The sequence below is a fragment of the Aegilops tauschii genome, chromosome 3 (genome assembly GCF_002575655.3).
Source record: "Aegilops tauschii subsp. strangulata cultivar AL8/78 chromosome 3, Aet v6.0, whole genome shotgun sequence".
NCBI classification, from domain to species: Eukaryota; Viridiplantae; Streptophyta; class Magnoliopsida; order Poales; family Poaceae; genus Aegilops; species Aegilops tauschii.
Window position 1 is genome coordinate 116338065 of NC_053037.3, and position 72089 is coordinate 116410153.

Consider the following 72089-nt stretch of genomic DNA (forward strand, 5'->3'; position numbering starts at 1 on the left):
AAGGCTGGTTGTGGCATAGAAGGATAGGTCATGTGGGCATGCGAAATCTTGATAAGCTTATTAAAGGTGATCATATCCTTGGAGTAAAAGATGTTATATTTGACAAGGATAGATTGTGCAGTGCTTGTAGAGCAGGAAAACAGGTTGGAGGAAGTCATCCCGTGAAGAACATCATGACCACGAGAAGACCGCTCGAGCTACTTCATATGGATCTCTTTGGTCCCAATGCCTACAAGAGTCTCGGTGAAAACTCATTTGGTCTAGTTATAGTCGATGATTTTTCAAGATTTACGTGGGTGTTCTTTCTTGATGATAAATCGCAGGTCCAAAAGATCTTCAAGAACTTATCTAGGAACGCCCAAAACCAATTTGAAGTGAAGATCAAGAAGGTTCGCAGCGACAACGGAACGGAGTTCAAGAACGCAGATGTGGATACCTTTCTTGACGAAGAAGGGATTTCACACGAGTTCTCTGCTACGTACACACCTCAACAAAATTGAGTTGTTGAGAGGAAGAACCGAACTCTTATTGAGACGGCGAGAACGATGCTTGATGAGTACAAGACTCCAAAACACTTTTGGGCGGAAGCGGTTGAGACGGCTTGTCATGCAACAAATCACTTGTATCTTCACAAGCTACTCGGCAAGACGGCATATGAACTCCTCACCGATAACAAACCCCAAGTTGGATACTTTCGAGTATTTGGCTCAGAGTGTTACATTCTTGATAAGCATCGTCGTTCTAAATTTGCTCCTAAATCTCATGAGGGTTTCCTACTTGGTTATGGCTCAAACTCTCACACTTACCGTGTCTACAACAATTTCACCCGAAAAGTTGAAGAGACAGTAGATGTGAATTTTGATGAATCTAACGGCTCGCAAGTAGAGCAATTGCCAATTGATGTAGGAGACAAAGACCCTTCGGAAGCTATCCAAGACTTGTCTACTGGCAAGATTCGTCCAATGGAGGTGAAGGAGAGTACCTCGTCCGTCCAAGTGGAAGCTTCTACCTCACGACAAGGTGAACCAAGAGTTGACATGGAAGCATCCACAAGTGGGACACATCAAGATGAAGAAAACGAGGAAATGCATCAAGGTGAACCTCATCAACCTCCTTCTCCACCACGACGAGAGAACGACAACGTCAACAATGAACAAGTCCAAGAAGAAGGACAAGATGATGAAGAAGATGTTCCACCCTGACCCAAGCAAAAGCTCTCACGAGTTCGAGCAAGAGTCTCAAGAGACCATCCCGTCGAACAAATCTTCAATGATATTCAAACCGGGAGAATCAGTCGCTCTAAAACTCGTTTGGCTAACTTTTTGAACATTATTCATTCATCTCTAGCATTGAACCTATGAAGGTTGAAGAAGCATTGGAAGATCCGGATTGGATAAATCCCATGCATGAAGAGCTACACAACTTTGAGAGAAATCAAGTGTGGACATTGGTCGAGAAGCCCGACAACAACCACAACATAATTGGTACCAAATGGGTGTTTCACAACAAGCAAGACGAAGATGGTCAAGTCGTCCGCAACAAAGCACGTCTCGTCGCCCAAGGCTACACTCAAGTCGAAGGTATGGACTACGGTGAGACATATGCCCCCGTTGCTAGACTTGAGTCCATCCGCATCTTACTTGCCTATGCTAATCACCATGATATCACCTTGTACCAAATGGATATTAAAAGTGTTTTTCTAAATGGTGAAATTGAGGAGGAAGTTTATGTTAAGCAACCTCCCGGCTTTGTCAATCCTAAGAAACCCGACCATGTTTACAAACTTCACAAAGCTCTTTATGGTCTTAAACAAGCTCCAAGAGCGTGGTACAAATGCTTGACCAAGTTCCTTATTGAAAAAGGCTTTGAGATTGGAAAGATAGATTCCACTCTTTTTACTAAAAGGGTTAATGGTGAATTATTTGTGTGCCAAATTTATGTTGATGATATCATATTTGGTTCGACTAACCCTTATTTTAGTGAAAAGTTTGGGAAGCTAATGTCAAAGAAGTTTGAAATGTCTATGATGAGTGAACTCAAGTTCTTTCTTGGTTTGCAAATCAAGCAAACTAAGGAAGGCACCTTTGTTTCTCCAACAAAGTACACCAAGGACTTATTCAAGAAGTTCAACATGCAAGAAAGCAAAGGTATGAAAACACCCATGCCTACTAGTGGACATCTTGACTTGACCAAGGACGGCAAATCGGTTGACCAAAAGGTTTACCGATCTATGATTGATTCATTGTTATATCTATGTGACTCCCGTCCCGATATTATGCTAAGTGTGTGCATGTGTGCACGATATCAAGCAGCCCCCAAAGAATGTCATCTTAAGGCTGTGAAAAGGATAGTGAGATACTTAATACATACACCAAATTTTGGCATTTGGTATCCTAAGAGGTCTTCTTTTGATCTTGTTGGCTACTCCGATTCGGACTATGCCGGAGACAAGGTTGATAGAAAATCCACTTCGGGTACTTGTTAATTTCTTGGTAGATCTCTTGTGTCTTGGTCCTCCAAGAAACAAAACTCGGTATCCTTATCCACCGCCGAAGCGGAATACATTGCCGCCGGTTCATGTTGTGCTCAATTACTTTGGATGACCCAAACTCTTAAGGATTATGGGATCAATGTGAAACATGTTCCATTACTTTGTGACAATGAGAGTGCTATTAAGATTTCTCACAATCCCGTGCAACATTCTCGAACTAAGCATATTGAAGTTCGTCATCATTTCATTCGAAATCATGTTGCTAAAGGGGACATTGATCTTAATCATGTTTGTACGGATAAGCAATTGGAGGGTATATTCACCAAACCGCTTGATGAAAAAGTATTTTGCCGATTGAGAGGTGAATTGAACATCATTGATGCTTCAAACTTGGAGTAGGAACTCCATTTGGATACATGCAAGGCATGAGCCTATGACTAATCCTTGACTTTTCTCTTATGATCAAGTGTCTCGGATATATTTGTACCCTTGCATGCTATCTAACCCTTGTAGGTACTTGGATGAAACTAAATCCATGAGATTGCAATCCACTCACATCTTGAGCAATCTCTACATCACCAAGTTTCTACACCATCGTGGTTGAAGACAAGGAAGCATGAAACCTTTCAACATATCCTTTTGACAAATTCTATATCAAATTTCATTTAGTATCAAATTTCATGATTGTCATGTTGGATACACAAGTGCTCTTCCTTGCAAGACTAACCCATGTAGGTAGATGAACTCAAACTATAAGTGGTGCTCCCAACCATTGATGCGCTACATCAACCTTGAGCACTCCACACAAGTTCAACTACATGATCAAGTTCAACACCACCACCCAAGGTATGTTATTCCATCTTAGAGAAGCTTTACCCCAAGGTATGGGTCAAAGCAGCTCAACAAGATATGAATACATCAAATGCTTAAACGAAAAATGGTAACCCCATTTTGAGCTTTAACGATGAGTATGACTTATGATCAAGTGTTCTCACTTGACTCCTCAGTCAATATACTCTAACATAGGTGAATTTGTCACCGCCCAATTCTAGGTGAAGTTCTCTAGTGTTTCTCTGAGTTCTTGCATTTGTTCCTTGCATTTTTGTTCCCCTTCCTTTAAAAAAAACTTCATCCAGATTTTCTTTTCTTTTCTCTGTTTTGTTCTGCATTTCCTGCATCAAATTCATTGCAAATCTTTGTGAGATCTTATTTGTCTAAGTGATCTGAGGTAAAAATTGCCCTTTCTCTGCGTTGAACTCGGTCACACCGGTCTGTCACTCTCGGTCAAACCGAACCATTACGGTGTAATCGAAAACACAACTCGGTGTCACCGATTTCACTTCAGAGAAGACAATTTGCCACTTGCACCCTGCACTTTTGTTCCAGCTCCACTTAATGATTCTTGTCCTCTACCAACATCATATTCTATATGCTGCTTTGCTCTGTGACTCAAGGACCAAACCTATTTTGACTCACACTCCAGAAGATCCCTTCTTGGAAATTGATGTCAAAGGGGGAGAGAGAGATCACATTCACATCAAAGCTTAATCACTTCAAAAGGGGATAGAGTACTTCAACAGGGAGAGAGATAATCACATCAAAGGCCCCAGATGCTTGGTGTTCAAGAGGAGAGAAGACACATGTCTTTAAGAGGGGAAAGACATGTTAGTCTGTGTTATGTTTCTGTGATCTGATCTGCTTTTGCTCTGATTTTGTTTCCCTATTTTCTCCCATTATCCAATATAAGATTCAGGGGGAGAAAGACTACTAGGGAAGGAAATCTTTAAATTTATTGCACATCTTTTACCTTTGGGGACATGTCTATATCCAATAGAGTACCTAGTACTCACTCTCTACATGTCATCCCAATCTTGGTACTCTTGTGGTTCTTTTGTTTGCTCTGTCTAGTAGATATATCTGTGTTATCTAACCTTGTTTACTCAGGTTCATCTCTTCCTAAGCCAGCTTAAGACCACAAGGTAAGTATATGCATTACACTCATGTGCATGATGATTTCTTGCTGATGTACATATTGTTTGCAAGAAGGAATCATGAACATGAAGTTACAACTTCATATATTCACATCATTTGCTCTGATGCATATAGCCAAGATACATGTAACACATTGCTTGCTCTGTCATGTTTATGCATTCACATGCTCTTACATTCCATATTGACATGATTGCATACATGTAGGGGGAGCCTATGCATGTTACATGTCCTTCCAAAGCTTTACTTGCTATTCTCTATATCCTTATCTAAAGCTTTGATGTATGTTGTCATCAATTACCAAAAAGGGGAGATTGAAAGCACAAGTGCTCCCTGGGTGGTTTTGGTAATTAATGTCAACATATCGCCTGTTGGACTAATGCTTTTATCTAGAATAATTCAGACAAGTTCAACAGATGGAGTGGCGTGGACAAGAGGATGTGGAACCCCTTCAAGGTGCTAAGGACAAAGGATTGGCTCAAGCTCAAAAGCTCAAGACTCTACATTTTACTTTTAGTGATCCAAGATCACATTGAGTCCATAGGAAAGCCAATACTATTAAAAGGGGATGAGGTGTTGCTTAATGGCTTGCTTGCTCAAAGTGCTTAGTGAGATGCTCCAAAACCCTCAACCACTTTCCCATATCCACATATGTCCCAAACCAAAAGTCAAACTCGGCCCCACCGAAACATTCTATCTGGCGCCATCGAGTTCACTTGACATAGCCACTGCCACAAACCCTAGTCACTTCGGTCTCACCCATGGGATCTCGGTCTCACCGAGATGGGCTTGCAAACTCTCTATTGCGTGTTGCAATAATTTTGGTCTTACCGAGATTTGTAATCGGTCTGACCGAGTTTCCCTGACCAACTCTCTGGTTAGCTTATTATCAAAATCGGTCTCACCGAGTTTGTGTAATCGGTCAAACCGAGATGAGGTTTTACCCTAACCCTAGCACATCAGTCCCACCGAGTTGATCATATCGGTCCCACCAAAATGCCTAACGGTCACATTATGAACTAAATCGGTCCGACCGAGTTTTTTGATTCGGTCCCACCGAGTTTGGTGATTTGTGTGTAACGGTTAGATTTTGTGTGGAGGCTATATATACCCCTCCACCCACTCTTCATTCGTGAGGAGAGCCATCAGAACATGCCTACACTTCCAGCATACATTTTCTGAGAGAGAACCACCTACTCATGTGTTGAGGTCAAGATATTCCATTCCAACCACATAAAATCTTGATCTCTAGCCTTCTCCAACTTGCTTTCCACTCAAATCATCTTTCCACCAAATCCAAATCTGTGAGAGAGAGTTGAGTGTTGGGGAGACTATCATTTGAAGCACAAGAGCAAGGAGTTCATCATCAACACACCATCTATTACCTTTTGGAGAGTGGTGTCTCCTAGATTGGTTAGGTGTCACTTGGGAGCCTCCGTCAAGATTGTGGAGTTGAACCAAGGAGTTTGTATGGGCAAGGAGATCGCCTACTTCGTGAAGATCTACCCTAGTGAGGCAAGTCCTTCGTGGGCGATGGCCATGGTGGGATAGACAAGGTTGCTTCTTTGTGGACCCTTCGTGGGTGGAGCCCTCCGCGGACTCGCGCAACTGTTACCCTTCGTGTGTTGAAGTCTCCATCAACGTGGATGTACGATAGCACCACCTATTGGAACCACGCCAAAAATCTCCGTGTCTCCAATTGCGTTTGCACACTCCAATCCCATCCCTTTACATTCTTGCAAATTGCATGCTTTACTTTCCGCTGCTCATGTAGTCTTATCATGCGTGCTTGATATGTACTGTGAATGTTTAAACTTGTGCTAAAGCTCCACCTCAACTTCAAGAAATTAAAAACTGCCACTTTTCTTGCTAAGAGTCTATTCACCCCCCCTCTAGACACATCTTCTCAATCCTTTCAGTTGTGCGGGAAATATTACCAGATGAATGCACTCTGAGGCGTAGAAATATACAAGAACTTGGTAGATGCAAAGTGTGTTTGGCAATGGATGAGGATTTGATGCACGCCCTAGTGCATTGCTCTCATGCAAAATTGTTCTGGGAGGAAGCATATGCTTGGCTGGGTGTGCGCCGGCCACGGCTTCATCCGGTTACGTGGGCACGAGACATCTTGTCTGACCCGCAGTTCACGGACATTCAAAGGTCTCAGATGATTTCCGTTATGTGGGTGATCTGGCATTCAAGAAACAGAATTACACACAACAGAGAGAAGTTGGACCCAGTAACGACTGTTAGGCGGATCAAGGATGATCTGGCCGTCTTGGAAATACCCCGAGCTGCTGCTTATATACTACCAGGATACGGATGGGTGCCTCCGGATCCGGGAGTTATTAAGATTAATACAAATGCAACGATGAGATTGGTCTCGGCAAGGTGTGGTGCAGGAGGAGTTGCTCGTTCTGCCACTTGCTTGCTGGGTTCTTGGAGTAAACCTCATCATGGGGTTACAGATCCGTTAATTGGTGAAACACTAGCACTGAGAGATGGTGTTATTTTTGCAAGTTTGCGCGGGTTTTCACACGTGATCATGGAGACAGACTGCTTAGAGGTAGTGAACCTCTGGATATCTCGCCACAATAATCGCTCTGTTGTGGCACCTTTACTTGTAGAAATTGGAGAGCGAGCTGCAAATTTTACTTCTTTTTGTATTCAACATGTAAACAGGTCCGCCAACGTACCGGTCCATATTTGTGCTAAGCATGCATGCTCACTGATGGTAACCGAGAGTTGGACTGATGTTAGACCTCCCTTCCTGCTCACTAGCCTGATGGCTAATGATGTCAGGGTTTCTTTAGTTGAATAAAGCTCTCAAGTTTGAACGCAAAAAAAAAAGTTAATACCGACTGATCCGTTCTAAAAAGAAAAAAACAAACGATCACGACCAGGCGTCTCCCAGCAGCTGCCTAGCGCATGTACGAGCGTGGATCAATCCGTTTCCATGAAGAACACGATCGATCGATCCATTCCAAAAAAAGGACTTCATAGAAGCCATGAAAAAAGAATTGCGTGTGTCTAGATCAATCTCACAACCTGCCATCTCAATGTTAAGGCTGCCGCCAAATGACCTAGCACCTGCCTGTGCTAAAAGTTAGGATCTGTTTTTTCAATCAATAGTTCCACATCGCCTTTTTACACAAAATTCTAGTAACATATACTTCCTCCGTCCTAAAATAAGTGTCTTAAGTTTAGTATAACTTTGTAGTATAGTTAATACAAAGTTGAGATACTTATTTTTAGACGAAGGGAGTATATGTTGGGAGTTGAGAGAATCAACAGACGGGGCATTAACATATAAGGCGGAGATATGGATCTGTTTACCCTTATCTAAGAGAAAACGAAAAAACGAAGCAAGCATGAACAAACCAAATGAGGCTTCGGTAGATCTGCTGGGAAAAATATAGCCCAGATGAAAGGACAGCCAATCAAAAGAAACGCAGCTATATTAAGTATACAAGAGAAAAAGAAATTCATTTTAGACTACTAGATCACTTTGAAAAAAGTATTCTCTGATGATGATGCTTCTTTGTGGTTAACTCATGTACGTTGTATGATAAGAACATGCAGAACTAAGACCATTTTTAGACGTCAAGACCATTTCTGTACTTAGCATTTTTAGACTACAAGACCACTTTGGAATATTTATTCTCTGATGATGATTTTGTAAGTTAGGTAGGTGCACTTCAGTTGCACACAACAATCTGGATATGGAAGGTGCAACTTTTATTTTGTTCTTGTTATTAAAAAAAAAGGTCATAACAGTGAATAGACCATTGTTGAGGATTCTGATAACCCACATTTAAGATTAGCAATATTTTCAGAAATGAGTGTTTTTGAATTGGATAAACAAATAAATGGTTACATATTGTCATCATCTCCGTCGCCAATCATCTCAAAGTTATTTCTATTTCTTAATATTCTGGATTTAGTGTTTTGGAATCTGATAATCAGATAAATGGTGATCCATTATCGTCTGCAGCAACAACCATTTTAGCATTATCTTCAGTTTCTAAATTGATGAATGGATAAAAAAATCATTAATTTTTCTTTCGTCGCAACGCACGGACATATTTGCTAATATATCTCTAAAATACACAATTCAATACATTTTACCTTGATAAATATTCTCCACCACCTTATAAACATCCATGCGTAGTAACTTCTGTGCACATATTCGCAAAAATAATAATTCTGTGCACAGTTCTGGCAGTCGTTTCTGTTAGAGTAGTCATTATGGTATACGACTTCTAGTCCAAGTCAGTTTTGTACCCCTACCCCAAGTCGGTTTGTACCCTCTTATATACTCTTGTATGCTGCACCAAATCATTAATAAGCAACAGTTTTATTCAGCTTTCATGGTATCAGATACGGGTCCCAGGGTTTAGCGTATGGCTCCGCCAACGCCAACGCCGCCGCCGCCGCCGCCCGGCTACTTCGAGCGCCGGGCCGCACTCATCGCCAAGGCTGCCAACGCCGCGGCCGCTTCTCTCTCGGCCCTCACCATAGCTCCACAAAACTACCCTGCACCCATCCTCGCCGCACCAATATCTCTTGCTGACACAATCTCCGACGTCAGCCCCTACATCCCCATAGTTCTTGATCTCGCCGCCCACAACTACTACCATTGGAGACATCTCTTCGATCTCCACCTCGGCCGCTGCAACCTGCGCTCGCATGTCGCCGCCAACTGTCTTCCCCGCCCCGACGATCCGCAATGGTTGAAAGACGATCTCGCGATCGTCCAGTGGTTCTACACCCGCATCACCACCGAGATCTTCAACATGCTCGATCACGACGGCGCCACCGCTGCTAACATCTGGCAGTCCCTCCGTCAGCTCTTCCAAAGCAACACCGACGCTCGGAAAAACGCTCTCCACACCGAGCTTCGCAATATGGTGCAAGGAGACGCCCCGGTGAACCTGTTCTGCCAGCGCGTTAAGACCATTGGTGATGAGCTCCGCGAACTCGGCGATACAGTTAGCGACTCACAGCTAATCAATATCGTTGTCGTCGGCTTCAGCGAAGACTTTTACAAGCAAGCCTCGTTCATACCGATGATACGGCCCCCTCCTACCTTCGCTGAAGTTCGTTCCTTGCTACAACTCGCGGCGGAAACACAAGCTCGCAAGGACTCTCGCCCCAAGGTCTTTCATGCTGCGGCTCGACCTCCTCTGTCGTCTACACCAGCGCCGCCTTCCATGCCGGCTCCTGCCGTCAGGCCGTCCGCATCGTCATCTGTTCAAGCGCCCCCAGGCTGGCGTCCTAGTCCGAACTACCGCGGCAAAAACCCTATCTACAGGCCGCCGTCGACTCGTTCGGTTCCGCCTACGACATCACCAGCACCGAGTCCTGCACCACCCACCAGTGCTCCATCTGCGGTTGCATGGCGGCCTCCTCATGATCCTTGGACAGGGCTTGTTCAAGCATGGCCCATGCCCTGGTCCGCTCCGTCCACTCTCGGTGCTCCGCCGGCATACTCAGGTGCCTGGCAACCCGGCCTTCGGCCGCCTACTGGTGCTCCCGGGGTTCTCAACCCCCGACAGCCGGCCAATGCCTATCACGCCGCCCCGACGTATGCTCCTTATGGTCATTACACCACCGACGGCGGCGCCTACTACACACCTCAGCCGGCCCTGCTCCCGACGCCACCCCCACCACAGCCGGCCAATGCCTACTACACCCCCCAGCCGGCCCTACTGCCTTCACCATCGTATCCGCCGGCACTGCTTCCGACGCCACCCTCACCTGCGACGCCGAGCTGGGATCAAGCTGCCTTTCTCCAGGCCATGAATAACTTTGCTGCACAAGGAAACTCAGGTACGGATTGGATCTTTGATTCAGGGGCCTCTAGTCATATGTCTGCATCTAGTAATTGGTTATCTTCTTGCACTAAATCTCCTTTCCCTTCCACTGTCCTTGGAGATGGATCATCTATTCCTATATATTGTGTTGGTCAGGCTCAACTTCCCTCTTCCACCAAACCTCTTTTACTTCGCGATGTTCTAGTTGCACCCGCCCTCATTAAAAATCTTATCTCTGTTCGCCAATTTACTTGCGACAATCTAGTTTCGGCTGAATTTGACCCTTTTGGTTTATCTGTGAAGGATTACCTAACCAAGGCCGAGATCGCTCGCTTCAATAGCTCCGGTGATCTTTATTCTCTTAATGGAGTTCCTGCCGCCACCCCTCCAACATCCATGCTGGCCTCTGTCGATCTCTGGCATCGTCGCTTGGGCCATCCCAACCCCGCCGTCTTAGCTTCTATGCTTAGTGAATTTACCATACCATGTAATAGGGACTCTCATAATTCTGTGTTTTGCGAGTCTTGTCAATTAGGCAAACATGTGCGTCTTCCCTTTAGTTCCTCTAGTTCTTGTAGCACTTATCCCTTTGAATTAATACATTGTGATTTATGGACCTCTCCCATTGCAACTGTTTCGGATTTTAAATACTACCTTGTTATCCTAGATGATTTCACCCACTTTGTCTGGACTTTTCCTCTACGCAACAAATCCGAGGTCCATTCTCTTTTCCTTAATTTTCAACGCTATGTGTCTGTTCACTTCTTCCTCCCAATTCGCTTTATCCAATGTGACAATGGTCGCGAGTTTGATAACATTAAAAATCGTACTTTCTTCTTACAACATGGCATCCTGCTTAGGTTCTCATGTCCCTACACATCCCCTCAAAATGGTAGAGCAGAACGCTCTCTTCGCACCCTCAATGATATAGTTCGCACTCTCCTCATTCAATCATCTATGCCTCCCAAGTTTTGGGCTGAAGCCCTACACATGGCCACCTTCCTTCTAAATATTCGACCTTCTAAAACTAAACCCAACACTACTCCCTATTATTCCCTCTTTCTTTCCCACCCCGACTACTCCGCGGTTCGTGTTTTCGGCTGTCTCTGTTTTCCCAATGCCTACGCCACTTCTGCAAATAAATTGTCACCACGCTCTATCCCATGTGCTTTTCTCGGCTTCTCTGACGAGCACAAAGGCTATCGCTGTCTCGACCTTCACACCGGACACGTTCATGTCTCTCGTCATGTCACGTTTGCTGAGCACATTTTTCCTTTCTCACAGCGCACTACTACACCATCCAACACCCCTAGCTCCGCAAACACCCCCTCTCCCCGTCCTTTCCAACTATATACTCCCCTACCTGCCGAACACAACTTATCACCACCACCATTAACACCCACCATAGCCAATCTCAACCATATACTCACCCCACCCGAGACGTCCCCAACACCCCCGGCCCCTGCTCCCTCCCCAACACCCCCGGCCCCTACTCCCACTCCACCACCCAGCCCTGCTCCCACTCCACCACCCAGCCCTACTCCTTCGTCCGACTCTTCCGCTGCGCCGGACTCACCAGTACCCACCTTACCCCCTCGTGCTATTCCTACAGCAGCCCCGATTAATGATCATCGCATGCGTACTAGGGCCAAATCAGGATTTCATCAACCCCAAGACCGCCTAAACCTTCATACCTCCGTATCTCTCACTTCTCTTCCAAAGAATTACAAAACTACTCTACTTGATCCCAATTGGGCCGCTGCCATGCAAGAAGAATATAATGCTTTACTTCAAAACAACACCTGGCAACTTGTTCCTCGTCCTCCCAATACAAATATTGTTTCTGGCAAATGGATTTTTCGCCAAAAGTTCCACTCCGATGGGAGCCTCTCACGATATAAAGCCAGGTGGGTTTGTCGTGGCTTTTCTCAGCAACAAGGAATTGATTACGAAAAAACCTTCTCTCCTGTTGTTAAACCTAGCACCATTCGCACCGTTCTTAGTGTTGTTGTCTCCTCTTCATGGCCCATTCACCAACTTGATGTTAAAAATGCTTTCCTCCATGGTTCCCTTCAAGAAACTGTCTACTGCCAGCAACCTCTGGGTTTTGAAAATCCATCCTTTCCAACTCATGTATGTCTTCTTCAGAAATCTCTCTACGGTCTTAAACAGGCCCCACGAGCTTGGTTTCAACGCTTCTCCTCCTTCATTCAAACAATAGGCTTCACTCCATCTCTCTCCGACACCTCTCTTTTTGTGTATCATCAAACTTCTGACACTGCCTATTTACTTCTCTATGTAGATGATATCATTCTTACCGCCTCCTCTCAAAAGTTCTTAGATCATATTGTCTCTTTTCTTAGATCTGAATTTTCTATGACTGACCTAGGACTCCTTCATCATTTCTTAGGCATTGCTGTTGTTCGAGATTCCTCCAGCCTTTTTGTTTCCCAACGCCAGTATATTCTTGATCTTCTTAATCGTGCTGGTATGCTTGACTGTCAATCATCTCGCACTCCTGTCGATACTAGTTTTAAACTTTCGGCTACCGGTGAACCCTTTTCCGATCCTACTCTCTATCGTAGCCTAACAGGTGCTCTCCAATATCTCACCATTACTCGTCCTGAAATCTCTTTTGCTGTTCAACAAGCATGTCTCTATATGCATGATCCCCGGGTTCCTCACTATAATCATATTAAACGCATTCTTCGGTATTTAAAAAGAACTCTCAATCATGGTCTCCACCTCAATAATTCTTCTCCAAACTCGCTTACCGCATACTCTGATGCAGACTGGGCTGGTTGTCCTGACACTCGAAGGTCCACTTCCGGTTTTTGTGTTTTTCTTGGTAACAATTTGATTTCTTGGTCTTCGAAAAGACAGGTTACAGTCTCACGTTCGTCGGCCGAGGCTGAGTATCGCGCTGTGGCACATGCCGTTGCAGATACAATCTGGATTCGGCAGTTACTCTCCGAGCTACACAGGCCTATTGAGCAGGCCACTATTGTCTACTGTGACAACATATCAGCAGTCTACATGACCAGCAATCCAGTTCAACACCGACGCACAAAGCATATTGAGATTGATATTCATTTTGTTCGTGAAAAGGTTGCTCTTGGTCAGGTTCGGGTGCTTCATGTTCCCTCTACGGCTCAGTTTGCTGACATTTTCACCAAGGCATTGCCTACTAAGCCGTTTCAAGATATCTGTTTCAGTCTCAACGTCGTCGAGCCTGCCGTTGATACTGCGGGGGGATGTTAGAGTAGTCATTATGATATACGACTTCTAGTCCAAGTCAGTTTTGTACCCCTACCCCAAGTCGGTTTGTACCCTCTTATATACTCGTGTATGCTGCACCAAATCATTAATAAGCAACAGTTTTATTCAGCTTTCAGTTTCGCCGCACCGTTCGGTCTCTGTTTGATTTGAAGAAATTTCCATGCTCAACTCCGACGGGTCTTCAAGAATTTTATGTTCGCTGGTTTGCAAAGTCAACGTTTTCATCTTGGTTGCTCAGTTCCTCGAATTTTCGTCTTGCCTTTGCCTCTAGACTTCCTATTACAAATTTACACGACAGAAAAGTCTTGTGTGGACCGAAAGCTAAGGTAACCGTACTCAAACCGCGCTGATCAAATCCACATTTCCCAGACCTGACCAACCACTCCCGTTCTCGGCCAATGGGCAATATTTCCGTGTAATTTGCAATTGTTCTCGTCACCCCACATGTCAGCCTCGCAATCCTATTGTACGTGACACTGACACCACTCGTTGACCCGAGCAGTTTAGCCTTGCCGAAGCTAATTAAGCTGTGAGAGAACACACATGCAGTCGAGTGCTGCTAAACCTGACATTGCCTTCTTCTCTTTCTTCCGCTCCGTCTCTTCTTTAGTAGGGGAGTCCTAGTAAGCTTGTCGATGAGTGCCATGTCAGGGAACACCATGGCTGGCGCGCCGGCCATGCCGGAAGCCGCCGGGGGTCCATACGAGCGGGAGCTGAACTACAGCTTCACTGGGCGCGTCGCGCTCACCGTCGTCTTCGTCCTCTTCGGGCTCACCGTCGTCATCGTCATCATGCGCGTCTTGCTGTACGTGCTGGTGTATCGGTCTGGCCGAGGCGGAGGCCGCGGCAGCGGCGGCCTCGCCGCTGGCATCCTCCGGTCCATCAACTCGTTCGGAAGGATCGGCAGCCGGCGGCACGGGCTGGACGCGTCCGCGCTCTCCGCGCTGCCGGTCACCGTGTACCGGAAGGAGGTCGGCTCCACCAGCGCCGCTGGGGCTGACTGCGCCGTGTGCCTGTCGGAGCTCGCGGACGGGGACACGGTGCGGCAGCTGCCGAACTGCGGGCACGTATTCCACGTGGAGTGCGTCGACGCGTGGCTGCGCACCAGGACGACGTGCCCTCTCTGCCGGGCAGAGGCGGAGCTGTCCCAGGGCCAGCGGAGCGGCAAGGCGGAGGCGGCTGCGCAGTCGTCATCGGGCACGGAGCCGCCGCAACCGACGTTGCTTGGTGCAGGAGGAACCTTGATAGTGACCGTACAAGGTGGTATCCAGAGAGACGTGCGCGGGTAAACATCGGCGGCAGGTAGTCAATCGGCATCTCCCTTTACCTAGCTATAATCTAGCCTCGAGGGGAACCGGAAACAAGTGTACAGTGTGACGTATGTATATTCTACTCCCTCCATCTCATAAGATATGAGAATTTTTAACATTATATTAGTGTAAAAACACTCTTATACTAAGACTTGAGATGTAACTAAAACTGTGATTATTCCCTCTCAAATGGTACTTTTTTTTTTTGTGAAATGTGCATAGGAATATGACTTCTGTTACTCGAATCTTTGGATTCTTTGCTCTCATCCGAAAGTGGTCTTGAACCCAAGACCTCTTAACTCTATAATGAATTCATGCTTCAGCCAACTCATATAAACGTCCAAACTGATGGAGGAAGGTGGGTAATATATTTCAACACATCTAATTATCCGTCAAAAAAAGATTATCTGCTACTCCATCTTGCAAGTTGACGAACTGTAGCTAAAAAATTATACCCCCTCTCTCCTGTGATATAAAACATCACAGTATCAAAAAAGAAAAATCTTATATTATGAGACAGGGGCAAAGATGACCATCTGGGTCATGCCAGCATGGCACGAGCTAAACGGGTTGTGCTTGGCCTGGAGGCCGGGCACGCTGGTCAGCATGAAATGGCCCATTTATATTTTATGTTTATATATATATATATACACATATATATATGTGTGTGTGTGTGTGTGTGTGTCTATATATATATATATATATATATATATATATATATATATATATATATATATATATATATATATATATATATATATATATATATATATGTATACATAAAAAGCCAAATAGGCCAAAAATGGCCTAGAAAAAACAACCCAGCAGGTTAACATCCCATGGGCCTACGTGCTTGATGTGCCGACGGGCTGGCACAATTAGCAAAGGGGTTGTGTCTGGACCTTGTGTAGCACGCATGCCGGCACAACATGGCCCATTTACCACTCGGGCCACAGTGGGTTGTGACATGCCGACCCCTTTGACCAACTCTGGACAGAGGGACTATGTAATTAAGGATTCTTTTTTCTTTGTACATGCCACTCTTACTATATAATGAATCTACAAAAGAATAAACAACGAGGCGGGTAGAGCGTACGATCACCCCAATCCTATTTGACACCTATAGCACCCGTTAAAGGGTAAATGACACGCAACACACACCCCACGCGATAACTGGGCCAACTCATAAATATTGAACTATCATTCCTGGTTTGTGTCTAGTTTCTCGTCAGTTTTTGGGCCTTTTCCTTTTATGTTATAGTTCATATTTTTTCTTTTAGTTTTTCACAATTTCTTTTTCGAAATTTGTGAACTTTTTTTTGAAAATTAATGATTTTTTTCATATTCAAAAATATTTTTGGAATTCATGAACACTTTTCAAATTACAAAGTATTTTTTGAAATCCGCAAACTGTTATCTAATTCTTGAACTTTTTCAATCAGTGAACTTTTTTTTCAAAATCAAAAACTTTTTTCAAATAGTTAAATTCATGAATGTTTTCAAATCCGTGAACTTTTCCTTCCAAATTCATGATTTTTTTATTCATGAACTTTTTTCAAATTTATAAATTTCTCTTTGTTTCACATACCTTTTTAAATTTTGTGAACTTTATTCAATTTCAAAAATATATTTTTTAAACTCATGAACTTTTTAAAATTTTGTGAACTTTTCCTTTCAAATTCATGATTATTTTGTATTCATGAAATATTTTGAAATAAGTGAACTAGATTTTTTTTTCAAATTTGTGATTCTTTTAAGAATTCTAGAACATTTTTTATTCAATTTTTTTCCAAATTCATGAATTGTTTGTGTATTTCACGATTTTTTTTCAAATTCTTGAACTTTTTTTCAATTTTTTGAAAAGTCAATGGTCAAGTGTCAACAGTTAAACGACCGAGCGAGCGAGCAAAAAATTGATCAATCGAGCGAGCGAACCTGCTTGTTGACGGAGGGATGGACTGAGCATTCGTGTTAATGGGTCGGCTTAACTCACCAAGCGAGTGAGCGCCAACGGGACAACCACCACTTAAGGCGATGTATAGGAGGTCTCGCGCGATCGCCCCGGTAGGGTTAAATGGTCCACGACCAGTACGACATCATCCAAGCTAGATTTCAAAACCAGTAGTGATAACTAGTGAATGCCGGCTGCAATGCAAGTGAACTTATTTTTGCAACTTTATCTGGTAGGAGTTGCAAATACTGCCCTCTTGTGCGCATTTTTCTTCTTATTTCCAAAAATTGGCATGCATTTTTGAAGATATTGCCAAGCCCATACAACTAATCTTGCCATCTAAAATGTTCACAAATGCCAACCCCTCCTAACGAACGTTCGCAAGATATGCAGTACTTTAAAGCTTACTTAATTCTCACATGGTCGAGAAGATCCGCTCAGTTTTCTCACGACAGGGGGTGCGATCCACTGCTGTAAGGCTGGCAAACAATCCCTCTGATAAGGTTCTTCGTTCCCCTTCTCTCGTCGGCGGCCGCCAACGTTGAGTGTTTTTCCACGCCCCGTTGTGTCTCGTCGTGGTTCCAGTCAAGCTGAATTAGAGGCGGTCTCTGTACCATTTCCTGGCATTGGTGATCCACTTGAGGGACCTCTCCACAGTCCAATCTCTCCTTCAGACTAGGTTTCAAGGTTGGTGCGGACATATTAGGCTCGTCGGCGCTTGGTGAGGATGAATCTGCTATGATGGAACTGTTGTGGTTTGGGCAGCCCCGTGATAGTTTGAGAAGTTCATGGACTCGTGAACAAATATGCCCCGACCATGTCACGCCTTGTTGAATCCTAGTTAGATTAAGCACAGGCTGAGAGTTTAGCGTCGTTTAGTTTTCATTAGGCTTATCATGTAGCAAGCTCTAGGAGGAGCGGAGGTACTGTAATTTTCTTGAACCAGTCAATAAACCTTGAGATTTTGGGTTACCTAAGATACCATATTGATGCATTACTAAAGGGGTGGACCAGAGTCGTGGAGGCTGACATGTATATATGGGTAAGCTGAGGTGAGAGAGAGAGAGAGATAAAACTTGGGATACCGTACGGTCCTCCATTGCCAATGTTTTGGATCACCATGGCTAGCGATCAAGGATTTTTAATGAAGGCCATAATTTGTGTGAGCATGACGGGGTTGGCCAGGGAAGCCAAGCTCAATTGATGTACTCAGGGATGTTCTGTATGTTTGTGGACTCAGTGATCTTGGCTATTCAGGTAGGTAGTGCACCTTTGTTAAGAAATTGGCAGGAAATGCTCTGGACTGCATACACCAGAGTTTGGCTGGATAGGGTGGCTGCTGCTCTTCTTCTTCCTCCTCCTCCTCCGCCTGATCCTCCTCCTCCTCTGGCTTTATCGAGTCTGGAGGCAGGCCGACAACGATGCGAGCAACGCACCTCACCTAGATCTCCTGCTCAATCTGGAACCGGCTCTGGCGTGAGCATAGCATACGTGGTCTTCTTTTGCTGAACCATGGCGATGCCGGAGGGTGTGGGAAGAGTGGAGGAGCGGGAGAGAGGTGGATGGGCTCGGGCTGGCGGCGCGAAGAGGGAGGAGGTGGATGTGGCTAGGGTTAGGAACACCGTCCGGCTTAAATAGCCGGATTTGGCCTCGGACGGAGAGCCGGAGCGGTGCCACACGACGTTCACACACCCCACCGGAGGAGACATTCGTAGAACTGCTGGATTTTTGGGCGATTATGTGTGGGACCCCATCATTAGTCCGATACGACAGACGCGCTCGGATGGGTTCGCCCTAGATTTGGGCTGAATATGAGGGGTGCCGGTCAGCCCGGGAATTTGAGGCCCGTTTGAAGAGCCCGTCTGGGTCAATTTTTTGTGATCGGTCACTAAACCGGCCGTCCGCCTGGGCATTTGATGCAGGTTTGGTGCGCACAGCCGTATATGCTCTAACCTGGTTACTTTCATTGGCACAGACAGTACGAAAAGTCCTAAAAGCAGCACAACAGCTAGGGTGCATGAAAAGGTGAAGTTCCACTCTACAGCGACATGGGAAAGGGACACTTTTGGAAGTGTGCGCGAAGAAATAAAAAGGTTGAAAGGGGAATTTAATATCCTAGAAGGAATTCCTGGTCGTGTTGGCCCGAGCCACTACGAGATCAAGATCAACGAATGCTTCGTTGGGATGTATTACCGGGATGAGATTTCACGACATTAAAGAGCTAGAGTTGAATGTTTGGCAGTGGGCGATAGAATAGTTATTACTTCCACATGCGAGCTTTGATGCGAAAAAGAGAACATTATCAAGGCCCTTGCTAAAATATGATGGAGAAGTTGGTTTAGAACCCGACTGTGTTGAGGCAGTGATGACTGAATTTTATATGGCTCTTTATATATCTGATGAGCGGTGTCAAATATGCATGAAGTTCTTGACACGATCCTGTGTAAAGTTTCTCTTACGATGAATGATCTACTCACTGCACCGTACTCGGGGGAGGATGTTAAGAAGACTTTATTTCACATGGTCCGGACGATAGCATCGGGTCCGGATGGCTTTTCTGCTCATTGTTTCCACAAGCACTGGGATATACTGCTATGTCCCAAAATAAGTGACTCAACTTTATACTAAAGTTAGTATAGAGTTGAGTCATTTATTGTGGGACAGAGGGAGTATGTGGTAAGGAAGTAACCAAGGCGTTCTTGCTTATTGTGAATGGGGAGGAAAGTGCTGAGAACATTAATGAGACATATCTTGTCTTGATCCCAATGGTAAAGAACCCAGCACCGCTTTCACAATTCCACCAATTAGTTATTAGAGAAGTCAACCTTTGTTCTGGTCTAATAACTAGTAACATTATCATGGCATATGAATGTCTACATTTTATGAGGCGCAACATGGCACTGAAACATCTAATTGTGCTTTGAAATTGGACATGATGAAAGCGTATGCTAGAGTTGAATAAGACTATTTGAAGGCTATTATGCTTGAAAAGGGTTTTCAGAATCATCGGATTTATATAGTCATGACCATAGTAAAATTAGTCTCTTACTCAGTTTTGTTTAATGGAAGAAAACTTGAAGAATTCAAACCATCCAGAGGTATCCGTCAGTGAGAACTAGTTTTACCCCACCTTTTGTTGTTGGTAGCAGAGGGCCTTAGGTGCCTCCTAAAATCCAGAAACGAGATCTTAGCTTGGTGGAGTTCAAGTTTATTCCATGTCTTGTTTTAAACTGCCATGGGGTCTTTGCGAGCATATCCAAAAACTTATAAAGCCAATTCTGGTGTGGTGGGTTGGTGGGGGGGGGGCAAGAATGGGCAGTGAAAACCTGCTAGGTTTCGTGAAAATCGATGATCCAACCAGAGTTTATGTGAGGTTTGGGACTGAGAGGCCTTGAACTCTTTAATCTTGTGTTCCTAGAAATGGGGAAATATGAGGTGCTCCCGAGACTTATATGTTACCGTGATACGTGCTCCTGGGAGCCGTTGGATCTGAGATCCAGTGGATTTCGGGAGCTCTTGAATGTTTTGCAAAAAATCCCTTAAAGACTCTCAAAATTACATGCAGACAAAAGCTCATTAGATTCAGTCGAATCTGAGATCCAATGGCCTAAAAGCTCATATCACGATATCAAGTAAGCCTCGGGAGCACCTGAAACTTTCCCTCTAGCAAGACAATCATGGCGTACACAACACCCATAGTCTCTCTGTGCTAGGATGTTAAAGGCCATATACTTTCTGGACACTTATATTAATGCCGAATTGGAATCTCATCCATCTCAGATTTGGAGGGCACTAAATGAAGCCAGAGATGTGCTTAGCCGGTGGATAATAAGAAGGACCGACGATGGGTAAAATACACATATCTGGTCACAAAACTGGATCCCTGAGATGAGAATATGAGACCGATAGTCTGTCTTACTAATGATCGTCTCGAGATTGACACAATCATATAATGTGGGTACTACATAGGGCACGATCATGGTACATCAACCCCATTCAACTAGTGTCATTTCTTCCCCTAGCGGTCGTCAATTTCTTTTATATGATGTCCTTTCTCCTATTTTCTTGTTTTCTATCCTTTTCTTTTTAGCATAGAAACACAACATTTTGAAAAGAATCGAACAAAATAAAAAAGAGAAAAAATGAACAATGAAGAAAAGAAACAAAATTGCGTTCTGCTTAGTGATATCATTTTTTTGCCCCTATAGCACCCGACATTTTTATGATGATAAAGCAGATCATGTTGCCAAAGTGTGTCCAGCGTCCTTGGGTTCTCGCTTATTGGATTGACGACTTTTCAAGGTTTAGTCTAATTCTCCTTAGACTTGTTGTTATGAAGTTTCTAGATTCCACTGAAGAAACGTTAATATGCAACATATGAACCTAGAGACAATGACTTGAAAGGTTCTTACGGCGAGCCACATCAGATATCTTAACATAATGTGCTTAATTAATTGATAAAACAAAAATACTTTTGCTTAGAAACTGCAACTCAAACATCATGTTTTTATGCTATTAGCATAAGTCATCTTGTGGCCACACATTTGCACACAACGCGAGCCTAAATGTGTTGCGATGACGATATGCTTGTCATGCTTATGACTTATTATTGGTTGTGCAATAGTACTATCTTAAAAGTGCCACATAGAATAATTATTGATTTAAAAAATAAAAAATGAGATTTTCTTTACCTTCTCTTAATCAAGAAGATGGTCCCTTAGCAAGAACATACAATGAATGATTTCTTAGTTATATATTTTATAGCTAATTTTAATCATCTGGTAATTTTAGCAGCATACATACATTACTTACCAGATACAGTGTGGTACTAGCACTAAGGCATAATCCACTGCATATAATGTTTTTTATTCTATACATGATATATAATGCATGAAAAGAAGACCGTTGTATTGGTCATTATGTGTACACATGTCCTTGGCTGTTTTTTCCCGTACCATGTTAGGGGCTTATGGCATTTATAAAGCGGATCCTCAAACCGCCGACAACGTCTGGACCGCGCTGTCTGGACGTGTTCTGCCATCCAAATCGGCCCAGTATCATTCCACCGAGCGATCTTGATGCACTTTTTCCTGCAAATTGGAAGCAAAGTGGGGGGGGTCTTTGCGGGAGTCCGGACAGTAAGCATGTAGGACTCTGATACCCCCGGCCAACCCAAATCCCCCCTCCCGGTCCCATTTTCTTCCAATGCCCTCTTCTCCCCCTTGCTTTGCATCCGCACCTTCCTCCTCTGGCGTCGTCGTTGTACCTCTCTGGCCACCACACATGCATTGTCGGACCTCCGCAACCAGCACCAACGCGCCCACTTGCCTTTTACAACGGTGTCGTCCACCCATGACCCGTCTGTACCCAGGTACACTCCTCCTCCCCTATCGACGAAGTCCATGGCAGACCACACCCTACAAGTGTTCCGTCAAATGCCATTGAGCTAATTTACGAACGTCATATCGTTCTTTGAGAGTAAGAAGGATGACGGGGGTACTCAACCATGGAGGATGAGTTATTATGTGATGCGTGGTTGGCATATCCGTGGATTTCATAGACAACAGCAGAAGGGAGCTCTTCTGGCAACGCGTGCATGATTCGTTTCACGCACAAAAGCACATTGTACCCTACGACATGCACATCATCTAGCAACGCAATGTAAAGTCGTTATCATATTAGTGGTACGCCATCTAGACCACCGTCACCAAGTTTTGTGACGCGATTAATCGGCTGGAGGCAAGGTGGCCTTTGGACGCTGCAGCGGAGGAGATCGTAAGTTTTGCTTCTTTTTGCTCAACTTGTCAATTGAATCATTCATTCATTCAATGTTACTCCACACATTGTGTAGCCTGTACGCGTTGCTGTGATATACTAAAGGATAGAGGGACAACCATTTATGTACATACACTATTGGATGAAGCTCAAGATGAAGTATGTGTGGGACGAAATGATCCGTTCATGAAAAACTTGTTGAATGTCTGGTTATTCTCGTTGAACTGGAACTATTGCTGTACTAGATTTATTTGCATGCAATGAATGGATGATTTGTGCTATTTTATGGCTGAATTTTGATGAATTCTGTCGTGTTTGCATGGATTATGACTTGTTTGTTGAACTGTGATTTGAATATGTGGTTAGCGTTGCATTTACGGATCCCGCATCTGTTCTATCAGTGGATGAAATGCAGGAGCAAATTTGCAGGTTGAAGATGCCTTTGCATGTCAGCTTAGCGCGTGCTTGGTTGCCCGCATTAGGGGCAACCAGGCCGAGTTGGGCCATGAAATGTGTGTTTCATTTCATATGGGTGGGCTGGCTCGCATGGGCATGAAGCTTAAAGCAGCCCAGAGCCTGACTCGCTGGAAACCCTCGAATCGGCAATTTCTAGTGAGCCAGGCTTAGTGCAGCGCAAGCTCGCATGCGCGGGAGCAACTGATATGTCTCCAATGTATCTATAATTTATGAAGTATTCTTGCCATGTTTACAACAATTTTATATGGTTTTGGTATGATTTGCTTGGAACTAACCCGGACTGACGCTGTTTTCAGCAGCACTACCGTGGTGTTGTTTTTTGTGCAGAAATAAAAGTTCTCCAAAAGCAATGAAACTTTTTGACGATTTCTTTTGGAACAAAAGAGGCACTAGAAGCTTCGTGGGAGGACCAAAAGGTGAAGGAGGTGAGCACAAGACACATGGGTGTGCCAGGAGGCCCAGGCGCGCCCAGGTGGGTTGTGCCCACCTCGAGGCCCATCTGCGTGTGAGTCCAACGCTGAAAAATCCTATAAATAGAGAAACCATCAGAAATAACCCTAGATAAGAAGTTCCACCGCCGCAAGCCTCTGTAGCCACTAAAACCAATCTAGACCCCATTCCGGCACCCTACCGGAGGGGAAAATCATCACCGGTGGCCATCTTCATCATCCCGGCGTTCACCATGATGAGGAGGGAGTAGTCCACCCTCGGGGCTGAGGGTTTGTACCAGTAGTTGTGTTTAATCTCTCTCTCTCTCTCTCTCTCTCTCTCTCTCTCGTTCTTGAGTTGGCACGATCTTGATGTATCACGAGCTTTATTAATATAGTTGGATCATATGGTGTTTTCCCCTCTCTATCTTGTTGTGATGAATTGAGTTTTCCCTTTGAGATTTTGTTTTATCGGATTGAATACTTTTATGGATTTGAGAGCACTTGATGTATGTCTTGCTATGAATACCCGTGGTGACAATGGGGTATCATATTGATTCACTTGATATGTGTTTTGGCACTCAACTCGCGGATTCCCGAGGTGACATTGGGGTAATCTATGCATAGGCGTTGATGCACGTTCTCGTCTTTATTTCTCCGGTATAAATCTTGGGGCACTCTTTGTGGTTCTTTGTGTTGGATTGAGTATTATGAATATGAAATTGTTTGATGCATATCGTATAATCAACTCATGGATACTCGTGGTGACATAGGAGTATCTAGGTGACATTAGAGTTGGTTGATGTGTATCATATGGTGTTATTTTAGTACGAACTCTTGGTTAGATCGATCGGAAAGAATAGCTTGGTGTTACTTTAGTATGAACTCTAGGATAGATTGATCAGAAAGAATAGCTTTGAGGTGGTTTCGTACCCTACAAACAATTTCTTCTTATGTTCTCCGCTAGATAAGAACTTTGGGGTGATTCTTCATCGCACGTTGAGGAATGGTTATATGATCCAATTATATTTGCATTGTTGAGAGATTGCACTAGCGAAAGTACGGACCCTAGGCCTCATTTTCAAGCATTGCAATATCGTTTGTGCTCCATTTTATCAGTTGCTACCTTGCTGTCTTTTATTGTTCATATTACAAAAATCAATATCTACTATCATTACATCTTCATCCTACGCCTCCCACGGATTGATAAACCTTAGGTCATCCACTTGAGGGAAAATTGCTACTGTCCTACAAAACTCTGCGCTCGGAGGCCCAACACAGGACTACAAGAACAAGTTGTGTAGTAGACATCAAGCTCTTTTCTGGCGCCGTTGCCGAGGAGGTGAGTGCATGAAGGTATATCTTTAGATCTTGCTATTGAATCTTTTAGTTTCTTGTTTTATCACTAGTTTGGTTTATAAAAGAAAACTACAAAAATATGGAATTGAGGTTGCATCATATTATTCATCTTTATCATGTCTTTCTTGAAAATGATGGAACGGAAAATTGTGATCAATTGATAGAAGAAGAATTCAATAAAGTATTTGGCATAAATGATGAGAACGATTGCAATGTTGTTAGTATGAATTCTTTGAATATCCATGATGTTAACGATATGCAAAGCCATAAGCTTGGGATGCTATGTTTGATGAAGATGATATTTTTAGTCCCCCAAGTTTTGATGAGAATATTTACTATGATGAAAGCATGCCTCCTATTTATGATGATTATATTGATGAAAGTGAATTTGGAGAGGTCATGACTTTATTTAATGATGATTCCACTATCTTGGAAGAGGTTTCAATTGATTTTGATAACAAAGTTGATATCTATGATGATTATTGTGATGATATGTATGATATAAATATCAATGATATCCATGAAACTTGACATAATGATTTTAATGCTCAAATTTATTATGTGGATCAAGTATCTCATGATAGCTATTTTGTTGAATTTTCTCCCACTACTATTAATGAGAATAAAATTGCTTATGTGGAGAGTAGTAAAATTTCTATGCTTACGGATCATGAAAAGAATGCTTTATGTGATAGTTATATTGTTGAATTCATTCATGATGCTACTGAAAATTATTATGAGGGAGGAATATATGCTTCTACATATCTCAATATTATCAAGTTTCCTCTCTATGTGTTGAAAATCTTGAAGTTATGTTTGCTTTGCCTTCCTATGCTAGTTGATTCTTGTTCCCATAAATTGTTTGCTCTATGCATAGGAAGTGGGTTAGACTTAAATGTGATTTCCATGTGATTCATTATGCTCTCTTACGTTTCAGTTCTTATCTTTTATGCGAGCATCATTGAAATCATCATGCCTAGCTAAAAGACATTAAAGAAAAGCGCTTGTTAGGAGATAACCCAACACTTTTACCTACTGTTTTTGTGTGTTCACATGATTAAGCTAATGTAGTAATCATGTTTTATAGCTTTTGTTTCAATAAAGTGCCAAGTAAAGCCTTTGGATAGTGTGGATGATAGTTGACTTGATTCTGTGCAAAAATAGAAACTTTTGCGCCCAGTAACATAATTGAACTGCTCTGCTAGAACGTGATAAATTATTGATTTTTTTACATATGATTGATATACAAATTACCTATGTTTTCCTATTTTTTCAGAATTTTTGGAGTAGCAGAAGTATGGTCGTTGTCCAAATCATTATAGACTGTTCTGTTTTTGACAGATTCTGTTTTCAATGCATAGTTTGCTTGTTTTCTAGTTTCTATGGCTTATATTGCTCAATATAAATTGTGGAAATGATAAGGTATAGTAGGAATTGTGTGAGAACAATTATGAATCTTGTCTTTGACAGTGCCAAAGTGAATGATTTGTCTTTATCATACTAACCTATCTCATGAAGTTTTGTTAAGTTTTGTGTGATTGAAGTTTTCAAGTTTTGGGTGAGATATCGATAGGAGGAGAATAAGGAGTGACAAGACCCTAAGTTTGGGGATTCCCAAGGCACCCGCAAGGTAATATTCAAGGAAGATCCAAGCAACTAAGCTCGGGGATGCCCCGGAAGGCATCCCCTCTTTCGTCTCCAACATTATCGGTAACCTTACTTGGAGCTATATTTTCATTCGTCACATGATATGAGTTTTGCTTGGAGCGTCATTTTATTTTGTTAGGATTTGCTTGCTTCTATTTAGAATAATGTTTTGCATCTTTTATTTCAATAAAAATTTCAAGTATAGCCTTTGCCATGCTTATTTTGCGAGTCTATATGTGGCTGTTTGAAAACAGAAAGTTGCACGCTAGTGCGTGAATTCTTGAAAAAGTCAGAATCTGATAAAAATGTTGAAATGTTTTTCACAATAAGATGTGATAAAATTTCTATAGTGTGGTAATTTTTCAGAATTTTTGGAGTTAAAGAAGTGTTGATATTCTTGCATCCTTTACAGACTGTCCTGTTTTGACAGATTGCTCTTATGTTTGCATTGTTTGCATATGTTTGCGTGTTTAATGATTCTATTTGAGGATGGAAGTATTAAATATGTAGAGGCATTTAGTATGCAATGTTAAATAATAATTTTAGTGATTTGCTATAGTAGAGAATAATAAGGTTTCGCATTGATTTATACTAACTTATCTCACGATTTCTTGTTGAGTTTTGTGTGGATGAAGTTTTTGAGATTTAGAAAAACCATGATATAAAAGGATTTAAGGAGACATAAAAGCTCGAGCTTGGGGATTCCCAAGGCATCCCAAGATAATTATTTAAGAAGTCTCAAGCATCTAAGCTTGGGGATGCCCCGGTAGGCATCCCAGCTTTCTTCAACAATTATCGGTTAGTATTGGTTGAGCCTAAGTTTTTGCTTCTTCACATGATGTGTGCTATTCTTGGAATGTAATTTTGTTTTGTTTATCTTGCTATTTTAATAATATGCTTATATCTAAAAGTTTTTTAAATAAGAGAGAGTCCTCCATTAGCTGCCCATTGACTTAACTACTCGCTTGATCTTCACTTATATCTTTTTGGAGTAGTTTGTCATTTACTCTTGTGCTTCAGTTATATCCTATGAGTAAACTGTTGAATGAACTGAATAACATGAAGTTGAAATTATATGTTCATATCATGCCTAGTGGTAGCTTCGCATTGGGTTTAGAAAGTGAAATCTTTTGAAGATTAACAATCACAATATTGGGCATACAAGCAATTCATGAATGATTAGTATAAGGAAGAGAACTTTCACATACAAATATATTATCTTGGACATCTTCTATGATTGTGAATACCCATTAATTATTTTCAAACTTGAGCAAATTAGTTTAAGTTGGAAAAGGAAGACAATGTAGTGAGTTATGGTTGTGTATATTTTCATAGAAGTTATATTGTTATGGATCGTCCAACATGTGGTGTTTGCCTACGATCTTTTGCTAGCAGGAAATTCGTACTAAGTAGAGATACTACTTGCGCATCCAAAAACCCTTAAACCCAGTTTCTTTCCATGAGTGTCCACCATACCTACCTATGGATTGAATAAGATCCTTCAAGTAAGTTGTCATCGGTGCATAAAGCAATAAAAATTGCTCCTAAATATGTTTGATCTTTTATTTTAAGGGAAAATTGAGCGTTGTACAAACTTGTGATGGCAAAGTAATAAAAGCGACGAACTGCATAATAAAGTTTGCTATCATAAGGGGCAATATAACGTGATGTTCCTTTGCATTAAGAGCTTGGGCATCCAAAAATAAAAAGCACATGACAACATCTGCTTCCCTCTACATAGGGCCTATCTTTTACTTTTCAGTATTTACTTTTATGCAAGGGTCAATAGTATGCATTCTCATTTCAACCTCAATTATCCTCTAGTTGGCAAGCATCATGTGGTGGGGAAAGATCTAGGCACATATGGCCAGACAAATATATTTGATCATGATTTATTATTGTTGACAATTATCTCCATGATAAATGAGTTGGGAGGCAAAACATTAAGCCCCTATCTTTCTCTGTGTTCGATGGATGCCATTTGTTCTAAGAATATGCTTTGAGTACTAGCAATCATGGAAGAATATATGATGATTGATTATGTGGAGCTCTTACTTAGACTCTATTGAATACGTTCAATTGCAATTGTTTGGTGACTAAGAATATAGGTTGTTGAATTTCAAGAGAATTCATTGTTTGAACCTTAACATGTGAATTTGTTGCTACTTTAACATGAGAAGTTTTATGAGAAAGAATTGATGTCATGATACTAGGAAAAGTGATTGAAATTATTCATTGGTCAAACTTATGCACTATGCTACCATTCACACTTCATAAATTATTTCTTCTATCATTTACCTACTCGAGGACAAGTAGAAATTAAGCTTGGGGATGCTGATACGTCTCCAATGTATCTATAATTTATGAAGTATTCATGCCATGTTTACAACAATTTTATATGGTTTTGGTATGATTTGCATGGAACTAACCCGGACCGATGTTGTTTTCAGCAGAACTACCGTGGTGTTGTTTTTGGTGCAGAAATAAAAGTTCTCCAAATGCAACGAAACTTTTTGACGATTTCTTTTTGAACAAAAGAGGCACTAGAAGCTTCATGGGAGGACCAGAAGGTGAAGGAGGTGAGCACAAGACACCTGGGCGCGCCTAGGTGGGTTGTGCCCACCTCGAGGCCCATCTTCGTGTGACTCCAATGCTGAAAAATCTATAAATAGAGAAACCATCAGAAATAACCCTAGATCAGAAGTTCCGCCGCCGCAAGCCTCTGTAGCCACGAAAAACCAATCTAGACCCCGTTCCGGCACCCTGCCGAAGGGGAAAATCATCACCGGTGGCCATCTTCATCATCCCGGCGGCCACCATGATGAGGAGGGAGTAGTCCACCCTCGGGGCTGAGGGTTTGTACTAGTAGTTATGTGTTTAATCTCTCTCTTTCTCTCGTGTTTTTGAGTTGGTACAATCTTGATGTATCACGAGCTTTATTAATATAGTTGGATCATATGGTGTTTTCCCCTCTCTATCTTGTTGTGATGAATTGAGTTTTCCCTTTGAAATTTCGTTTTATCGGATTGAATACTTTTATGGGTTTGAGAGCACTTGATGTATGTCTTGCTATGAATACCCGTGGTAACAATGGGGTATCATATTGATTCACTTGATATGTGTTTTGGCACACAAATCACGGATTCCCGAGGTGACATTGGGGTAATCTATGCATAGTGGTTGATGCACGTTCTCTATTTGTTTCGCCGGTAGAAATCTTGGGGCACTCATTGAGGTTCTTTGTGTTGGATTGAGTATTATGAATCTGAAATTGTTTGATGCATATCGTATAATTAACCCACGGATACTCGCGGTGACATTGGAGTATCTAGGTGACATTAGAGTTGGTTGATGTGTATCATATGGTGTTATTTTAGTACGAACTCTTGGCTAGATCGATCGGAAAGAATAGCTTGGTGTTATTTTAGTACGAACTCTAGGATAGATTGATCGGAAAGAATAGCTTTGAGGTGGTTTCTTACCCTACAAACAATTTCTTCTTATGTTCTCCGCTAGATAAGAACTTTGGAGTTATTCTTCATCGCACGTTGAGGGATGGTTATATGATCCAATTATATTAGCATTGTTGAGAGATTGCACTAGAGAAAGTACGGACCCTAGGCCTCATTTTCAAGCATTGAAATACCATTTGTGCTCCCTTTTATCAATTGCTACCTTGATGTCTTTTATTATTCATATTAAAAAATCAATATCTACTATCATTACTACACTTTTATCACCATCTCTTCGCCAAACTAGTGCACTTATACAATTTACCATTGTATTTCGTGTGTTGGGGACACAAGAGACTTTTTATTATTTGGTTGCAAGATTGTTTGAGAGAGATCATCTTCATCCTACGCCTCCCATGGATTGATAAACCTTAGGTCATCCACTTGAGGAAAAATTGCTACTGTCCTACAAAACTCTGCGCTTGGAGGCCAACACAAGTCTACAAGAACAAGTTGTGTAGTAGACATCAGCAACCCGAAAATGAGGGGGGGTGGCGGGAGATGAAAATCAGGCGCGGCACCAAATCTAGCCTCACCCCCAATTACTTGGTCACCACTACCTCTAGGACAACCACTTCCTCTAGCCTCACCACCGGTATCGGCGGCGACTCATATCTGCGCAAGCGACGGCTGCGGCGGCGGATGCGGCAGCATCACTATCCGGCTGCAGGAGCTGGTGCTCCCCTTCCTGTTGGCCACCGTCGGTTCATCCTTGCCTCAACCATGGCCCCCCCTTCGTCGTCCTCGTCTCTAATGTTGGTATGCAACACCCCCTCTCCCATATGTTAGGTCGGTTGTTAGGATAGATTTCCCCATGCTCAACGGACCCTCGACGTCGACTAGGTTATGGACGCATGATAATCCCCAAGTGCAAGGAATCATCGTAGCAATTTCCAAAGGTGGAAGTGATAAGTATGGAGTGTCGAACCCACAAGAAGCTAAAGGTAAGATCAATATTCTCTCAAGTCCTATCTGTCACTGATACGACTCTACGTACACCGAACGTTTGCTTCCAACTAGAAACGAGAAATAAAACTATGTTGTGGGTATGAAGAAGATAACTTTGCATGATATCGGAGAACTAAAATATAAAAGTAGGTGCTGTTAGTATAAAGTTAGAATATATTACTAAACATTATAAATAGCGAGTGTGGAATAATGATGGATCGGTGTGCGGAATTATCCTAGGCAATTGTTAACAAGATCGGTAACCATTATTGCAATTTCATATGAGGAAGAGGCATAAGCTAACATACTTTCTCTTTGGATCATATGCACTTATGATTGGAACTCTAGAAAGCATCCGCAACTACTAAAGATCATTAAGGTAAATCCCAACCATAGCATTAACACATCAAGTCCCCTTTGTCCCATACGCAACAACCCCCTTACTCGGGTTTATGCTTCTGTCACTCAAGCAACCCACTATAAGCGAATCATGAACGTATTGCAACACCCTACAGCGGGAATCCCTCACGTGTGTGCGGCACGGAAGGCACCATAGGACAGCACCAAAATAAAACATACAACTCAAACCAATCTAGATCAACAATCAACCCATAGGACAAAAGAAATCTACTCAAAACATCATAGGATGGCAACACATCATTGGATCATAATATGTGGCATAAAGCACCATTTTCAAGTAGGGGATTACAACGGGGTGCGGGAGAGTGGACCACGTAAAAGAGATGAGGATGGTGATATTGATGAAGACGATCACCACGGCGATGATTCCCCCGATGGCACTCCGGCACCACCAAGAGAGAGGGGGAGCGGTTCTCCCCTTTGTGCTTCCTCCTCAATGGCCTCCCCCTTAGATGGGGAAAGGTTCTCCCTCTGGTCCTTGGCCTCCATGGCGATGGTGACCCCTCCGGCTTCCTCCTCCATGTCTCCGATGATGTTGACCCCCTCCAGCAGGGTGCCAGAGAGGGCCTAGATTGGTTTTTCGTGGCTATAGAGGCTTACGGCAGTGGAACTCCCAATCTAGATTCTGTTCTGGAGGTTCCGGGATATATAAGAGGTGTTGGCGTCGAGAACAAGTCAGGGGGACCCACGAGGCAGCCATAAGGTCGGGGGCGCGCCCCCACCCTTGTGGTGGCCTCAGGACTCCTCTGATGCAACCCCGGTACTCCGTGGGCTTATTTTGGTCCAAAAATAATCTCCAGAAATTTTCAGGTCAATTGGACTCCGTTTGATATTCCTTTTCTGTGAAACCTAGAAACAAGGAAAAAACAGAAACTGACACTGGGCTCTGGGTTAATAGTTAGTCCCAAAAATCATATAAAATATCATATAAATGCATATAAAACATCCAAGATAGATAATATAATAGCATGAATACTTCATAAATTATAGATACGTTGGAGACGTATCAACATCCCCAAGCTTAATTCCTGCTCGTCCTCGAGTAGGTAAATGATAAAATAAATAATTTATGAAGTGTGAATGCTAGCAAGTGCACAAGTTTGATCAATGATAGTTCCAAACACTTTTTCTAGCATCATTATATATCATAAACAGTAGCTCATCTCATAAAACTCCTCATGATCAAGTAACAAGCTATTCATAAATTAAGGTATAGACAATAAACTTTCTTGAAAACTAACAAACTATGTTCTCAGTCATCAAACAATTGCAATTCATCTTATTTTCAGGAAGGGTCTATGTAAGAGCTTTGATTTAGCAAATTCCACATACTCAACTATCATTTAATCTTTCACAATTGCTAACACTCACGTGATATTTATGGGTTCAAAGTTTTAATCGGACACAGAGAAAGATAGGGGCTTATAGTTTCGCCTCCCAACCCTTTACCTCAAGGGTAATGTCAACAGTAATACTTTATGAAAACCTACAGCCGAGTATATATATATATATATGTATGTATATATATATATATATATATATATATATATATATATATATATATATATATATATATATATATCCGGATCGCTCCAACACATAGTGCTTGCCAAAGGAAAAAGTGTAAAAAGGAAAGGTGACGATCACCATGACTCTTGTATAAAGGTAGAAGGTAAAAGTAAAAGATAGTCCCTTCACGGAGGGAAGCAGAGGTTGTCATGCACTTTTTATGGTTGGATGCACAAAATCTTAATGCAAAAGAACGTCACTTTATATTGCCGCTTGTGATAAAGACCTTTATTATGCAGTCCATCGCTTTTATTTCTTCCATATCACAAGTTCGTATAAAGCTTATTTTCTTCACACTAATAGGTCATACATATTTAGAGAGCAACTTTTATTGCTTGCAACGATGAAAACTTACTTGAAGGATCTTACTCAATCCATAGGTAGGTATGGTGGACTCTCATGGAAAATCTGGTTTAAGGGATTTTTGGAAGCACAAGTAGTATCTCTACTTGGTGCAAAGAATTTGGCTAGCATGAGGGGGAAAGGCAAGCTCAATATGTTGGATGATCCATGAAAATATAACTTCTATTCGGATATAAGAAAACATAACTCATTATGTTGTCTTCCTTGTCCAACGTCAACTTTTTAGCATGTCATATTTTAATGAGTGCTCACAACTACAAAAGATGTCTAAGATAGTATATTTATATGTGAAATCTCTCTTCCTTCAATATTCTTTCACGAATTGTTCAAGTGACCAATGTTGAGTTTGCTAACTTTCAATAAATTTTACCACCTATACTTCTTATAAGTGAAGTCATTACTCTCCATGGGATAAGCATATGAAGCATATATAAATTCAGATTTATGATATTCAATTCATTCAACCATTTGCTCATAGGGTATAAGTGAAGCACGTGAGTAAATGACAAACTACTCCAAAAAGACATGAGTGAAGGACAATGAGTAGTCAAATAATTAATATTCAAATAATTAACTAGCCATGGGAGGACTCTCTCTTATTCAAGATTTCAGATCCAATGATTTTATTCAAACATCAAGTAAAATGAAAATACGCTCCAAGCAAAACACATATCATGTGACGAATAAAAATATAGCTTCGAGTAAGGTATACCGATGGTTTTGAAGATGAAAAAGGGGATGCCTTCCGGGGCATCCCCAAGCTTAGGCGCTTGAGTCTTCCTTGAATATTACATTGGGATGCCTTGGGCATCCCCAAGCTTAGGGTCTTTCCACTCCTTATTCTCCACGTATTGATATCTTAACCAAAACTTGAAAACTTCAATCACACAAAACTTTAACGGAACTTCATGAGATGGGTTAGTATGATAAAGAGTAAATCATTCCCTTTGGTACTGTCAAATACAAGATTCATAATTGTTCTCACACAATGCCTACTGTACCATATCATTTCTACAATTTATATTGAGCAATATAAGCCATAGAAACTAGAAAACAAGCAAATTATGCATTGAAAACAGAATCTGTGAAAAACAGAACAGTCTGTAATGATCTAAATAATAACCATACTTCTGCTACTCCAAAAAGCCTGAATAATTAGGGAAACGTAGAAAATTTGTATATAAATCATGTGTAAAAAATTCATAATTTTATCACTCTCCAGTGAATTTAAACAATTCTGTGACTGGAAGCAAATGTTTCTGTTTTTGCACAGAATCAAGTCAACTATCATCCACACTACCCCAAAGGCTTTACTTGGCACTTTATTGAAACAAAAGCTATAAAACATGATTACTATAGTAGCTTAATCATGTGGACACATAAAAATAGTAGGTATAAGTGTTGGGTTGTCTCCCAACAAGCGCTTTTCTTTAATGCCTTTTTAGCTAGGCATGATGATTTCAATGATGCTCACATAAAAAATAAGAATTGAAACATAATGGGAGCACACGAAGAATATGACTAGCACATTTAAGTCTAACACACTTCCTATGCATAGGGATCTTTTGAGCAAACAATTTATGGGAACAAGAATCAACTAGCATAGGAAGGCAAAACAAGCATGACTTCAAAACTTTCAACATATAGAGAGGAAACTTGATATTATTGCAATTCCTACAAGCATAAATTCCTCCCTCATAATATTTTTCAGTAGCATCATAGATGAATTCAACAATCTAACTATCACACAAAGCATTATTCCCATAATCAATTGGAACCTCTTCCGAAATAGTGGATTCATCACTAAATAAAGTCATGACCTCTCCCAATCCACTTTTTATCAATATTATGAAAAGATTCAACACCCTCCAAAATAGTGGGATAATTACTTCCTAAAGTTGACACTCTTCCAAACCCACTTTTATCAATATATTCATCATAATTAGGAGGCATGCTATCATCAAAATAAATTAGCTCATCAAAACTTGGGGGACTAAAAATATCATATTCATCAAACATAGCATCCCCAAGCTTAATTCCTATGATAGTCTTATTCATACTTCCAAAGGATATAAGTGAAGTTCATAGAGCATTCTACAAATAATATAAATTGACAAATATCGAAGCTCAAAATATATAAGTGAAGAACACGAAGCATTCTATAAAGTCATACTCAAAAGATTTAAGTGAGGCACATGAAGCATTCTATAAATCAATGAAGGACTATCTCATACTAGCATGGAGAAAATAGGAAAAGAAAGGAAAAATAAACTCAAAAGACACATATCATGTGAACAAAACAAAAACCGAGGTATACCGATAATTGTTGAAGAAGAAAGATGGGATGTCGACCGGGGCATCCCAAGCTTAGATTCTTGAGTATCCTTGGAATATTTACTTGGGGTGCCTTGGGCATCCCCAAGCTTGAGCTCTTGCCTCTCCTTGTTCTTCTCATATTGGTAACTCCTCGTTCTTCGAACACTGCATCCACACAAAACTTAACACAAAACTTGATGAGATCCGTTAGTATAATAAAGCAAATCACTACCTTTAGGTACTGTTTTAAACTCATTCCAATTTCATATTAGCATTATATCTACTGTATTCTAACTTCACCATGGTTCATACCCCCTGATACAACCCATAGATTCATCAAAATAATCGAACAACACATAGAAAACAGAATCTGTTAAGAACATGACAGTCTGTAGCAATCTGAATATTTCGTATACTTATGTACCTCCAAAAATTCTGAAAAAATAGGAAAATCTAAACAATTTGCAGGGCACTAATGTGTAAAAATTTCAAGATTTTATCATGCTCCAGTGAATTTAAACAATTCAAACACTACAGCCAAAGTTTATGTTTTTCTGCAGCACACACCAAACAAGCAATTTAAACATTCTAAAACCAAACCTAGGCAAATTATTTTTATAATACAAAGAATATATATAGAGGGATACTTATTTTTGAGAAACTTCCATGAAAAATTCTACATTGTTTCCATGAGCATGAACACAAGTGTTCAAGGCCGACCCTCACTTCTCCAATGCATAACCTTCCAATCACTTATCTTTTTGAAAAAGTTTTTAGGCATATGAGGCAAGTAAAATTTCCTTTTGGTATTTTCATTTTGTAATTTTTTTATTTGTTTCACCCACAACTAAGGAAAAACAAAAGGGAAAACAAAGTCTACTTAGTGAAGAAAGCAAACAAGCATACACAAAAATATCAACCCCACGCTATTGCTCCTCGGCAACGGCGCAAGAAAAGAGCTTGGTAATCCCCAAGTGCAAGGAATCATCGTAGCAATTTCCAAAGGTGGAAGTGATAAGTATGGAGTGTCGAACCCACAAGGAGCTAAAGGTAAGATCAATATTCTCTCAAGTCCTATCTGCCACTGATACGACTCTACGTACACCGAACGTTTGCTTCCAACTACAAACGAGAAATAAAACTACGTTGTGGGTATGAAGAGGATAACTTTGCATGATATCGGAGAACTAAAATATAAAAGTAGGTGCTATTAATATAAAGTTAGAATATATTACTAAATATTATAAATAGTGAGTGTGGAATAATGATGGATCCGTGTGCGGAATTATCCTAGGCAATTGTTAACAAGATCGGTAATCATTATTGCAATTTCATATGAGTGAGAGGCATAAGCTAACATACTTTCTCTTCTTGGATCATATGCACTTATGATTAGAGATCTAGCAAGCATCCGCAAATACTAAAGATTATTAAGGTAAAATCCAACCATAGCATTAACACATCAAGTCCCCTTTGTCCCATACGCAACAACCCCCTTACTCGGGTTTATATTTCTGTCACTCAAGCAACCCACTATAAGCGAATCATGAATGTATTGCAACACCCTACAGCGGGAATCCCTCACGTGTGCGCGGCACGGAAGGCACCATAGGACAGCACCAAAATAAAACATACAACTCAAGCCAATCTAGATCATCAATCAACCCATAGGACAAAAGAAATCATAGGATGGCAACACATCATTGGATCATAATATGTGGCATAAAGCACCATGTTCAAGTAGGGGATTACAGCGGGGTGCAGGAGAGTGGACCGCGTAAAAGAGATGAGGATGGTGATATTGATGAAGACGATCACCACGGCGATGATTCCCCCGATGGCACTCCGGCACCACCAAGAGAGAGGGGGAGCGGTTCTCCCCTTTGTGCTTCCTCCTCAATGGCCTCCCCCTTAGATGGGGAAAGGTTCTCCCTCTGGTCCTTGGCCTCCATGGCGATGGTGACCCCTCCGGCTTCCTCCTCCATGTCTCCGATGATGTTGACCCCCTCCAGCAGGGTGCCAGAGAGGGCCTAGATTGGTTTTTCGTGGCTATAGAGGCTTACGGCGGTGGAACTCCCAATCTAGATTCTGTTCTGGAGGTTTCGGGATATATAAGAGGTGTTGGCGTCGAGAACAAGGCAGGGGGACCCACGAGGCAGCCATAAGGTCGGGGGCGCGCCCCCACCCTTGTGGTGGCCTCGGGACTCCTCTAATGCAACTCTGGTACCCCGTGGGCTTCTTTTTGTCAAAAAATAATCTCCAGAAATTTTCAGGTCAATTGGACTCCGTTTGATATTCCTTTTCTGCAAAACCCAAAAACAAGAAAAAAAACAGAAACTGGCACTGGGCTCTGGGTTAAAAGGTTAGTCTCAAAAATCATATAAAATATCATATAAATGCATATAAAACATCCAAGATAGATAATATAATAGCATGAATACTTCATAAATTATAGATAGTTGGAGACGTATCAACGCACGGATGATGCTGGTAGTTCAGGCGGCGACACTGATTGCTATGATTCAGGAACGGGTCATGTTCATGCACAGGAGAGTTGTTGATCGTGGTGAGAGACATGTTATGTGTTATGCTCCAATGCTTATGCGGGAGCAGGAGAGGATCGCCAATCTGAACTACATCTATAACTGCAACGACACAGAGGCTTTGTGGATGATTCGAATGAAAAGAGCACCATTTGCCAGACTTTCTGAGACCTTCAGGAGCAGGGGGCTGCTACAAGATAGCATCCACACCAGTGTGGAAGAGCAAGTGGCCATGTTCCTCCATGTTGTTGGCCATAACTAGAGGTTCGGGGTTATACACAACACCTTCAGGAGTCCATGGAGACCATCTCAAGGTACTTCAAGCAAGTGATCTATGCTGTCGAGGAGCTCAGAGGAGAGATGATCAAGCCACCAACCAGTCGGACACCTACCAAGATTCGCACTATCCCAAGATGGTATCCATACTTCAATGTGAGCACTGACAGTATGTGCTTCATGGCTTGATATGCTTGTATTGTTCAAGGTGAGCACTAACACAATCTTCATTTGCCATTCCAGGATTGCATTGGGGCAATAGATGGTACTCATGTCACTGCCAGAGTGCATCGGTCACAATCTGCAGCATACAGGGGGAGCACTACACAAGCCAGAATGTGCTTGCTGCTGTTGACTTCGATATGAAGTTCACCTATGTGCTGGCTGGCTGGGAAGGGTCGGCACATGATGCTAACATTCTTAGTGACAGCGTGAGTCGTTCTATGGCATCAACATCCCCAATGGCAAGTCCTACCTAGGGGATGCTGGTTATGCATGTTGGCTAGGTATTCTTCCGCCCTTCAGGAAAACCAGGTACCATCTGACCGAGTTCGCTGGTAGGAACTATCCTAGGACTCCACATGAGTTGTTCAATCTCAGACACTACAACCTTAGAGTTACTGTTGAGAGGGATTTTGGAGCTCTGAAGAGCAGGTTTAAGATCCTAAATCAGAAGCCATTCCACACTTTCCCCACTCAGATCAAGCTTGTTCTTACTTGTTGCATTCTGCATAACTGGATCCTGCAATGGGGTGTTGATGAACTGGTGTCTGAGGAGGAAGATGTGACGGAGGACGATGTTGTCAGCTCTGGTCATGGTGTGAAGGCATTTGACAACGAAGCCTGGAAGAACAAAAGGATGGGTTGGGCACAGGCAATATGGGATAATAGAGGTCAGACAAGGATCTGAAGAAGAAGAAGAGCAAGAGCAGCAACAGAAGAAGAGGAAGAAGCAGCAGCAGCAGCAGGAGAGGAAGAGGAAGAACTACCAGCAGCAGCAGAAGAGGAAGATGGACTTTAGCATCGATGATGAACTTTCCCCTATTCAATCAGATGGTTCTTAATAATCTGTACTGCCATTTGATAGTAGCTTGGATGAACCGTAATTTGTTTCGTAGATAGGAGTGAAACTGTTCAAATCGTGTGTGGTAAGGTCACCACCACTTAGAAGTGGTGACAGCACCTTATGCAGGTTGCAACCAAACAATGAGTCATATATGCGTCTAATGCGAGCCAACCAAACGGTGGGTCAAAATTAATTTCCTAATGCAGCTAACCTATATGCGGGCAACTAAAGTATGCACAGATGGTAGTTTGTAGGCTGTTTTTTTTCAGCCAGACCCATCTAAGAATCACATGCAATGCAACTAAAATCGATACGGGCAACCAAATACGCCCCTAGTGTCTCCGTCTGGAACATGGAAATTTCTCATGGATCTAACAGGTAGTTGCTGTGCAATTCGGGTTCGGGAAAGTTCAGCGGCTAAAATTCCTTAAATTTCGGAAGAAAATCCACATCGATCTCCTAACCAAGTCGCACGCGCATTCTCACGCGGCAGGCATTGCAATTGGTAACCAAATGTTCCCATTAATCCATATGTCAGCCTCGCATCAACCGTCCGTGACTTTTTTTTTTCTGGGCCAATCGGCTGTTCTTGACAATGACACCATCAGTTGACCTGACCTGAGCACCGTGTTGCAAGGTAAGCTCTCAGATATTATCCCTTGCAGACTTGAGTTCTGCTATAAACCTGCCGGCCATTGTCTCTCTCCTTTCTCCTGTTTAAGGTTCTTGATTTGTGGTACAGACTAGAAAGCTTTATCCTGCCATGTCAGGGACCTCTTTCACCGGCGCGCCGGCGTCAGATGCCCCCCTGGCTCCGTACCCGCGGCAGCAGAACTACAGCTTCAACGGGCGCGTCCTGCTTATGGCCGCCTTCCTCCTTTTCGGGCTCACCATCTTCTTCACCCTCATCCGCTTCTTGCTGTACGTGTTAGTGGCGCGGTCTGGCGGCCGCCGTCGCCGCGGCAGCTTCACCGCCGGCATCCTGCGGTCCATCAACTCGTTTGGCGGAACTAGCGGCCGGCGTGGGCTGGACGCCTCCGCGCTCTCCGCGCTGCCGGTCACCGCGTACCGGAAGGAGGGCGCCGCCACCGCCGGGGCTGACTGCGCCGTGTGCCTGTCGGAGCTCGCCGACGGAGAAAAGGTGCGGGAGCTGCCCAACTGCGGGCACTCGTTCCACGTGGAGTGCGTCGACGCATGGCTGCGCTCCAGGACGACCTGCCCTCTCTGCCGCGCCGAGGCTGAGCTGCCCAAGGGGAACGGCAAGGCGGAGGTGGCGGCGCAGTCGTCGTCGTCCTCCCCCTCATCCTCTGCCAGGGAGCCGCCGCAACAGGCGTTGTTCGTTGGAGGAGGAACCTTGATCGTGACCGTGCAAGGTGGCTTCCCGGATACGCAAAGGGGCGTGCGTGGGTCAACATCGGGGTAGGAGGTCAGTCCGGATCTTCCTATTCCTAAATTGCAGCGAAGTTTCGAAGAAGGCTACAGCGACAGATGCATATACTGTAGGTTAGACCGTTGTTCACGGCGTGCACAAGTTGGATACAATCATACAAAACACCTCTGTTTGAGCGAAAGTCACCCATTTGTTTGTTTGTTTGTTGTATTTCGAGGAGAGCATATAAGAAACTCATATGTTGTTAATTTACTTCCTGAAAAGTTTAGAGTAAAATCTGTATAGGGTTGACTAATCCATATACAGAAGAATGGAAAACCCTATTCGCTGCACATTGCTGCAAAATAGTCGGAGCTTTGCACAAGGCGCCCACAAAAGGGCCGGCCAGTTCTCGTTTTCATAAATACAAATTTTTTAGAAATGTTCCAAATTTCAAATTTTATTCAAAATTTCAGAAAATATTCCTTTTTTCCCAAAAATGTTCCAAATTTCTCATAACAATCATGTTTTGGAAAAATCTCAGAAATTTAATTTTTTATTCTCATTACAAAAAAATTCAAAATTTTGAAAAATATTCCCATATTTCCAAAAAAATTATGTTTTCAAATTTTGTTAAAGATTTTTAAAAAATGTTCGTGCTTTCAAAAATTGTTCAAAATTACAAAAATACTCTTGGTTAAAATAAATGTTTGAAAATTCAAAAACAGTTGGCGTATAGAAATGTTCACGTTTCTAAAATTTGTTCCAAAATTCTAAGACATGTTACCGTTTTTCAAAATTGTTCACAAGTTCAAAAAATGTTCATGTTTTCATAAATGTTCACACTTTCAAGATATGTTGTTGTTTACAAACCGTGTTCATGTTTAAAAAAATGATCAGAATTTTCAAAAAATTGTTCACATATTTAAAAAAATTCTAGATTTCAAAAATTGTTCAAAAATACATTTGAAATTTGTTTGTATTTTCAAAAATATTCAGAATTTCATAATTGTTTGCAATTTTCAAAAATAAATTATAAAAAGTAAAAAAAACATTTCAAATCTGAGTTTGCAGTGCGTTCTTAAATGTTTGCACTGGCCATTAGTCACTGGCAGGCACTGGTTCGAGTTGCTAGCTGCACGTGATCATGTCTTTGATGTCGTGAGTTCGATACTTAACCGCGTCACTATTTTTAGATTCTTACTCGTGCGGTAGAAACACAAGTTGTTTTGGTGAGTGCCAATGGGCCCGCCCAGATACGAACTGTTGTGTGTCCCACTTCCAATTTGATGCAATTAGTGTGACATAGGAGCTCCCCGGAATCACCTCACAGAGGGGCGGGGTGGGGATAAAATTGTGGGTTAAATGTTTTTTACCCAAGGACTGTGCTCCCTCCATCCAAATATGTAGGGACCAATAAATTTTTTAAGGTTGTTTTTGCCATTGATAAGAGTAATATAATAGGAGATGTATAATATAAAAGTTATATCATTGGAAACTCTTTTACATATGAATTTGATGCTATACGTTTTGTAAAATGCATCTCACGTATTATTGTTCTAACTGATGTTTAAATGCAACCTCAAAAAATTGGTGTAGGCCACTAGGCACTATATATTTGTATGGAGGGAGTACAATAATTATACGGTAGTTCCTTATAAATATAGAAAGAAGTATATGTACAAGGAGAAACAAAATAAAAATAAAACACAAAAAGCTAACTATATAAAGGGAAAGTAGTAAGTCTATATCCAATTCTAGTTCTAGGCAATATTGTGAGATATTGTGTAGCACTCAGGACTGTTAGAGATATGTGGCAATCCAAATCTAGAGGCAAGATGGATGTTTTCTTTTCATTCTCTGACCGGCAAATTTAAATCTTATTTGAACTTGTGTCTGCATGAGCCAATTTCGAGGGTTACATTCTTGGAAATATTTCCATGTCTCCCCATCTAGATACTCCAACAACCTATAATAATTGATTATCCATAGCAATATGTTTGGGGAGTTGCCGACCAGGCAGTAAAGAGTCATCAAAGATTGAAAAGCAGATTTACTGTTCCAAGAAAGATGTATAGGAGTTTCATCGGTATTTTTTTGACATAGAATGCACTCATAACTATTCATGAAAAAACCCTTCCTCTTAAGTAGACTCTACCATGCATCGACAATCATAAGAAAATTATGCTTTAATCTTCTAGCACATTTCCACAACCATTTAAATAACTGGTGAGCTCCAGAGTTGCCCATAAAAATTGTACATTTGCATGGAAGAATAGGACTTAGATTCCAGGTGTATTCCCAAGTATCCTGATTCTCCGACTAGGGGCTTTGGACAAGCAAATTTTGAATCTCCAAGTACTGGCTATAACCTTGATTGATTAGGGGTGAAATTATGCTGCTAGGTCTCCAAATATTACAACAAGTAGTAAGAGAAGCATTATCATGAATGGCAAAGGAGTGCATTTCAGGGGACTTTTGTGCTAGAGGATGATTAACCCATCTATCATGCCAGAAAAAAACAGAGTGGCATGATGTTGGAGAGCAAGAGGCTACTTCTTTAAAGCTGGGTATAAGCTTCAAATGAGATTTCCACCAGAAGCATCCTTTTAGTTTGCCTTTTTCGTGTGTGTGTGTGTGTGAGAGAGAGAGAGAGGGAGGGGGTATTGTAATATGTTTCCCGAATAAGTTCACTCCACGGAGGACTAGCCTTATTGTAGCACTTATATGAATTTTTAAGAAGATGACTTTGTTATTAGTGATAACACTTGGTACTACTAGTCCTCTCTGAATTTAAGGTGTAGACACTTTGTTCCATGCAATCAGAGCAAGGCCTTTATCATCCATTTCATATATTTCTCCATAGGCAATGTGTAGTTTACTTGTTGATCCGTTCCACCACAACTATTGGCAAAGCTAAAGAACACATATAGAAAGCAGAGGAGAACTCAGATATGATCGGGTGCACTCTGCCATCGTAGGATAGAAAGGTTGACCAGCTAGATAACGTTTTTACACACATTTTCACACACCCATTCAAGTATGTTTTCATAAAAAACTATGATATGCATAGACTTGTCCATGATCTATATTAACATTGGCGTGTAATGCGATGACACAGTCATATATGTTTGACATTGTGTCAGCTGATTTATCTCTCTTTAAATATAAATTACAAAATGATCTAACATCACAACCATGTACTTGCATAAAGGTTTCAAAGAAGCCTCCCGAGCGCTCGCTCGCATGGTCTATTATGGGGCGAAGGACGAACTAATGGAACCCGAGATAAACCACCACCGACAATGGTGTCCCCTCGTTGTTGTCACTGTAGCGGTGGCACCTTGCTAACAAAGTTGTTGGGGCTGGTTAATTCTTCCTAGCAAAATTTTGTACAAGAGGTGGTGGTGCGTCAACCAGGTGTGCAAGCAGTGTTGTCGTTATTAGGAGGCATAAAAGGGGCACCCTGTCATTGAAGGATGAATGTTTGAAACGTTGGTGAGTTATTTTGGGTGGTGTGTGCGAGGTGGCGGCACATATACATGTCTTGCATAGGCGATGACACTAGCATAAGGCATGACAATGGCTGAAGTCTATCGAGGCGCAGAGGCGTGGATGAGGACCAGTGTTGCAAACTAGGAGAGCTATAATGGATCTTGTGGGGGTTCCCTTGGATTAGGAGCTTGCCAACCGGAGGTAGTGTGCCCGGAGGCTGCTCAATGTCGGTATCTACTGCAAGCAGAGCACATGTGGATCCTCCGATAGTTGGCAGGTGCATTGGTCATGGTGTTGACCTAGGTAGTGTCCTTCGTCAGCATCGGCCTATAGGTTGGGCATAATGCCCGAGATGGAGGTTATGCTGGTGGTGCTCAAGCCAAGGTGTACTATATATGCGTCTTGGGGTGTGTCTTGGATGATGTACGTCATATGTGCGCAGTTATGTGGATGGAAGTATCGCTCGACATTTTGTCCATGCAAGTGACTTCAATGTTTGTCGGTGTTGTTTTGTTAGTTGGAGGTCTGAACGAGGAGATCTTGCACCTCTTCCCACTTTAGGATCTTATCTTCGGGTGAAAACCACGACATGGCTTGCCGGATTAGTGATGTGGTGTCCCTCGCGTTGTTATTTAATTGGAAGCATGATTTTGGCAACATAATATTTGGTTAGAGCACCTGGCTTGTGGTCGGGGCATTGGCTGAGAATCGATGGTTGTATCATTAGTGTGTTGTGCCTGCGAGGTTGCAAAAGTTTCGTTGACATGTGGTAAAACTAGTTGGACGTTGACTTTGTTGGAATTTTGCTAGTAGGCCTTTGGCCCAAAGCCCAACTAAAATTCTGAAATTCTCTTGGCCCATTCATGCACACATGTGGGTGGAGTGAGTGAGGCTAAAGTTTAGTCCCACCTCATAAGTTGAGAGAGATTTGCACCTCTTTATAAGGTGAGCTCTTCTACCACTTGTATGAGCATGAGAAGAGGAGACCTACACGCGCGCTTCTCCTCGCTCGCCGCGCTGCGCCGCGGGTTGTGGGATTGAGCTGAGACGAGGATAGAGCTATGCACGTTGTCTATATTAAAATTAATGAGTCATTAATTAATAATTAACGAACGCGTTAATTACTGAACCGTTTCCGATTCTTTTGGATCGTGACGACTCGACGTGGGGTTTACTCCCACGACCTACCTGGCCCGCACTATATAGTTAGGCAGACGTCTACCCTAGCCGCCGCCACTTCGTATGATTTCTCACCACCGTTCCAGATCATTGCGCCGCCAAGCAAGTCTTCTCCATCCCTCCTTTCGGCGTGCAGACAGCAGGCCTCCGGAACCCCGCCTCTCGTGATCCTGTACGGGAGTGGGGCGATCAGGTTTTTGGGGAGCGACTGCTGGCAGCGACGACTTCGCGAACGATGACTTCTTCCCCGACCTCGGCAACCTCATCCTCGACGATATGGGCGACAACGTCAACGCCAGCGGTGCTGCTCCCACTGCACCGTATGTGATTCTATCCTTCCTGTTTGAGATCGTGGTAGAATTCATGTTTCTAGTATGTGCCCTAGATGTGATCTATTCATCTGCTATCCTAGTTCGCATGATTAGTTTAATCTCTACTATTGCTGTCATGATCTATTTCCTATTTATTCGGATTACATCTCGTAGTAATTTGCTCATATTTCCAACAATCCAAAAACCTGATTATAGGCAATTTACTCCGTGTGGTTTTGCTGCGCATCTGAAGCCGCCTGCCTTTAAGGGGGCGCTATATAAGAGGTGGCACACAAGAGCAGTCTACTGGTTTCAGACCATGGGCTGCTATTACGCCACCAAGGGCAAGCCTGAGGGCGATCTTAATCCAGCACAGCTGGAAGCTTTTGAGAAGATCGATACCCTCTTTAAAGGCGCTCTTCTGAGTGTTCTTGATGACTCCATTGTGGATTCCTATATGTCGTTTGACAACGGCAAGGACATGTGGGATGTGCTCGAGGCGAAGTTTGGTGCCTCGGACTCCGGCAGCGAGCTGTATGTCATGGAGCAATTCTATGACTACAAGACGACTGATGAGCGCCCTGTTGTACAGCAGGCTCATGAGATACAATCGCTCGCAAAAGAACTTGAGTACTTCAAGTGTGTGTTGCTGGACAAATTTGTTGCTGGAGGCATCATTGCCAAGCTTCCACCTTCGTGGAACAATTTTGCTACTTCCCTGAAACACAAGAGACAGGAGTTTTCCGTTGCGGATCTCATTGGTACTCTTGATGTTGAAGAGAAGGCGAGAGCAAAGGACACACGTGCTCGAGTTGCTGAGGGAGGTTCTAGTGCCCACATGGTACAGAAGAAGAACTTCCAGCCCAACAAGTTCAAAAACAACAAGAACAAAACTCAGGGCAAAGGCAAGTTTGATACAAAGAACAAGCATCACATTCTACCAACTTCAAGAAGAATTATCATAAGAAGGGGAAGGGACTTTGCCATGTCTGCGGTGATCCTAATCACTGGGCTCCGAAGTGCCCTAACCGCTTTGAGGAGCGCGAACATGAGAAGAGCGGCAAGTCCGCTAATGTTGTCATCGGTGATACTGATATGAAAGAATCAGGGTACGATATTTTTCCTACCATCCTTTCAGTATTTCAATCCCCAGATTGGTTAATTGACACCGGTGCCAATGTACATGTTTGTGCTGACGCCTCCATGTTTTCTTCTTACCAAGCAACAGGGACTTCACCCGTGCTGATGGGGAACGGGTCACATGCCATCGTTTGAGGTGTTGGTACGGTCGATCTGAAGTTTACTTCGGGGAAGACATTGCGTCTGAAGAACGTTCATCATGTGCCGTCCATCAATAAAAATCTCGTTAGCAGTTCCCGTTTATGTCGAGATGGTTTTAAGTTGGTTTTTGAATCCAATAAAGTTGTAATTTCTAAGTATGGACAATTTGTTGGAAAATGCTATGAGAGCGGAGGCTTGTTCCGCCTGTCTTTGTCAGATATTTGCACTAAAGTTATTAATAATGTTTGCCACAATAATGAGTCTGATATTTGGCATTCACGACTTTGTCACATTAATTTTGGTTGCATGACGCGGCTAGCCAATATTAATTTAATTCCGAAAATCTCTACTGTCAAAGGCTCTAAGTGCCAAGTATGTGTGCAAGCTAAGCAACCTCGCAAGTCCCATAAGACTGCAGAGGCAAGAGACTTGGCGCCACTAGAGCTTATACATTCTGATCTTTGTGAGATGAATGGCGTGTTGAAAAAAGGTGGAAAGAGATACTTCATGACGTTGATTGATGACTCCACTAGATATTGTTATGTGTATCTTCTGAAATCAAAAGATGAGGCTTTAACTTTCTTCAAAAACTATAAAGCCGAGGCAGAGAACCAACTTGATCGAAAAATTAAATGGCTTAGGTCCGATCGTGGTGGAGAGTATTTTTCCAATGAATTTGATATGTTTTGTGCGGAACATGGTATAATCCATGAGAGCATGCCTCCCTACTCACCTCAGTCAAATGGGGTAGCCGAAAGAAAGAACCGAACTCTAACTGATATGGTTAACACCATGTTAGACACATCGGGTCTTTCCAAGGAATGGTGGGGGGAGGCGCTAATGACTGCGTGTCATGTCCTAAACCGAGTCCCACAAAGCATAAGACCATGACTGCATTTGAGGAATGGGAAAGGAAAAGATTGAAACTCTCTTACCTACGTACTTGGGGTTGTTTGGCGAAAGTCAATATACCAATTCCCAAGAAGCGCAAGCTTGGACCAAAAACCGTGGATTCTGTTCTTCTGGGCTATGCTTTTCATAGCGTTGGCTATAGATTTTTGATAAGAAAATCTGAGGTATCCGACATGCATGTTGGTACAATTATGGAGTCGAATGATGCGACTTTCTTTGAGGACATATTTCCTATGAAGGATATGTCGAGTTCATCAAACCAGGAGATACCTACTCCATCTAGTGAGGAATTCGCTGTAATTCCTGAACCCACCATTGCGATGGAACACGTTGAGAATCCTATTGAGGGTGACAATGGAACTCCTGTGAGGAGTAAGAGACAAAGGACTGCAAAGTCCTTTGGTGATGATTTCATTGTGTACCTTGTGGATGACACACCCAGGACTATTTCAGAAGCCTATGCATCTCCTGATGCTGACTACTGGAAGGAAGCTGTTCGTAGCGAGATGGATTCCATCTTAGCTAACGGAACCTGGGAGATCACTGACCGTCCTTATGGGTGCAAACCTGTAGGATGTAAGTGGGTGTTCAAGAAGAAGCTTAGACCTGATGGTACGATTGAAAAGTACAAGGCACGGCTTGTGGCTAAGGGTTATACCCAGAAAGAAGGTGAAGACTTCTTTGGTACTTACTCACTCGTGGCTAGACTGACCACAATTCGGGTGCTACTATCACTGGCTGCCTCACATGGTCTTCTTGTTCATCAAATGGATGTCAAGACGGCTTTCCTCAATGAAGAGTTGAAGGAGGAAATTTACATGGATCAGCCAGATGGTTTTGTAGTACCTGGTCAGGAAGGAAAGGTGTGCAAGTTATTAAAGTCTTTATATGGCCTTAAACAAGCTCCTAAGGAGTGGCATGAGAAGTTCGAAAGAACGTTAACTGCTGTCGGCTTTGTAGTAAATGATGGTGACAAGTGTGTGTACTATCTCCATGGTGGGGGCGAATGAGTTATTCTTTGTCTGTATGTCGACGACATATTGATCTTTGGAACCAAACTTGATTTAATCAAGGAGGTTAAGGATTTCTTATCTCGCTGTTTTGAGATGAAGGATCTAGGAGTAGCTGACGTTATCTTAAACATCAAGCTGTTGAGAGATGAGAATGGTGGGATCACACTGCTTCAGTCTCACTATGTGGAAAAGGTCTTGAGTCGTTTTGGGTATAGCGACTGCACGCCTTCTCCAACTCCATATGATGCTAGTGTGTTGCTTCGAAAGAATCGACGGATTGCTAGAGATCAACTGAGGTATTCTCAGATTATTGGCTCGCTTATGTATTTGGCGAGTGCCACGAGGCTTGACATCTCTTTTGCTGTGAGCAAGCTGAGTTGGTTTGTGTCAAAACCGGGAGATGATCATTGGCATGCGCTTGAGAGAGTTATGCGCTATTTGAAAGGCACTGTGAGCTATGGGATTCACTATACTGGGTATCCAAGGGTACTGGAGGGTTATAGTGACTCAAACTGGATATCTGATGCTGATGAGATTAAGGCCACAAGTGGTTATGTTTTTACACTTGGTGGTGGCGCTGTTTCCTGGAAGTCTTGCAAGCAGACCATCTTAACGAGGTCAACTATGGAAGCAGAACTCACAGCATTAGACACTTCCACTGTTGAAGCAGAGTGGCTTCGTGAACTCTTGATGGACTTACCTATGGTTGAAAAACCAATACCCCCTATCCTGATGAACTGTGATAATCAAACTGTGATCGTCAAGATAAACAGTTCGAAGGACAATATGAAGTCCTCAAGACATGTGAAGAGGAGACTAAAATTTGTCAGAAAATTGAGGAACTCCGGAGTTATTACGTTGGATTATATCCAAACGTCGAAAAACTTGGCAGATCCCTTCACAAAGGGTCTATCACGTAATGTGATAGATAATGCATCGATGGAGATGGGTTTGAGACCCACCACATGAGTTGTCCATAGTGGTAACCCACTCTATGTGATCGGAGATCCCGTGAAGTAGAAGTGGGAGACAAGTTGTTGGTCAGCTGGGAGGAGAGTATCCCTATATTAACTATCCCACTCCGTGAAGATGCAATACTCTCCTGATCTGCATGGCAGGTTGATACTTACCTTAATGTGTTCCAAGTGGCTTATTCGGGTAAGCAGAGATGTTGTCCTGCAGAACGTCTTCTGAGGAACACACCTATATGAATTTGACTGTTAACGTCGCAGTTTGTGAGAATTGGGTGTTCTCTAATAAATTCATGAAAAGGCCCTGGAGTACGACATATACGCTCCACCCACGGGGAAGCCTTGCGGCAGCCCAGTATCGGTCAAGAATTTGTGTGAAACTAGTCTAGCAGAAAACTTGTAGTTCAAGGCATAGTCCACTATTCAAGTTGTGATCTAGTGTAGCATAAATCTCTAAGTGGAAGTTGAACTTCACAGTCTCCACTAAGCACCGGTATATAAACAATGTTTTGGAACTAAAGGATGAGATGTGCCAATGAGACTTTGTGGGGGATTGTTGGAATTTTGCTAGTAGGCCTTTGGCCCAAAGCCCAACTAAAATTCTGAAATTCTCTTGGCCCATTCATGCACACATGTGGGTGGAGTGAGTGAGGCTAAAGTTTAGTCCCACCTCATAAGTTGAGAGAGAGTTGCACCTCTTTATAAGGTGAGCTCTTCTACCACTTGTATGAGCATGAGAAGAGGAGACCTACACGCGCGCTCCTCCTCCTCGCTCGCCTCGCCACGCCACGCCTCGTCACGACGCGCCGCGGGTTGCGGGATTGAGCCGAGCCGAGGACAGATCTATGCACGTTGTCTATATTTTTGCTGCTCGGCAAAAATTACCCGGTCCGCACTATATAGTCAGGCAGACGCCTACCCTAACCGCCGCCGCTTCGTATGGTTTCTCACCACCGTTCCAGATCATTGCGCCGCCAAGCAAGTCTTCTCCATCCCTCCTTTCGGCGTTGATACGTCTCCAACGTATCTATAATTTTTGATTGTTCCATGCTATATTATATTCTGTTTGGGACATTATTGGGCTTTATTATACACTTTTATATTATTTTTGGGACTAACCTATTAACCGGAGGCCCAGCCGAGAATTGCTGTTTTTTTGCCTATTTCAGAGTTTCGCAGAAAAAGAATATCAAACGGAGTCCAAACGGAATGAAACCTTCGGGAGCGTGATTTTCGGAACGAACATGATCCAGAGGACTTGGACCCTACATCAAGAAAGCTACCAGGAAGCCACGAGGTAGGGGGCGCGCCTACCCCCCCAGGCGCGCCCTCCACCCTCGTGGGCCCCACGTTGCTCCACCGACGTACTCCTTCCTCCTATATATACCTACGTACCGCCAAACTACCAGATACGGAGCCAAAAACCTAATTCCACCGCCGCAACCTTCTGTACCCATGAGATCCCATCTTGGGGCCTGTTCCGGAGCTCCGCCGGAGGGGGCATCGATCACGGAGGGCTTCTACATCAACACCATAGCCTCTCCGATGATGTGTGAGTAGTTTACCTCAGACCTTCAGGTCCATATTTATTAGCTAGATGAATTATCAGTTTGGTTTGGCCTACTAGATTGATCTTTCTTGCAATGGGAGAAGTGCTTAGCTTTGGGTTTAATCTTGCGGTGTCCTTTCCCAGTGACAGTAGGGGCAGCAAGGCACGTATTGTATTGTTTCCATCGAGGATAACAAGATGGGGTTTATATCATATTGCATGAGTTTATCCCTCTACATCATGTCATCTTGCTTAAAGTGTTACTCTGTTCTTATGAACTTAATACTCTAGATGCATGCTGGATAGCGGTCGATGTGTGGAGTAATAGTAGTAGATGCAGGCAGGAGTCGGTCTACTTGTCTCGGACGTGATGGCTATATAAATGATCATACCTAGACATAACTATGCTCAATTCTGTCAATTGCTCAACAGTAATTTGTTCACCCACCGTAAATACTTATGCTCTCGAGAGAAGCCACTAGTGAAACCTATGGCCCCCGGGTCTATTTTCCAACATATTAATCTTCCAACACTTAGCTATTTCCGTTGCCTTTTATTTTTTGCTTTTATTTTACTTTGCATCTTTATCATAAAAATACCAAAAAATTTATCCTATCATATCTATCAGATCTCACTCTCGTAAGTGACCATGTAGGGATTGACAACCCCTTATCGCGTTGGTTGCGAGGATTTTTTTTGTTTGTGTAGGTGCGAGGGACTCGTGCGTGGCCTCCTACTGGATTGATACCTTGTTTCTCAAAAACTGAGGGAAATACTTACGCTACTTTGCTGCATCACCCTTTCCTCTTCAAGGGAAAACCAACGCAGTGCTCAAGAGGTAGCAAGAAGGATTTCTGGCGCCGTTGCCGGGGAGTCTACGCAAAAGTCAACATACCAAGTACCCATCACAAACCCTTATCTCCCGCATTACATTATTTGCCATTTGCCTCTCGTTTTCCTCTCCCCACTTCACCCTTGCCGTTTTATTCGCCCTCTCTTTTCCTTTCGCCTCTTTTTGCCCGTCTCTTGTTTGCTCGTGTGTTGGATTGCTTGCTTGTCACGATGGCTTTGCCTAAATTTGGTGATCTTCACCTTAAAAGGTTGGAAGAGATCGAAGGCAATGTCAGGAGTTTTATGGTCTTACAATTTGAGCATAATAATTTCTTTAGAAACGAGCTTAAGGAACAAAAAAAGCTTTATGAGTTATATGAATAAAGAGCTCGATGATATGTCTAAAGAATTTGATGGTTTGAGATCCCAAATTGCTCATCTTGAGAAGTTAATGGCTGAAATATTGGACAAGCAGGCCACCTTAGTTAATAAGATGGCCGCCAAGCCGGAAAACTTTGAAAACAAAGATGAAGATCTAAAAGTTATTGATGTGTCTCCTATTAAATCTTTGTTTTGCAATATGAATCTTGATAATGATGGGACTGAATATGATCCAGCTTTACCTAGAAGGCGTTCTAGAAATGCGGAGTTTTTAGATCTTGATGCTAAAATTGATAAAAGTGGGATTGAAGAGATCAAAACATTAGATATTAATGAACCCACTATTTTGGATTTCAAGGAATTTAATTATGATAATTGCTCTTTGATAGATTGTATTTCCTTGTTGCAATCTGTGCTAAATTCTCCTCATGCTTATAGTCAAAATAAAGCCTTTACCAAACATATCGTTGATGCTTTGATGCAATCTTACGAAGAAAAACTTGAGTTGGAAGTTTCTATCCCTAGAAAACTTTATGATTAGTGGGAACCTACTATTAAAATTAAGATTAAAGATCATGAATGCTATGCTTTGTGTGATTTGGGTGCTAGTGGTTTCACGATTCCAAAAACTTTGTGTGATTTGCTAGGTTTCCGTGATTTTGATGATTGCTCTTTAAACTTGCACCTCGAAGATTCCACTATTAAGAAACCTATGGGAAGAATTAATGATGTTCTTATTGTTGCAAATAGGAACTATGTGCCCGTAGATTTTATCATTCTTGACATAGACTGCAATCCTTCATGTCCTATTATTCTTGGTAGACCTTTCCTTAGAACGATTGGTGCAATTATTGATATGAAAGAAAGGAATATTAGGTTCCAATTTCCATTAAAGAAAGGCATGGAACACTTCCCTAGAAATTAAATTAAATTACCTTATGAATCTATTATGAGAGCCACTTATGGATTGCCTACCAAAGATGGCAATACCTAGATCTATCCTTGCTTTTATGCCTAGCTAGGGGCGTTAAACGATAGCGCTTGTTGGGAGGCAACCCAATTTTATTTTTAGTTTTTTGCTTTTTTATTCTGTTTAGGAATAAATATTTGATATAGCCTCTGGTTAGATGTGTTTTTATGTTTTAATTAGTGTTTGTGCCAAGTTTAACCTATAGGATCTTCTTGGATGATAGTTATTTGATCTTGCTGAAAATTCCAGAAACTTTCTGTTCACGAAAATAATTGTTAAAAATCACCAGAACGTGATAAAATATTGATTCCAATTGCTGCTGATCAATAAACAAAGTTTCTAGGTCTTCCTATTTTTTCTGAATTTTTGAAGTTCTAGAAGTTTGCGTTAGTTACAGATTACTACAGACTGTTCTGTTTTTGACAGATTCTGTTTTTCGTGTGTTGTTTGCTTATTTTGATGAATCTATGGATAGTAAAATAGTTTATAAACCATAGAGAAGTTGGAATACAGTAGGTTTAACACCAATATAAATGAATAATGAGTTCATTACAGTACCTTGAAGTGGTCTTTTGTTTTCTTTCGCTAACGGAGCTCACGAGATTTTCTGCTGAGTTTTGTGTTGTGAAGTTTTCAAGTTTTGGGTAAAAGAATGGATGGATTATGGAACAAGGAGTGGCAAGAGACTAAGCTTGGGGATGCCCATGGCACCCCAAGATAATCTAAGGACACCTAAAAGCCAAAGCTTGGGGATGCCCTGGAAGGCATCCCCTCTTTCGTCTACTTCCATCGGTAACTTTACTTGGAGCTATATTTTTATTCACCACATGATATGTGTTTTGCTTGGAGCGTCTTTTATTATTTGTGTATTTATTTGTTAGTTTACCACAATCATCCTTGCTGAACACACCTTTTTGAGAGAGTCACACTTGATTCGGAATTTATTAGAATACTCTATGTGCTTCACTTATATTTTTTGAGCTATATAGTTTTTGCTCTAGTGCTTCACTTATATCTTTTAGAGCACGGTGGTGGATTTTTTTAATAGAAACTATTGATCTCTCATGCTTCACTTATATTATTTTGAGAGTCTTGAAATAGCACGGCAATTTGCTTTAATGAATGTCATGAGAAATTTGATGCTTGATAATTGTTTTGAGATATAAAGGTAGTAATATCATAGTTGTGCTAGTTGAGTAATTATGGAATTGAAAAATACATGTGTTGGAGTTTGTGATTCCCGTAGCATGCACGTATGGTGAACCGTTATGTAACGAAGTCGGAGCATGAAGTATTTGTTGATTGTCTTCCTTTGTGTGGCGGTCGGGATCGCGCGATGGTTAACTCCTACCAACTCTTCCCCTAGGAGCATGCGTAGTAGTACTTTGCTTCGAGGGCTAATAAATTTTTGCAGTAAGTATATGAGTTCTTTATGACTAATGTGAGTCCATGGATTATATGCACACTTACCTTTCCGCAATTTTCTAGCCTCTTCGGTACCGCGCATTGCCCTTTCTCACCTTGAGAGTTGGTGCAAACTTCGCCGGTGCATCCAAACCCCGTGATATGATATGCTCTATCACACATAAACCTCCTTATATCTTCCTCAAAACAGCCACCATACCTACCTATCATGGCATTTCCATAGCCATTCCGAGATACATTGCCATGCAACTTTCCACCGTTTCATTTATCATGACATACTCCATCATTGTCATATTGCTTTGCATGATCATGTAGTTGACATTGTATTTGTGGCAAAGCCACCGTTCATAATTCTTTCATACGTGTCGCTCTTGATTCATTGCATATTCCGGTACACCGCCGGAGGCATTCATATAGAGTCATATTTTGTTCAAAGTATTGAGTTGTAATTCATGAGTTGTAAGTAAATAAAAGTGTGATGATCATCATTATTAGAGCATTGTCCCAAGTGAGGAAAGGATGATGGAGACTATGATTCCCCCATAAGTCGGGATGAGACTCCGGACTAAAAAAAAGAGGCCATAAAAAAAGAGAAAAAAGGCCCAAATAAAAAAATGATGAGAGAAAAAGAGAGAAGGGACAATGTTACTATCCTTTTACCACACTTGTGCTTCAAAGTAGCACCGTGATCTTCATAATAGAGAGTCTCTCATTTTGTCACTTTCATATATTAGTGGGAAATTTCATTATAGAACTTGGCTTGTATATTCCAATGATGGGCTTCCTCAAATGCCCGAGGTCTTCGTGAGCAAGCAAGTTGGATGCACACCCACTTAGTTTCTTTTTGAGCTTTCATACACTTATAGGTCTAGTGCATCCGTTGCATGGCAATCCCTGTTGGAAATATGCCCTAGAGGCAATAATAAAATGGTTATTATTATATTTCCTAGTTCATGATAATTGTCTATTGTTCATGCTATAATTGTGTTATCCGGAAATCGTAATACATGTGTGAATACATAGACCACAACGTGTCCCTAGTGAGCCTCTAGTTGACTAGCTCGTTGATCAACAAATAGTCATGGTTTCCTGACTATGGACATTGGATGTCATTGATAACGGGATCACATCATTAGGAGAATGATGTGATGGACAAGACCCAATCCTAAGCATAGCGCAAAGATCGGGTAGTTCGTTTGCTAGAGCTTTTTCCAATGTCAAGTATCTTTTCCTTAGACCATGAGATCGTGTAACTCCCGGATGCCGTAGAGTGCTTTGGGTGTACCAAACGTCATAACGTAACTGGGTGACTATAAAGGTACACTACAGGTATCTCTGAAAGTGTCTGTTGGGTTGACACGGATCGAGACTGGGATTTGTCACTCCGTGTGACGGAGAGGTATCTCTGGGCCCACTCGGTAATGCATCATCACAATGAGCTCAATGTGACTAAGGAGTTAGCCACGGGATCATGCATTACGGTACGAGTAAAGAGACTTGCCGGTAACGAGATTGAACAAGGTATTGGGATACCGACGATCGAATCTCGGGCAAGTAACATACCGTTTGACAAAGGGAATTGTATACGGGATTGATTGAATCCTCGACATCGTGGTTCATCCGATGAGACCATCGTGGAACATGTGGGAGCCAACATGGGTATCCAGATCCAGCTGTTGGTTATGGACCGGAGAGTCGTCTCGGTCATGTCTGCATGTCTCCCGAACCCGTAGGGTCTACACACTTAAGGTTCGGTGACGCTAGGGTTGTAGAGATATTAGTATGCGGAAACCCGAAAGTTGTTCGGAGTCCCGGATGAGATCCCGGATGTCACGAGGAGTTACGGAATGGTCCGGAGGTGAAGAATTATATATAGGAAGTCCAGTTTCGGCCATCGGGAAAGTTTCGGGGGTTATCGGTATTGTACCGGGACCACCGGAAGGGTCCCGAGGGTCCACCGGGTGGGGCCACCTATCCCGGAGGGACCCATGGGCTGAAGTGGGAGGGGAACCAGCCCCTGGTGAGCTGGTGCGCCCCCCATGGGCCTCCCCTGCGCCTAGGGTTGGAAACCCTGGGGGTGGGGGGGCGCCCCACTTGGCTTGGGGGGCAAGCCACCCCCTTGGCCGCCCCCCCCTCAGATGGGATCTCCAGGGGGCCGGCGCCCCCCCAGGACCCCTATATATAGTGGGGGGGAGGGAGGGCAGCAGTACCCTAGCCCCTGGTGCCTCCCTCTCCTCCCGTGACACCTCTCCCTCCCGTTTGCGCTTGGCGAAGCCCTGCCGGGATCCCCGCTACTTCCATCACCACGCCGTCGTGCTGCTGGATCTCCATCAACCTCTCCTTCCCCCTTGCTGGATCAAGAAGGAGGAGACGTCTCTGCTCCGCACGTGTGTTGAACGCGGAGGTGCCGTCCGTTCGGCGCTCGGTCATCGGTGATTTGGATCACGACGAGTACGACTCCATCAACCCCGTTCACTTGAACGCTTTCGCTCGCGATCTACAAGGGTATGTAGATGCACTCCTTCCCTCTCGTTGCCAGTAAACTCCATAGATGGATCTTGGTGATGCGTAGAAAATTTTAAATTTCTGCTACGATCTCCAACGGTGGCATCATGAGCCAGGCCTATGCGTAGTTACTATGCACGAGTAGAACACAAAGCAGTTGTGGGCGTAGATGTTGTCAATTTTTCTTGCCACTACTAGTCTTATCTTGTTTCGGCGGCATCGTGGGATGAAGCGGCCCGTACCGACCTTACACGTACGCTTACGTGAGACAGGTTCCACCGACTGACATGCACTAGTTGCATAAGGTGGCTAGCGGGTGTCTGTCTCTCCCACTTTAGTCGGAACGGATTCGATGAAAAGGGTCCTTATGAAGGGTAAATAGAAATTGGCATATCACGTTGTGGTTTTACGTAGGTAAGAAACGTTCTTGCTAGAAACCTATAGAAGCCACGTAAAAAACATGCAACAACAATTAGAGGACGTCTAACTTGTTTTTGCAGCATGTGCCTTGTGATGTGATATGGCCAAAAAGGGATGTGATGAATGAGATATATGTGATGTGTGAGATTGATCATGTTCTTGTAATAGGAATCACGACTTGCATGTCGATGAGTATGACAACCGGCAGGAGCCATAGGAGTTGTCTTTATTTTTTGTATGACCTGCGTGTCATGGAATAACGCCATGTAAATTACTTTACTTTATTGCTAAACACGTTAGCCATAGAAGTAGAAGTAATCGTTGGTGTGACAACTTCATGAAGACACGATGATGGAGATCATGGTGTCATGCCGGTGACGAAGATGATCATGGCGCCCCGAAGATGGAGATCAAAGGAGCAAAATGATATTGGCCATATCATGTCACTATTTGATTGCATGTGATGTTTATCATGTTTTACATCTTATTTGCTTAGAACGACGGTAGTAAGTAAGATGATCCCTTATAATAATTTCAAGAAAGTGTTCCCCCTAACTGTGCACCGTTGCGAAGGTTCGTTGTTTCGAAGCACCACGTGATGATCGGGTGTGATAGATTCTAACGTTCGCATACAACGGGTGTTGACGAGCCTAGCATGTACAGACATGGCCTCGGAACACACGCAATACACTTAGGTTGACTTGACGAGCCTAGCATGTACAGACATGGCCTCGGAACACGGAAGACCGAAAGGTCGAGCATGAGTCGTATAGAAGATACGATCAACATGAAGATGTTCACCGATGTTGACTAGTCCGTCTCACGTGATGATCGGACACGGCCTAGTTAACTCGGATCATGTTTCACTTAGATGACTAGAGGGATGTCTATCTGAGTGGGAGTTCATTGAATAATTTGATTAGATGAACTTAATTATCATGAACTTAGTCTAAAATCTTTACAATATGTTTTGTAGATCAAATGGCCCATGTTGTCCTCAACTTCAACGCGTTCCTAGAGAAAACCAAGCTGAAAGATGATGGCAGCAACTATACGGACTGGGTCCGGAACCTGAGGATCATCCTCATAGCTGTCAAGAAAGATTATGTCCTAGAAGCACCGCTAGGTGATGCACCCATCCCAGAGAACCAAGACGTTATGAACGCTTGGCAATCACGTGCTGATGATTACTCCCTCGTTCAGTGCGGCATGCTTTACAGCTTAGAACCGGGGCTCCAAAAGCGTTTTGAGAAACACAGAGCATATGAGATGTTCGAAGAGCTGAAAATGGTTTTCCAAGCTCATGCCCGGGTCGAGAGATATGAAGTCTCCGACAAGTTCTTCAGTTGTAAAATGGAGGAAAATAGTTCTGTCAGTGAGCACATACTCAAAATGTCTGGGTTACACAACCGCTTGTCTCAGCTGGGAGTTAATCTCCCGGATGACGCGGTCATTGACAGAATCCTTCAGTCGCTTCCACCGAGCTACAAGAGCTTTGTGATGAACTTCAATATGCAGGGGATGGAAAAGACCATTCCTAAGGTATATTCAATGCTGAAATCAGCGGAGGTAGAGATCAAAAAGGAACATCAAGTGTTGATGGTGAATAAAACCACTAAGTTCAAGAAAGGCAAGGGTAAGAAGAACTTCAAGAAAGACGGCAAGGGAGTTGCCGCGCCCGGTAAGCCAGTTGCCCGGAAGAAGCCAAGGAATGGACCCAAGCCTGAGACTGAGTGCTTTTATTGCAAGGGAAGTGGTCACTGGAAGCGGAACTGCCCCAAATACTTAGCGGACAAGAAGGCCGGCAACACCAAAGGTATATGTGATATACATGTAATTGATGTGTACCTTACCAGTACTCGTAGTAGCTCCTGGGTATTTGATACCGGTGCGGTTGCTCATATTTGTAACTCAAAACAGGAGCTGCGGAATAAACGGAGATTGGCGCAGGACGAGGTGACGATGCGCGTCGGGAATGGTTCCAAGGTCGATGTGATCGCCGTCGGCACGCTACCTCTGCATTTACCTACGGGATTAGTTTTAAACCTCAATAATTGTTATTTAGTGCCAGCTTTGAGCATGAACATTGTATCTGGATCTCGTTTAATGCGAGATGGCTACTCATTTAAATCCGAGAATAATGGTTGTTCTATTTATATGAGAGATATGTTTTATGGTCATGCCCCGCTGGTCAATGGTTTATTCTTAATGAATCTCGAACGTGATGTTACACATATTCATAGTGTGAATACCAAAAGATGTAAAGTTGATAACGATAGTCCCACATACTTGTGGCACTACCGCCTTGGTCACATTGGTGTCAAGCGCATGAAGAAGCTCCATGCAGATGGACTTTTGGAGTCTCTTGATTACGAATCATTTGACACGTGCGAACCATGCCTCATGGGTAAGATGACCAAGACTCCGTTCTCCGGAACAATGGAGCGAGCAACCAACTTATTGGAAATCATACATACCGATGTGTGCGGTCCAATGAGTGTTGAGGCTCGCGGTGGCTATCGTTATGTTCTCACTCTCACTGATGACTTAAGTAGATATGGGTATGTCTACCTAATGAAACACAAGTCTGAGACCTTTGAAAAGTTCAAGGAATTTCAGAGTGAGGTTGAGAATCAACGTGACAGGAAAATAAAGTTCTTACGATCAGATCGTGGAGGGGAATATTTGAGTCACGAATTTGGCACACACTTAAGGAAATGTGGAATCGTTTCACAACTCACGCCGCCTGGAACACCTCAGCGTAACGGTGTGTCCGAACGTCGTAATCGCACTCTATTGGATATGGTGCGATCTATGATGTCTCTCCGATCTACCGCTCTCATTTTGGGGCTATGCTTTAGAGACTGCCGCATTCACTTTAAATAGGGCTCCATCGAAATCCGTTGAGACGACACCGTATGAATTATGGTTTGGGAAGAAACCTAAGCTGTCGTTTCTAAAAGTTTGGGGATGCGATGCTTATGTCAAGAAACTTCAACCTGAAAAGCTCGAACCCAAGTCGGAAAAATGCGTCTTCATAGGATACCCTAAGGAAACCATTGGGTATACCTTCTACCTCAGATCCGAAGGCAAGATCTTCGTTGCCAAGAACGGGTCCTTTCTGGAGAAAGAGTTTCTCTCGAAAGAAGTGAGTGGGAGGAAAGTGGAACTTGATGAGGTGATAGTCACCCCTTACAAACCAGAAAGTAGCGCAGCGCGGGAATATGTCCCTGTGGTGCCTACACAGACTGGGGAGGAAGTTAATGATGATGATCATGAAGCTTCGGATCAAGTTACTGCTGAACTTCGTAGGTCCACAAGGACACGTTCCGCACCAGAGTGGTACGGCAACCCTATCCTGGAAATCATGTTGTTAGACAACGGTGAACCTTCGAACTATGAAGAAGCAATGGCGGGCCCAGATTCCGACAAATGGCTAGAAGCCATGAAATCCGAGATAGGATCCATGTATGAAAACGAAGTATGGACTTTGACTGACTTGCCCGATGATCAGCGAGCCATAGAAAATAAATGGATCTTTAAGAAGAAGACAGACGCGGATGGTAATGTGACCATCTATAAGGCTCGACTTGTCGCTAAGGGTTATCGACAAGTTCAAGGGGTTGACTACGATGAGACTTTCTCACCCGTAGCGAAGCTGAAGTCCGTCCGAATCATGTTAGCAATTGCCGCATTCTATGATTATGAGATATGGCAAATGGACGTCAAAACGGCATTCCTTAACGGCTTTCTTAAGGAAGAATTGTATATGATGCAGCCGGAAGGTTTTGTCGATCCTAAGAACGCTAACAAAGTATGCAAGCTCCAGCGCTCAATATATGGGCTGGTGCAAGCATCTCGGAGTTGGAACATTCGCTTTGATGAGATGATCAAAGCGTTTGGGTTTACACAGACTTATGGAGAAGCCTGTGTTTACAAGAAAGTGAGTGGGAGCTCTGTAGCATTCCTCATATTATATGTGGATGACATACTATTGATGGAAAATGATATAGAATTCTTGGAAAGTATAAAGGCCTACTTGAATAAGTGTTTTTCAATGAAGGACCTTGGAGAAGCTGCTTATATATTAGGCATCAAGATCTATAGAGATAGATCAAGACGCCTCATTGGTCTTTCACAGAGTACGTACCTTGACAAGATATTGAAGAAGTTCAATATGGATCAGTCCAAGAAGGGGTTCTTGCCTGTATTGCAAGGTGTGCAATTGAGCACGGCTCAATGCCCGACCACGGCAGAAGATAGAGAAAAGATGAGTGTCATCCCCTATGCCTCGGCCATAGGGTCTATTATGTATGCCATGCTGTGTACCAGACCTGATGTAAACCCTGCCGTAAGTTTGGTAGGAAGGTACCAAAGTAATCCCGGCATGGAACACTGGACAGCGGTCAAGAATATCCTGAAGTACCTGAAAAGGACTAAGGATATGTTTCTCGCATATGGAGGTGACGAAGAGCTCGTCGTAAAGGGTTACGTCGATGCTAGCTTTGACACAGATCTGGATGACTCTAAGTCACAAACCGGATACGTGTATATTTTGAATGGAGGGGCAGTTGCAAGCAAAGCGTCGTGGCGGGATCTACATGTGAAGCGGAGTACATGGCAGCCTCAGAGGCAGCGCAAGAAGCAATCTGGATGAAGGAGTTCATTACCGACCTAGGGGTGATTCCCAATGCGTCGGGCCCGATGACTCTCTTCTGTGACAACACTGGAGCTATTGCCCTTGCCAAGGAGCCCAGGTTTCACAGGAAGACCAGGCATATCAAGCGCCGCTTCAACTCCATTCGTGAAAGTGTTCAAAATGGAGACATAGATATTTGTAAAGTACATACGGACCTGAATGTAGCAGATCCGTTGACTAAACCTCTCCCTAGAGCAAAACATGATCAACACCAGAACTCTATGGGTGTTCGATTCATCACAATGTAACTAGATTATTGACTCTAGTGCAAGTGGGAGACTGTTGGAAATATGCCCTAGAGGCAATAATAAAATGGTTATTATTATATTTCCTAGTTCATGATAATTGTCTATTGTTCATGCTATAATTGTGTTATCCGGAAATCGTAATACATGTGTGAATACATAGACCACAACGTGTCCCTAGTGAGCCTCTAGTTGACTAGCTCGTTGATCAACAGATAGTCATGGTTTCCTGACTATGGACATTGGATGTCATTGATAACGGGATCACATCATTAGGAGAATGATGTGATGGACAAGACCCAATCCTAAGCATAGTGCAAAGATCGTGTAGTTCGTTTGCTAGAGCTTTTTCTAATGTCAAGTATCTTTTCCTTAGACCATGAGATCGTGTAACTCCCGGATGCCGTAGGAGTGCTTTGGGTGTACCAAACGTCATAACGTAACTGGGTGACTATAAAGGTACACTACAGGTATCTCTGAAAGTGTCTGTTGGGTTGACACGGATCGAGACTGGGATTTGTCACTCCGTGTGACGGAGAGGTATCTCTGGGCCCACTAGATAATGCATCATCACAATGAGCTCAATGTGACTAAGGAGTTAGCCACGGGATCATGCATTACGGTACGAGTAAAGAGACTTGCCGGTAACGAGATTGAACAAGGTATTGGGATACCGATGATCGAATCTCGGGCAAGTAACATACCGTTTGACAAAGGGAATTGTATACGGGATTGATTGAATCCTCGACATCATGGTTCATCCGATGAGATCATCGTGGAACATGTGGGAGCCAACATGGGTATCCAGATCCCGCTGTTGGTTATTGACCGGAGAGTCGTCTCGGTCATGTCTGCATGTCTCCCGAACCCGTAGGGTCTACACACTTAAGGTTCGGTGACGCTAGGGTTGTAGAGATATTAGTATGCGGAAACCCGAAAGTTGTTCGGAGTCCCGGATGAGATCCCGGACGTCACGAGGAGTTCCGGAATGGTCCGGAGGTGAAGAATTATATATAGGAAGTCCAGTTTCGGCCACCGGGAAAGTTTCGGGGGTTATCGGTATTGTACCGGGACCATCGGAAGGGTCCCGGGGGTCCACCGGGTGGGGCCACCTATCCCGGAGGGCCCCATGGGCTGAAGTGGGAGGGGAACCAGCCCCTGGTGGGCTGGTGCGCCCCCCCATGGGCCTCCCCTGCGCCTAGGGTTGGAAACCCTGGGGGTGGGGGGCGCCCCACTTGGCTTGGGGGGCAAGCCACCCCCTTGGCCGCCCCCCCTCAGATGGGATCTCCAGGGGCCGGCGCCCCCCCCAGGACCCCTATATATAGTGGGGGAGGGAGGGCTACAGTACCCTAGCCCCTGGCGCCTCCCTCTCCCTCCCGTGACACCTCTCCCTCCCGTTTGCGCTTGGCGAAGCCCTGCCGGGATCCCCGCTACTTCCACCACCACGCCGTCGTGCTGCTGGATCTCCATCAACCTCTCCTTCCCCCTTGCTGGATCAAGAAGGAGGAGACGCCGCTGCTCCGTACGTGTGTTGAACGCGGAGGTGCCGTCCGTTCGACGCTCGGTCATCGGTGATTTGGATCACGACGAGTACGACTCCATCAACCCCGTTCACTTGAACGCTTCCGCTCGCGATCTACAAGGGCATGTAGATGCACTCCTTCCCTCTCGTTGCTAGTAAACTCCATAGATGGATCTTGGTGATGCGTAGAAAATTTTAAATTTCTGCTACGATCTCCAACAATCCCTACTCCTCGCATTAACATCAATTGATGGGCATCTCCATAGTCCGTTAATTAGCCTCGTTGATGTGAGACCTTCTCCTTTTTTGTCTTCCCACATAACCCCTACCATTATACCTTATTTCACCACAGTGCTATATCCATGGCTGCGCTCATGTATTGCGTAAGAGTTGAAAAGGCTGAAGCGCGTTAAAAGTATGAACCAATTGCTTGGCCAAACCGGGGTCGTACATGATATGAATATTTTGTGTGGGGAAGATGGAGCATAGCCAGACTATATGATTTTGTAGGGATTACTTGCTTTGGCTATGTTATTTTGATAAGACATAATTGCTTAGTTAGTATGCTTGAAGTATTATTGTTTTTATTTCAACATTAAACTTTTATCTTGAATAATATCAAATCTGAACATTCATGCCACAGTAAGAAGGATTATGTTGAAATTATGCCAAGTAGCATTCCACATCAAAAATTCTATTTTATCATTTACCTACTCGAGGACGAGCAGGAATTAAGCTTGGGGATGCTTGATACGTCTCCAACGTATCTATAATTTTTGATTGTTCCATGCTATATTATATTCTGTTTTGGACATTATTGGGCTTTATTATACACTTTTATATTATTTTTGGGACTAACCTATTAACCGGAGGCCCAGCCTAGAATTGCTGTTTTTTTGCCTATTTCAGAGTTTCGCAGAAAAAGAATATCAAACGGAGTCCAAACGGAATGAAACCTTCGGGAGCGTGATTTTCGGAACGAACATGATCCAGAGGACTTGGACCCTACATCAAGAAAGCTACCAGGAAGCCACGAGGTAGGGGGCGCGCCTACCCCCCCAGGCGCGCCCTCCACCCTCGTGGGCCCCACGTTGCTCCACCGACGTACTCCTTCCTCCTATATATACCTACGTACCGCCAAACTACCAGATACGGAGCCAAAAACCTAATTCCACCGCCGCAACCTTCTGTACCCGTGAGATCCCATCTTGGGGCTTGTTCCGGAGCTCCGCCGGAGGGGGCATCGATCACGGAGGGCTTCTACATCAACACCATAGCCTCTCCGATGATGTGTGAGTAGTTTACCTCAGACCTTCAGGTCCATAGTTATTAGCTAGATGGCTTATTCTCTCTTTTTGGATCTCAATACAATGTTCTCCTCGATTCTCTTGGAGATCTATTCGATGTAATCTTCTTTTGCGGTGTGTTTGTCGAGATCCGATGAATTGTGGGTTTATGATCAAGATTATCTATGAACAATATTTGAATCTTCTGAATTCTTTTATGTATGATTGGTTATCTTTGCAAGTCTCTTTGAATTATCAGTTTGGTTTGGCCTACTAGATTGATCTGAGAAGTGCTTAGCTTTGGGTTCAATCTTGCTGTGTCCTTTCCCAGTGACAGTAGGGGCAGCAAGGCACGTATTGTATTGTTGCCATCGAGGATAACAAGATGGGGTTTATATCATATTGCATGAGTTTATCCCTCTACATCATGTCATCTTGCTTAAAGCGTTACTCTGTTCTTATGAACTTAATACTCTAGATGCATGCTGGATAGCGGTCGATGTGTGGAGTAATAGTAGTAGATGCAGACAGGAGTCGGTCTACTTGTCTCGGACGTGATGCCTATATACATGATCATACCTAGATATTCTCATAACTATGCTCAATTCTGTCAATTGCTCAACAGTAATTTGTTCATCCACCGTAAATACTTATGCTCTCGAGAGAAGCCACTAGTGAAACCTATGGCCCCCGGGTCTATTTTCCATCATATTAATCTTCCAACACTTAGCTATTTCCGTTGCCTTTTATTTTTGCTTTTATTTTACTTTGCATCTTTATCATAAAAATACCAAAAATATTATCCTATCATATCTATCAGATCTCACTCTCGTAAGTGACCGTGTAGGGATTGACAACCCCTTATCGCGTTGGTTTCGAGGATTTATTTGTTTGTGTAGGTGCGAGGGACTCGTGCGTGGCCTCCTATTGGATTGATACCTTGGTTCTCAAAAACTGAGGGAAATACTTACGCTACTTTGCTGCATCACCCTTTCCTCTTCAAGGGAAAACCAACGCAGTGCTCAAGAGGTAGCAGGCGTGCACCAGCAGAAGGGACAGCAGGCCTCCGGAACCTCGCCTCTCGTGATCCTGTACGGGAGAGGGGCGATCAGGTTTTTGGGGAGCGCACTCGCGCGACTGCTGGCAGCGGCGACTTCGCGAACGATGACTTCTTCCCCGACCTCGGCAACCTCATCCTCGATGACATGGGCGACAACGTCAACGCCGGCAGTGCTGCTCCCGCTGCACCATATGTGATTCTGTCCTTCCTGTTTGAGATCGTGGTAGAATTCATGTTTCTAGTATGTGCCCTAGATGTGATCTGTTCATCTGCTATGCTAGTTCATATGATTAGTTTAATCTCTACTATTGCTGTCATGATCTATTTCCTATTTACTCGGATTAAATCTCGTAGTAATTTGCTCATATTTCCAACAGACTTGACTGATAGTCTTGATGTGGAGTGTTACATCAACTGCCCCTCGTCCTCATCGCTACTCTCCGCCATGAGGGCCTTCATGTCCTCCAGGGTTGTGCAGCTACACCACCCTTAAGGTGCGACCAACCACTACTACAACTGGTCATGGCGGAACCTGCGGTCGAGGATGTCAAAAACTTTGACCAGTGACGCTGAAAGTTGCGGCTAGCCACTCACTGCTACAACCAGTAGTCATAAAGCATGCAATCAACGACGCTGTAAGATGCAACCGATAATGGTGAAAGGTGCAGTGGAATTGCAGCCAACCATTGATTGCTGCAACCGGCGATGGCATGTTGATCATGCGGGAAGACGAAGAGCCCGATTAACTTTTATACACATGCCAATGATAGACCACTGACTAGGAGGTTGGTGATGAATTAGTATCACGGACCAGCAAAATATGAAAGCTCATTTGGGATGAAATTTCGTCCACGTGAACCCGGTCGGAGGTGGAAGAACAACTCACACTGACCGGTCATTTCTAGACCGGTCAGTGTTAACTACTCAATAGTCTTGTGATGCTCATAATTGATGCCTCTGGAGTGGCCAGTCAGGGATGACCTTCATCGGTGACGCCTGGCCTAGTGCCAGTCAGTGATGAGAGGTTAGTAGTAATTCAGTCTATAGTAGTGGTCCGAAGATCTCGATTGCTAAGCTCACATAGGACTATGCCCACGAAGGGATCATAGAGAGAACAACCAACCTATTCTAGCATGGCTTATGACCACAAAGGTCTAGCCTCACTCGACGTAGATCTTAGGCGATCCCTTTGCCCTCACAAACTTCATGGTTCCTTCACACCTTGAAGACTCACAAGCACACCTAGCCAATATACGAGACTTACACCCTCCAAAAGTAATAAAATAAGGTTGATTGGTGATGCATATCTTGCGTGCTTCAAAATATAACCTCCTCCATACTCAATCTCTTATGGGATGAACTTTGATTGCAAAGGTTGATTGTTTGAATTCTAGGCTTGAAATCAGAGAGTAGACAAGAGATTCGATGGTATGACATGAATGTTGTAGTAGTATTCCTATGAACTCAACACAAGGCTAGGAACTCTCTCTCTCTCTCTCATAAATGGATGTATGAAAGGAAGCACTTGAGTGTGTATATGGGATAGGTGGTCGTATATATAGGCCGGACCTAAAAATGTGATTGTTACACAGTTTTTTGTAAAATTTGGAGGTATCAATCGACCAACTCGAATGTATATATATATATATATATATATATATATATATATATATATATATATATATATATATATATATATATATATATATTAGGCAACTTTCAACTTGCTCAAAGGGCCTAACCGAACTCATTCGCAGGCACTGACTAGTACTGGTTCACCATGCGCATGTTGCCTAACACTATTTGGAATGGCCGACCAGGGTGCTTGGGAGTATCCAAGTGGAGTACAGAAGACTGTACAAGGGCTCAGGTGGTACCAAATGTAGTTGACCCAGAGATCCCGAATTGGTTACGGTTTTGCTATAGCTATCTCTCTGAATGGATCGGAGGATCCAAATGGATGTGGCTCGGTGGCTGCGAATAAAGTAAAGAGAGCGAGAGATTGGGAGAAAGGGTTGACAAGTCTTGGTTGGTTTCCGAGTTTGATTTATAAGCAGATAGCACGAAAAATATCACCACTCACCATGACATACCTATAGATTCAAGTGTTTTTGGATCGCTGAATGATGAAATATATACCCTTAGCCTTGACATACATGTCGTTGATGAATTTGGGGACACCAACAATCTTCCTAGTTGCATCTTTTCGACATAATCTGAAATACATATTAGCCCCTTAAGCTATGTTGTCACAGAGGTGCACTTTCACGGTGCCAACTTTCTTTCATGTTATGTTTGTTTAAGATCACTCTCGTAGCCAAGTACCACATGAAAGATTTAATTTTAGGTGGGCTTTTAATTTGCAAATAAGTTTTAGATGGAAAGGTTGATCATCATTAATGAGGTCCATGTGCATGGATTTACTAGAAAATAGATCAGAAGTATGTAACTTCCAACAAAAGGTGTCTCATTCAACTGTTAGGTTCACCTTCATCAACCTAGTAAGAAGGTGCAACCAGTCAGTCCATCTGTCCCCAGTGATCATCCGCCAGAGTCCAATTTTCATCACTACCTGACCCAAAATCGAAAAAATAGAAACATTAGTTGGGGTATTCATAACTAGTGGTGCATCCCCTGGACACCCCAAAATGGCATGGTTAACCTATTACCCGTTACAAAAGCTCATCGATGGAAAAAATCTTTTTTGACTCCATCAAACCCTTCCAAAAAGGTAGGTTAGTCTGCTTGGCGAGAGAGAGGGAGAGAGAGAGAGATAGAGCGTTTTGGAGTGGTGATATTTATTTTCGAGCAACTCTTGCCAAATCTCATCTTCAATAAGTAATCAGGGGCTGTTTGGGTTGGTGCCCTGGAGCGTCCAACCAAAAAATTGGCGTTAACTGCACCTTTGGCAGTTATTTGGATGGACACCAAAATTTTCGTGCACCCAACCCTCCTCACCTTCGCTAGTTCATTTCCGCGTCATCTTTTTGGCAAGATGGCGGCGGCCAAAACCTCCGCCAATTATTTAGCACGCCCTAAATTGGCAGGGCCATCTCGGGCACAAACGAAACAACCCCTTAAACTTGACGAGTCATTTGCCCAATAAGCACCTTTTTTTATCTCGAGATCCTCCATCTCAAGGCCCTAATAGATTTTTCAATCCGCATATCGCATCCCACCTTGCCAGGCGGCATATGCATTAGTTTTTGTCGGATACCCAAGCGTCCAGATCATGAAAAAACAATAATAATATGTTGCGTGTATTTCCTATGTAAGTGTCAACTAGTAGAAAAATTCATTGATGATATGATCGTCTTTGATTATTTCCCGGTGTTACAGATATATCAAAAACATACTTTCTAGAACATTTAATATATATATATATATATATATATATATATATATATATATATATATATATATATATATAGTGTTACTATTCATCATCCAGGGTGCAGAATAAGTTATTATTCACCCGAGGTAATCTTATGATCGCTTCCTAAATGTACGCGTAGTTACTCCCACTTTTGTTTTGTATGTTCTAGGTAGTATGTATCATATCGGAGAGTATGTACGCGTAGTATGTAGTATATAAAAATGTTTAGGTAGTATATATACTACTTTTTTGGTAGTATGTACCATACTTTGTGCATATTCCATTTCGTGTACAAATATGTACGTATTTCATAAATACAATAAAACTATGAGCTTACTTGCAATTTTTTCATATAACTCACTATGAAGTATCTTAGATATAGTATATGAACATACTAAAAATAATCAAATACAATAAAACTATGAGCTCATTTGCAATTTTTTCATATAACTCACTATGGAGTATCTTAGATATAGTATATGAACATACTAAAAATAATAAAGTAGAATATATATACTACCACATGGTAGTATATGAGAAGTGGGTGTAACTACACCCGGTATAATAAAGTAGAGCTCATAAAAAAGTCAACAACAACGACATCAAAAACAGGTTTGACCATTCGTGCAGGCAATTCCACATCATATCAAGTGATATATATCTCAAGTCAAGAGGCATCTCTACCTCCAATGGAAAACACGAGAATATAGCCCCTTCACCCTTCATTTAGAAAATGTAGTAAAGCTAAGTTCGTGGCTCTTGGACTATGATGTGCTTAGTTTAAAGCAATTGAACATATTTTACTCTATCTGGTAGGTCAACTCTATTATCAATTGAAACATTGCCATCTAATATGTTTTGGGATGTAAAAATAAGGTAGACAATATTTAAAACCAGTTCAGCTAAAGAACTTCTGATAATATAGTGGAATATATACTAGGCAAAACGTTGACATGTCCACGACATCATCACATATTAATAAGCCAGCAGCTTAAATGAGCCATCTGTATAAATTTCAGTGCCTTGTTTAAAAGAGACATGCGTGCATGATATAATTTTCATCTGATCAAGCAATAGCGCTCCCATCCGAAAAGCCATAGCCTCCTTTGCAATGCTTATTGGATTGATCATTTGGATCGAGAGGAACGGCCGGGGTCTTTCAACAAAAGAGTATGGCTTCAATAGTATTACTCAACAACATTAAGCGTGAGGCCATCCTTCGGGTCACCGTCGGGGCAAAGAAATTGGAAAGCATCATATCAGGAAAGTAACAATTTTTCATTTAGGATGTAAAATTTAAACTCTATGCTCTCTTAGTTAATATATGAGTCAAATCCTTTGCCTCGGTTTAAAAAAAAATCATCTCAAATTAATGGACTAGTATATCTGAAATAGTGAGCATGACAGCATACCTACCTAAATGATCTGTCCCTGCAACAGAACCAGTCTGAATTTTGAGATCACCAACCTGTCTGCATATATAGCTAAGCTGCAGCTTCGGTTTCCTAAAGCCATTTCCTCCACCATGTCCTCATACAACACGTCGTTTCAGCCCGGAGAGGCCGTGGCCCCGTGCTGCAGCACAACGACGCTGCTCAGCGCGTTGGCGGCATCCTTCGCCTGCTGCTTCTTCCTCGTCGTCATCTTCCTCTGCCTGCGCTTCCTCCACCTTCGCCGCACGCGGCGCCACAGCGCACAGCCCCTGCAAGGGCAGCTCCAGGCCCCACAGCCCAAGCACGGCCTCGACGCCGCCA

At 42.8% G+C, this 72089-nt stretch overlaps 4 protein-coding genes across 4 annotated transcripts in view; all 4 read left to right on the top strand.

The window, feature by feature from the left end:
• Positions 1 to 13941: 13941 nt before the first annotated feature.
• Positions 13942 to 15110, top strand: LOC109774295 (RING-H2 finger protein ATL64). The gene has a single exon (XM_020333023.4). The coding sequence runs from the start codon at positions 14211 to 14213 to the stop codon at positions 14862 to 14864; it is 654 nt and encodes a 217-aa protein (XP_020188612.1). The 5' UTR covers positions 13942 to 14210; the 3' UTR covers positions 14865 to 15110.
• Positions 15111 to 38490: 23380 nt separating this feature from the next.
• Positions 38491 to 39379, top strand: LOC109774281 (uncharacterized). The gene is made up of 3 exons (XM_020333005.1): positions 38491 to 38638; positions 38713 to 38866; positions 38995 to 39379. The coding sequence occupies exons 1-3, from the start codon at positions 38491 to 38493 to the stop codon at positions 39377 to 39379; spliced, it is 687 nt and encodes a 228-aa protein (XP_020188594.1).
• A 700-nt stretch (positions 39380 to 40079) lies between these two features.
• On the top strand, positions 40080 to 41201 carry LOC109774288 (E3 ubiquitin-protein ligase ATL41). The gene has a single exon (XM_040403598.3). It carries the CDS (start codon positions 40299 to 40301, stop codon positions 40956 to 40958), a length of 660 nt encoding a protein of 219 aa, XP_040259532.1. The 5' UTR covers positions 40080 to 40298; the 3' UTR covers positions 40959 to 41201.
• A 30659-nt stretch (positions 41202 to 71860) lies between these two features.
• Positions 71861 to 72089, top strand: part of LOC120975395 (E3 ubiquitin-protein ligase ATL41-like) — an 884-nt gene continuing 655 nt past the window's right edge. The window contains exon 1 of the mRNA XM_040401980.3: positions 71861 to 72089. This exon is cut by the window's right edge and continues 655 nt beyond it. Coding sequence (XP_040257914.3) covers positions 71861 to 72089 — 229 coding nt within the window.

Bases quoted from the DNA above. Each gene is read 5' to 3' on its own strand.
- LOC109774295 (XM_020333023.4), top strand. From the start codon at position 14,211: ATGAGTGCCATGTCAGGGAACACCATGGCTGGCGCGCCGGCCATGCCG.
- LOC109774281 (XM_020333005.1), top strand. From the start codon at position 38,491: ATGGAGACCATCTCAAGGTACTTCAAGCAAGTGATCTATGCTGTCGAG. The intron at 38,639-38,712 runs GTATGTGCTTCA...TTGCCATTCCAG, and splicing joins CTTCAATGTGAGCACTGACA to GATTGCATTGGGGCAATAGA. The intron at 38,867-38,994 runs GTCGGCACATGA...TCCGCCCTTCAG, and splicing joins GTGCTGGCTGGCTGGGAAGG to GAAAACCAGGTACCATCTGA.
- LOC109774288 (XM_040403598.3), top strand. From the start codon at position 40,299: ATGTCAGGGACCTCTTTCACCGGCGCGCCGGCGTCAGATGCCCCCCTG.